The sequence below is a fragment of the Vicia villosa genome, linkage group LG3 (assembly GCF_029867415.1).
Source record: "Vicia villosa cultivar HV-30 ecotype Madison, WI linkage group LG3, Vvil1.0, whole genome shotgun sequence".
Lineage (NCBI taxonomy): Eukaryota > Viridiplantae > Streptophyta > Magnoliopsida > Fabales > Fabaceae > Vicia > Vicia villosa.
The window spans coordinates 1,032,864-1,104,702 of record NC_081182.1 but is presented as its reverse complement, the minus strand read 5'-3'; the positions used below and the strand labels follow the sequence as shown (position 1 = coordinate 1,104,702).

The 71,839-nt window shown below is 33.5% G+C and overlaps 5 protein-coding genes, 1 long non-coding RNA gene and 1 pseudogene across 8 annotated transcripts; 3 read left to right on the top strand and 4 right to left on the bottom strand.

The window, feature by feature from the left end:
- The first annotated feature begins 1,140 nt into the window (after positions 1-1,140).
- LOC131660023 (uncharacterized) lies at positions 1,141-6,064 on the top strand. Its single transcript, XM_058929139.1, has 7 exons — positions 1,141-1,727; positions 2,624-2,955; positions 3,454-3,793; positions 4,416-4,564; positions 4,676-4,769; positions 5,662-5,733; positions 5,828-6,064. Exons 1-7 carry the CDS (start codon positions 1,230-1,232, stop codon positions 5,870-5,872), a joined length of 1,530 nt encoding a protein of 509 aa, XP_058785122.1. The 5' UTR covers positions 1,141-1,229; the 3' UTR covers positions 5,873-6,064.
- Positions 6,065-13,943: 7,879 nt separating this feature from the next.
- LOC131660022 (aspartate aminotransferase 1-like) lies at positions 13,944-18,136 on the top strand. Its single transcript, XM_058929138.1, has 12 exons — positions 13,944-14,259; positions 14,649-14,720; positions 15,388-15,449; positions 15,579-15,662; positions 15,788-15,887; positions 15,994-16,114; positions 16,265-16,428; positions 16,675-16,812; positions 17,044-17,165; positions 17,284-17,378; positions 17,652-17,772; positions 17,915-18,136. The coding sequence occupies exons 1-12, from the start codon at positions 14,050-14,052 to the stop codon at positions 17,997-17,999; spliced, it is 1,374 nt and encodes a 457-aa protein (XP_058785121.1). The 5' UTR covers positions 13,944-14,049; the 3' UTR covers positions 18,000-18,136.
- Positions 18,137-21,769: 3,633 nt separating this feature from the next.
- Positions 21,770-28,176, bottom strand: LOC131660021 (transcription factor MYB3R-1-like). Of its 3 annotated transcripts, none has more exons than XM_058929136.1 (12): positions 28,088-28,176; positions 27,402-27,566; positions 26,194-26,248; positions 25,799-25,856; positions 25,375-25,469; positions 25,124-25,227; positions 24,806-24,934; positions 23,134-24,619; positions 22,737-23,017; positions 22,513-22,627; positions 22,209-22,427; positions 21,770-22,117 (listed from the first exon to the last, which is right to left on the bottom strand). In XM_058929136.1, the coding sequence occupies exons 2-12, from the start codon at positions 27,464-27,466 to the stop codon at positions 21,998-22,000; spliced, it is 2,727 nt and encodes a 908-aa protein (XP_058785119.1). In that variant the 5' UTR covers positions 27,467-27,566; positions 28,088-28,176; the 3' UTR covers positions 21,770-21,997. The 3 variants fall into 3 exon arrangements, with proteins under 3 accessions (XP_058785119.1, XP_058785118.1, XP_058785120.1); XM_058929135.1 differs by having other exon boundaries at positions 27,981-28,166; XM_058929137.1 differs by having other exon boundaries at positions 22,737-23,008; positions 27,981-28,166.
- A 9,605-nt stretch (positions 28,177-37,781) lies between these two features.
- LOC131654727 (probable helicase MAGATAMA 3) lies at positions 37,782-43,565 on the bottom strand. Its single transcript, XM_058924672.1, has 20 exons — positions 43,275-43,565; positions 43,068-43,203; positions 42,812-42,945; positions 42,520-42,672; positions 42,119-42,310; positions 41,907-41,942; positions 41,682-41,767; positions 41,399-41,449; positions 40,958-41,069; positions 40,782-40,887; positions 40,539-40,636; positions 39,986-40,099; positions 39,808-39,900; positions 39,484-39,537; positions 39,283-39,341; positions 39,098-39,182; positions 38,596-38,964; positions 38,376-38,498; positions 38,196-38,282; positions 37,782-38,107 (listed from the first exon to the last, which is right to left on the bottom strand). The coding sequence occupies exons 1-20, from the start codon at positions 43,359-43,361 to the stop codon at positions 37,892-37,894; spliced, it is 2,391 nt and encodes a 796-aa protein (XP_058780655.1). The 5' UTR covers positions 43,362-43,565; the 3' UTR covers positions 37,782-37,891.
- A 3,504-nt stretch (positions 43,566-47,069) lies between these two features.
- Positions 47,070-51,126, bottom strand: LOC131660020 (uncharacterized). The gene is made up of 6 exons (XM_058929134.1): positions 50,844-51,126; positions 49,530-49,657; positions 49,011-49,114; positions 48,781-48,868; positions 48,508-48,569; positions 47,070-47,540 (listed from the first exon to the last, which is right to left on the bottom strand). Exons 1-6 carry the CDS (start codon positions 50,954-50,956, stop codon positions 47,388-47,390), a joined length of 648 nt encoding a protein of 215 aa, XP_058785117.1. The 5' UTR covers positions 50,957-51,126; the 3' UTR covers positions 47,070-47,387.
- A 14,595-nt stretch (positions 51,127-65,721) lies between these two features.
- On the top strand, positions 65,722-67,204 carry LOC131660019 (uncharacterized). Its single transcript, XR_009300668.1, has 2 exons — positions 65,722-66,302; positions 66,428-67,204. It is a non-coding gene; the product is annotated as an uncharacterized LOC131660019 (long non-coding RNA).
- A 756-nt stretch (positions 67,205-67,960) lies between these two features.
- LOC131660018 (sulfite exporter TauE/SafE family protein 3-like) overlaps positions 67,961-71,839 on the bottom strand; it is a 4,160-nt pseudogene continuing 281 nt past the window's right edge.

The window sequence follows — 71,839 nt, the reverse complement described above, 5'->3', positions numbered from 1 at the left end:
TTTTCTATGTTTCCCAAAAATCGCACCAGTGCTCTAGATACGAGATATTGGAAATCACTCTTGATAGAATAAGATTCAATTGCTTTCTCGATTGATTCACAATTCTCGTTCCTCACTATTTACTCGAGTGATTTGATCACTCTTTGGTTGTAATACGATTCCGTCCCACAATGATTTGAGAAGATAATAAATCTTGAAAGTAAAAAAAGGGAGAAAAGAGAAATTAAGGGTTTTGGAGAAAAGGAAGAAAATGATTTTAATATGCATAACCTCTCTCTGTTTCAAACTTGTAATTTTGTAAATGTCTCTATTCAACCACTTTACAATAATATGACACCTCCCTATTTATAATGAGATTACTTGCACAACAAGCGATTATCAAAATATCTAACTAATATAGATGCTTCGACGAGTTGTATTCGACTTTTTATCGGATCCAACAAATATAGCTAATACCGACTCTGTTCGACTCTGACGAATGCCCATTACTTAGATTCTGTCGAACTTACAATTATGCTTGACACAAAATTGCATATTTAACAATTTCAAGAGATATTTCCTACTTCTTTGTAAGATGAATTTCACATAAGTCAATCATGATTCATGAATACCCAAGTAGAGTAAATTACACCATATTTTCTCTTTAATAAAGCCCTCCCAAAATGATTTAATATCATCAAAATCTCGTAGGACATACATAATAATTTCATAAACATATTGACAACGAGTACAAATAGGATCATGAAAGACACTTGTTTGTAATAAGGGCTTAATGATCAACTTTCATTGACGTGTCTGAATATTTGAAGGGCATTTCTAGTTAGTAACTTAAAAAAAATATGAAATCAGAGAGAATTATCTATTATTCTCAAGAGAGTAATTAAAGAGATCCGAACTGCAAGTCATATAGAAAGAATATTTTTTATCTTTTACTTTTTTTTTTAATTTTTTTTATTTAGAAACATTTAATTTAGTCTTATAATTTTTTATAATTTATTGATTTGTTTATTCATATAATTTCATTGAATCAATTTAGTAAAAGAAAATTTTAAAGTTGAATTTAAACTATTAAAATTAAAATAGAAAAAAAAGAAAAGAAAAAAAAAAGAGAAAAAGCATAACAGAGTCTAGATAGAGTAAACAATACTACCAGTACCAGAGTACTAACTCTTGAAATAAAACCCTAGTTGCAATCTGGGTGCGGCCAAACCACAACCCACCTCTCAACAATGGCGAACGACGAACTCCAATCTCTAGATTTAGGTTACGACCCCAACTTCGTCCCCGATTCCGTCAAAACCTTCGTCGTCCATCTCTACCGCCACATCCGAGAGAAGAATGTATACGAGATCCACCAGATGTACGAAAGCTCCTTCCAATCTCTATCGGAGCGTCTTTTCAAGGACACTCCTTGGCCCTCCGTCGACGCCGTCGCTCAATACGTCGACAACGACCACGTGTTCTGTCTTCTGTACCGTGAGATGTGGTTTCGCCACCTGTATGCGCGTTTGACTCCCACGGTTCGTCAGAGAATCGATTCGTGGGATAATTACTGTAATCTGTTCCAGGTTGTGCTTCATGGGGTTGTGAATATGCAGTTGCCGAATCAGTGGCTTTGGGATATGGTTGATGAGTTTGTTTATCAGTTTCAGAGTTTTTGTCAGTATCGGGCTAAGATGAAGAATAAGAATGAACAGGAAATTGCTCTCTTGAGACAGTTTGATCAGGTCTATAGCTAACTAACGTTTCGTTGTGTAATGTTGATTTTATTTTATTTTTTTAATTTGTCTTCTTTTATGATTTTTATTGAACTAAGGGTTTGTTTGAATTGATTTATTTGAGTTTATATACTAGGGACCTGTTTGGAATGCCATAAGTTTTGCGACCGGGTTTGGAAGAGCTTATTAAAATAGCTTATAGCATTATTCATAAACTTTTTTGATGAAAATAATTTATAGCTCATATAAAAATAATTTAAATTTATTTTATCTTTTGTTAGAAAAATAGCTTATGCAAAAAGTGCTTATTTTGATAAGCACGTGTGCTATAAGCTCCAAATAAGCTGTTTATCCAAACAGACCCTAAGATAGCCACTTGTGAGACAGTTTGTGAGAGTTCATAACGTATGTTGTGTACATAGCTGTTTTTTAGCTTCTCTCCAAGTTGATTGTTGAAAACAGCTGAAGTGTATGTTTGGTTTCAAGTTTGGAGCATTCAAAATTGATTCCGGATGTGTAGTATAGATTTTGATGTGTTTGTTTGCTCTCAAGTAGAATTGATTATGCTTTTCACTAATGATTCTACTTGAAGCTATGATTTGTAGTTTTTTAAGTCTAAACATGATTTTTACACTGAAATTTATTGATCAACTCATTTTTTCAGGAATTTAATCAAATATTAATCACTTTACCCAAGTCAATATAACATAATCAATTCATTTGATATCAATTTTCTTCTTAACCACAAAACTAAACATACGCTAAAGCTTATATGAAATCAGTTTGGCTTTATTTATTTTGTTGTAGTAGAAATAGCTTATACATAGCCACTTATATGATAATTACTTGATTAAATTGTTTATCCAAAAAGAACCTTAATTATGTTATGTCTTTTGCTGTCGTAGGCTTGGAATGTTTTTGGTGTTCTGAACTTCTTGCAAGCTCTTGTTGAGAAGTCAACTATTATTCAGATACTAGAGCAAGAGAAGCTAGGGCTTGAGCAATTCACTGCTAATGATGGTTATGATTACAATGGGGGTAGCAATGTCTTGAAGGTTTTGGGGTATTTTGGTATGGTTGGTTTGCTGAGGGTTCATTGTCTTTTGGGTGATTATCATACTGGTCTCAAGTGCTTGCAACCTATTGATATCAGTCAGCCAGGTCTTTACACCATTGTTATTGGATGCCACATTACCACCATTTATCACTATGGTTTTGCCAACCTTATGCTTCGCAGGTCATTACATCCACTCCTTGCTTGTTTGTTTTCTGTGTATATTATGTCATTGCTCTTAAAATAATAGCTTCATAATGTTAGTGATTCGTGCATCTTTACTAATTAAAAGAAATTTACAACCTAAGCCACTTGTTTATTTAAGGCAGCTTTGATCAGTATGTATTACTTGAACATTCATCTCTATCGTGGTACTCTATTGCCTATGTACATGCACAAATAAATTGCTAGTGACAACTTGGGTTGTGTTATTTAGAACTTCATCTTGCTATATTCAAGCATGGAATGAGATTTCTATCTTTGTTTTTTATGGGGTTTTTAGTTTATGAATTACAGTTAAGGATTTAAGATTTATTAGGAATTGGCTAATACTCAAGTAACTTAGCCATATAAAGGTGTAGCATCTCTATTGTAGGATTATATTTCACAATGTTTTTTTATGGGGGTTTTATCTTTATGGGTTATATTATTATATGGCCTGAAATGTAGCCTTTTCTACAGGTATGTGGAAGCAATTAGAGAATTCAACAAAATTCTCTTGTACATCTTTAAGACAAAGGTGTATCATCAGAAATCTCCTCAATACGAACAGATTTTGAAGAAGAATGAACAAATGTATGCCTTGTTGGCGATATCCCTCTCACTCTGCCCACAGAGCAGGCTCGTTGATGAAACTGTGAACTCGCAGTTGCGAGAGAAGTATGGTGAAAAGATGATTAGAATGCAACGTTATGATGACGAAGCTTTTGCTATGTATGATGAGCTCTTCTCATATGCATGCCCCAAGTTTATCACCCCTTCAGCGCCCAATTTTGATGAACCTTTAGTAAATTACAACCAGGTACTCCTTAAACTCCATCTGGTTTCTGGACCAAAAAGCATTTTGAGTGATTGCATGGATAAAAAAACTTCAAATTAAGTTATCTTTAATTAACTTTAAATTTGAATTTGAAATTACTTGTTTTCTTTTTCTCTTTATTATCAACTCATAAATAATTATCTCTGCTTCTAGAGTGACATAAATGTCGTTTGGAATACCCAACCTCTCCGACCAAATAGCTGCCTTATGAGGAAGAGTAAATGATCTATTGACCTATAGTCAGCTGAGCAGTTAATTAACTCCGCTAAAATGAATTTTGACATTTTAGAACTCAGGTTCCATTGAATGTCATAAATGTCTCGTTTTTGCCACCCAAATCTTAATGTGGTAACTATTTTCTTCAGTTTTTTCCCCAACAGTTAAATGCTTGTTTATTTGTTGAAACATGTATTGATATTCATGTTCATGTATCTGATCTCACACCTCTATTGACTCCGTCTGCCTTCTATAATAATGACATGATTTGTGGCTTACAATGATCTGACAGTCACTTAACGTATCGGCATTAGTTGTTTTGATGTTTTTTGCTCCCTTCCATTCTCTTTTACTATACTGTATCACTGAGAGTTACTTGTTTCACCAGGATGCCTATAGACTTCAATTGAAACTATTCCTTTATGAAGCAAAGCAGCAACAATTGTTATCAGGTCTCCGGACATTCTTGAAAGTATATTCAACTATCTCCCTTGCAAAACTTGCAAGTTACATGGAAGTAGATGAACCAACCTTAAGGTTGCAAGACTTGTAATTAATTTAGCATTTCTTTTGATCAATATTTCTTTTGTTTATTAAATTTATATTTGAACACTTGTATTTATGCATTTTGATTTTGATATTTGGCAGGACTATATTGATGACATATAAGCACAAGACTCATGCTGTTGATACTGCTGGAAAAGTTATATCCAATGCTGACGTGGATTTCTATATTGATGATGTAAGCCTGCTTACTTTTTCCTCCTGCCTGAATCCTTTTTTCTTTGAAAGGGCTCTTATTCAAACTACAGTGGAACATGTATCACAAGCAATGTAGTCAAGATCGAGATCTGGGTCGTAGGATCGTAAGATCTTACGATCTTTTATTGCCTTTTAGTGCTAAGATCTTGCAAAAATCTTTTTTGTGTGCTTCTGTAGTCAAGATCGAGATCTTTTAAGTAAGATCGTAAAAATCATAGATCTGGGCCTGTTTTGTTGGGCTATCTAACCGGGTCATATTTTTTAAGTGAACCCAGTTCTTTTGTCTTACTTAAAGTTCTGTCTTCCTAACCCTAATATTAAAAAACACAAAACGGCTGCAGCTTTTTGGATCCTTTTAAGCTACTTATTTTGAACTTGATCTTTTGAGCTTATTAAATTAGGGGTTGATGGTTATGAATTATTAATTAAATTAGTTAAATGTTGTGATTTATAAGTTATCTTGTTCATGTATTATAATTTTCATGTTTTTGTCTATGTGAATTTACCATTTTACCCTTTGGTAAGATCTTAAGTGCCGATCTACGATCCTACTTTTACGATCTTTCACAGGCCGTCCGATCTTACTTAAGACCCCGTGCTTGAACCTTGATCACAAGAGCTCTGTCTTAGTTGAACATGTATCTTGATAATAATAGTGATATCATTTCCTTGCTCTCAACTATTAAATTGATGATCAAGTATGTCTGAGGAGGGTCTAAAGTGGATTTGATAGTGCGATCATCTCTTGGTTGGTCCTATCCGAATCCAACAAATTAGTTTTCCTAGCTTGAAGACACAAATTAGGCCTTGGAATAATATTTTTATTGAATGATGCTGCAACAAATTTTGAATTATGTTTTTGCTTACTACAGGACACAGTTCATGTTGTGGAGTCTAAACCTGCCAAACGATATGGGGATTACTTCCTGCGTCAGGTGGTTAAGGTATGGTTGTGTCTCCGACAGTCCATATTTTTTTAAGTTTGTCCAGAGTTATCATTATTTCTTACATAATCACTTTCTTCTGTGTTGTTTACAGCTTGAAGGAGTGATCAATGAGATGGACAGTATAAAGCTGGAGTGAGTAGATACACTTCACACCCTTGTTGGTTCCTCTTTCTAATATGCTTTGCCGGGAATTTTGTTCATTTTGTTGAAGTGGAAGGATGTAGTTAGCTTCCTACATGTGATACTAAATACTAATTTTTAAGTTTATTTTATTTAGAAAACCAATTTATGTTTTCAAATGAGGCATATAGATTCAGTGTTTCTTTTATTTTTGTTGGCGAAATTCCATGTTTCCTATATGTTTCTGGTCCAAACTGAGCCTGCATTTCTCTATTCCCAAGAATCAGCTGAAAATACAAGGCTCTTTAAATATTGATGATTGAGTTAATCAACTTCTTAACTTTGTGAAACCATATACAATCTAATCTAAAACCTAAATAATTTTTAGGTTGATATGTGATTGATTTCATAATAGGCGAAGGATTGACATAATTTGTTACAACATCAACCATCATAATTATAAACAATACTACATTTGTTTGAGTAATTCTCTTTAATTTTAATTTTGTAGGTTTTTTCCTAGAAATATTCTTCAATACTCATTCTATATAGTAAATTCAACATCTTTTTCTTTGATTTGAGTAATAAATAATTTATATTTGAACTCATTCTCTTTAACTTGTTTTTGAAATTAATTTCTGCAACATTTTAACATTTGTAAAAAAATTGATCAGTTTATGATTACTATTTTGGTCCCAAAGTTTGGTGTAATAATTTTCAATAGTTGATCATTTTAAGTATAGAATTTTAGTCTAATATCTAGTGTTAAAATTTTATTTCTGGATTAAAAAAATACATCTTTCGAAATCTAGGAAAGAAAATGAGACATAGAATAAAATCTCATTGCAATTTTCCACATGCAATAAAAAAGCGAATTGACGAAAACTTAGTTTGATTGGAAACATGGCCAAAGGCAAGTGGAATAAAATCTAAAAAGAAAAAATAGAGAAATTTAAACCATATGATGATTTAGAGAATTTAACATGCCAGATTTAGAGAATTTAACATGCCACCTTCGTATTAACAAAAATGTCTTGTAACTATTATTAAAAAATAGTTATATTTGTTAAAAGAACTCATTTTTTAGATAAATTTAGAATTTTTATATACGAAAGCGAGTTTTTGTTAGAAATTATTCGTAATTTTTCAAATTTCTGGTGGCGATTTATCAAAAAATTTTGAAATTTTTGGAACTGATATAAAAAATCAAAGAAGTTTATTGGAATTTTTGAAATTTCCGGTTAGCCATAAAATTTATTGGAAATTTCAAATTTTCGTATGTCTGCAGATAAAATTCTTTACTTGTGTGGTCTAGAACCGACTTCGACGAATTTCTATACAGATTATACAGAGTTCTTCACCACAGATACCATATGTTTTCTATTCAACTAATGCAAATTTGAAATGTTTTCCCGTATTTATGAAAGTGACTGTTTAATATTTATGTATTGTAATTGACAGATATTTAAATCCCGATCCAAAGTTTTAGAATGGGCACAGTGTTAGCTGGAGATTTCGTTTAAGAAGTTGATCTTCGAAGGTTTTAAGTTCGAAGAATGATGGTTACTGATGACCATCTTCGAAGATTTAAAAAATGGTTACTGATGACCATCTTCGAAGATTTAAAAAATGGTTACTAATGGCCATGCTTCAAGAAAATGTCTAAGTTGAAACGAAGGAGAGAAGTATCGAAGCTAACACGGAAGATATCTTTGCCAAGACTTAGACATTTCGCGGAAAATTACATAAAGTACTGAAGCTTAATGTATTTCCGTAACATTTTCGAATATAACTATATGGCCACATGTCGAAAAGGACTTGAGCGGGAAGGTTTGAATTGCGAAACGGTTTATGTAACTGCACATAGACAGATGGCATCCCCAGAGTTCTCGTGGATAACGTGGCATTAGATTATTGTATGACCGTTAGGGTCAAATTTAGTATAAATAGGAGTCTTAATGATAGGATTTCGTGTGTTCATTTTGTACAAATCACTCACATATCGCTCAAGTATCAAGTGTTAAGAGAAAGAGTTCGCTGAGAAATGTACGTATGACACCACCAATTTGAATACATGTGTATTTACTTTTATCAAATATCTTTTCGTTTTCTTTACTTTCCTTGTTTAAACTTTTACTTTCGAAGTCATTTAGTTTCATGCACATTACTTTCCTGCAATTTATATTCTCGCGACTTACATTCTTGCATGTTAATTTTCCTGCAATTTACATTCTCGCAATTTACATGTTTTCTTATTACGATTTATGCGTCGAAGTTACACTAACTCATATAACCAGCGTTATCTCGAATGATTAGTCATTTGAACATAAATTTCTCGAAATCAAAACAAACAGGTATGAACCAAATCACATCAATAAACCTTTCGTTTGACCATGTCCTAGGATCAATCTAGTCGATCCTGCGAGTAACCAAATCATATTTATTATAGTTTGGAGGACTAGCGGTTGTTTACCGGAAATCACCGTAAACACACAGATTACTGGTAAAAGGCATGGTATTATTGTTGTGACTATTCGTTCTGATTATGTTAATCGAATGTCAAGGATGAATGATTAATTGATTATGAGTTGTGAGAGAGGAAGAAATTACAAAAGAAAGAATGCATCCGAAAGCACTAATTTCTCATAAGGCATTTATAGTATGAAAGTTAAATGACCTTTTAGACTGAGATCTTTCTAGGTGGTATCGGTAGGAAGGTGATGGTTAGATGCATGATGCATAATCACAAACTATCTAAGGATTTGGAAGGCCACGATGTATTGGGCCGTCTAAAAGATCATGAAAGAAAATTTGTGAATGACATGACTGGCTCTAAGAAATATAGTTGCTGCTTTGAAAGATAGAGATCTAAAAAATCTCATGAGTGTTACCCAGGTATATATTGCTAGAGCTACATATAAAACGAGCAAGATAGGTGCATTGATAAAGATTCTAAAAAATTTAGGGGGTTCATTTACTATTTTAGTTGTTTAATATAATGCTTCGACTAATAATTCATTGACATTATTGTGATTTTTGAAATTTGAGGCACCCCCTCACCATAATGTGGGTCTGCCACTACGTTAGAGTGTACTATGACAACGGCCCGCCCGTCTTAAGCCCACAAAAAAGGAGGCTGAGCGGACAAGCCCGCCAAGTAAACGGCTTAAAAATCTAACCCGCTCCGCCAAAGTAACTTGTTGGCAGACGGCAGGTTTCCCCGACTATTTTCACTTCTTTTTTTAAATAAATTAATAAGTTTTTTATTTTTTTTATTTTTACATTTCAATTCAATTACATCTTTCACTTAATTTTTAGAATAGTTTTTTTATAAAGTTTGTCAAATAACAAATTAAGAACAAGAATTGATAGTTTCATGTTAATTTTTTAAAATGGAATGAGTTTAACAATTGATGATCTCAAATTTTGCTCCATGTCAATACCAATGATATTTACAAATTAAGATATTCCTAACATTATTGTACTTGGAAACAAAATAAATGGAATGGATTAGAGTGATGAATGCATGAGGAAGTAGCAATTTTAATAAAATAATAATAATAATAACAAAATAAGCATGTTTGCAAATTAAATTCTGCTTCAGAATATAAACCTATGTTACGATATTGGAGTATGTTTACTATTACCACAACACTATTGTTTCGGTAAATAAGAGGAAAACATGACGAAAACTAATACAAAACTATTTACATAAAACATGACAATGTAAATAGAAATACTATGCAGTAAAAAAAATAGTCTTGAATGATTACACTTTCAAACCCATAAATATACCCATAATATAATTGATAACTTATTTCAGTTTTGACTATAAATGAAATAAAAAAACTAATATTATATAATTGTTAACTTCAAAACAAAATCATGCACGGGCCGTGGCCCGCAAGCCGATTCGACAAGTGCACGGGACGGGCTGCAGCGGGTAGACGGGCCCAAAATCAGAACCCAACCCTCCTTATTTTAACGGATGCACAGACCGATCTGGCGGGCCACGACTCATTTTCCCATCTTATTAGAGAGTGCTAACCTTAAAGGTCCACCTAACGCCACTGCATGACCGTCTCAACCAATATTGAGGCGTAAAGCAACTCTAAGAATAGGGCTTTTATAAAATTAATTTTTTTATATAAATATTTTAATTAATTTTATTTTTTAAAGTTTTTTGAGATTCAAAATCGTTTATTAAATTATCATAATCAATTTCTTGTAATTTTTTTCCAATATATAATAAAGTCCATCCATTTAATCTTTGTTGAAACATTGCTGATCTCAGATAAGATTTTGTTAATTTTAATTTTGAAATCTACATTCTGCAGAAGTAACATTTATAAGAATTGTTAACATTATTCTATAGATCATATATATTTGAAAAATAATTAATTCTTTTTACATAATTAAGTATGTTAATAGGTGTATATTTTTTACATGTATAATTTTTCTTGTTTAGTTATATAAATAAATCCAATCTATTAATATCTGAATTTTCATTATGTTCTAATGAACGTTCAAGATTAAGATCTTATTCTTTTTACTTTTTATTATCTGATGACCTTATTTTCTTAATGTTAAAAAGAAATCCAAAATTATCATTATACAATTTAAATTGTTCAAACTTATTTTGAAATGAATTAATTATTTTATCCACTATGTGTAAAAAATAATCAATTTTAAATGATTCCACAAGAGATTTAACAATATTCTTATAAAATTATTTTTCTCTACAAGTAATTTATTTCTCATGAAAGTTGGGTTATATATTCATTTCAAAAGAGAGTTATTTATAAGAAATCAGAGAAATTTCAAAACCATGTTTCCTATCATAACATTGATGTTTTCCAACCTTAATGTTTTCATTTCATATTAGACTCATTATAATAATTTTGTCCTCCGATGTTACTCAATAATATTAATTTCATTTATAATAGCATAAAAAATATTTTAAAAAGATAAAAATGATGATCGAAAAAACTGAATTAAACATGAGGCTACAAACAAATAAACAAACTTAACAAAATAAATATTTCAAGATAAATAACTCATGCTTGTAAATAGTGACGTAACACAATATGGAACTTGGGATTTGGGGAGAACAACTTAATAAAATCAAGAATCAAAGAAATTTGAGAGCAAAACTATGAAACTTGGAGTAAGAGAGAAAGAGTGCGATGACTTTAAAAAAAGGGTGTGATGTGAATAACAATGATAAAGGATGAAATGAAAATTGCAAACCATATGGCTGAAAAATTGGGTATGTCAATCGACAAAGATTAATTAAACATTACAATTAACAAAATTGATTATTTCTTTTAGGGTGTGCAAACTGTGCAATAGCATAGGGCCTCCTAATTAATAGGCCCATAATTTACTATTTTACTATTATTTATTATTTTCATAAATGAAAATTAGGAAATGGAATACTAAAAAGTAATATTAGTCTATTTTTTTATTACTTTGTATTTTTTTTGAAAAGTTACTTTTGAATATTATTCTACTAGATTAATTACTGTTTTTGAATATGTTGAATTTAAATGTTTAAATTAAATAACATTATGTTTGTCTTTAACACCAAAAAGTAATAATAAGTTAAATATACATATATAGAAAAATTCAATTATATAAGTTAATAAATGATATAATATTTCCTTGTAAATATTATAATTAGAGTTATGAAATACTCCCCTAATTTTATATTATAGCATGTTTCTACAATATAATTAATGTTAAAAATTTAACTAATTTTATTTACAAAGGAAATTATAAAATTATTTATAAAGTTATAAATTAAAAAAAAAGAAAGAATACTAATTAAATTTTTGTATTATTTACAATTTAAATAAATAAATAATTTTAAATAATATTTTATATTTTTTGAATATATTTATAATTTTTTAGAACAGGGCCTCTGAATTATTCGAGACGGCCAATATATATATATATATATATATATATATATATATATATATATATATATATATATATATATATATATATATATATATATATATATATATATATATATATATATATATATATATATATATATATATATATATATATATATATATATATATAAATAAAAATTTGAGGCATATGGCAAAGACTCTATTAGCATAAAGGTTGAGACGTTCTGCATCACTATATTAGAAATTAGAGATCAACAATAATGTTTATGTAATTCTACATTATCAATCAACAATAATATAATTCTAATTCTAATACGAAATACATATATGATTGAGTAAAAATGTAAAATAACTCAATTGATACATGTTAATTGAGTTAGATTAATTTAAACTGTTGATTTAAAATTCAATCTCTAACAATAAAAATTTCTTTATATTTTTTTGTAATTACTAATGTTAATAAGTTGTTGATAAAAATCAACAATTTTAAAAAATAAGATATATATTATTATCTAAAATATGATTATTTTTAAAAGTTTATTTTAATAATTTTATAAATAAACAAAACATACAAATTTTTTAAAACTATTAAATAAATATAGGTACATTTTAGAAAATTTTACTGACACAACTAAAAATCTAAATTAATAAATAAAAATCTAAATAAATTAATAAACAAAATTTGTTGACACAACTAAAAAATCTTAATTAATAACTAAAAATCTAAATTAATAAATAAAAATCTAAATTTTGTTGATACAACCATAAATTAGTAAATTAATTATATATATATATATATATATATATATATATATATATATATATATATATATATATATATATATATATATATATATATATATATATATATATATATATATATATATATATATATACACACACACTTAAATAAAGATCGTATATAATATATTTAATTTAACAAAATAATATTCTAAAAATTAATTTGGATAATTGTAAATTTTATAATTTAATAAAATAAACAAAATAAGTAAAAAGCAATTAGATAAGTTTAGATAAATTTTCAAATTCCATAGACACTACTAAAAAAATAAAATTATATATTTTTAAATATTGATAAACATGTAATTTTATTTTATATATTAGTTAATTTAAACAAAGACAATATATAATATATGCAAATGACAAAATTATCGTATTTTGAAAATTTTTATAATAAGTTTAATTTTTATTCTAAAAATTAAACTATCTTTATTTTTTATTTTTTTGTATTTTATGTACTTTATAATAATTATTTTATGAAAAAACTAGTTGTATATTGATGATGTAAAATTTTACATTGTTAACCAATAAATACTATATAATCTACTAAATAAAAAAAAATTGGTGGACTCTAAAGAGAAAATGAAATGGATACACTAGCATATAAAATGGATTTATATTTTTTTTTTCAAAAAAAAAAATCAATATATTAAATTATAATATATTAAACCATATTATCAATTTCAAATTATTTTTTTATTTGGTGATTAAATGACACATCACACATTCAATAACTCTTATTCCTATATATTTATATCAATAAAATTAATCACTGAATTGAAAGTTATTATTATATAAATCATGTTTATAAAATTTCACATCAATCAAATATCAGTTGATATGTTAAAAAAATAATTAAAATTAATAGTTTTTATGAAATTTTGTAAGAGTTAATTTTTATGTATTTTGTTGATATATCAGATGATTTTCGATTGATGTTAAATTTTATAACCATAATATATATAATTTTAAATTTTAACTCAACAGTAAATTTATTTATACGAATATAAAATAAAAAATTTATCAAAAAAATAGATGTAATGTTATTAATATTTATATTTTGTTGTGATTTATAAATACTAAAGTTCTTCAAACGAATCGTAAAAATACTAAATCATATTTTAAAACTTTATTTTAAAAAGGAAGGCGTTGAATTTAATATGGTATTTTTTTGTTGCATTCAAGTCAAGTTCAGAATACGATAAGAAAATAAACCCACCGACTCCGTGCTTGATGACACGTGACGACAAGTAAGCGTCTCAATCAATCAACACGCACCTCTAAACCACAACCAAACAAATTCATGAGTCGATATATAATAGGCAAATTTGCATAGTATAAAGTAGTACACAAATCATACCTTTTCTACTTTACTTTTTTAGTTTACTTTTTAATTTAAATTTATACAACCAAAAACAAAACCAGGAAAATTCATACACAGAATATATATACTCCTACATCATACAGCATGCGCCCACCGGTTATTCTCGAACCTTCCACCACCTTTTCTCCTTCTTATTCTTCTCCTACCGATCGCAGGCTAAACACTCTCGCCAGACACCTTTCTGATTTTCCAGATCAAAATCAAATGGCTTCTCACATTTCTCCTTCTCCAACCGCTTCTTCCGATTCCGTTTTCGCTCACATCGTTCAAGCTCCTGAAGATCCTATCCTCGGGGTAACGGTTCTTCTTCTCTTTCCGATTATCAGATCGTAATTTTTTCATGCTTTTTGATCCTCCGAATTTTAGATCGCGTTTGGATCGTGATCGTTACTGTACAACTTCGATTAAACCGATTCTGTAATTTTATTAATTTCGTTTCAGTTATTGTTTATTTATTTGAGATTATGATTGATCGGTTCCTTGTAGTATTTTGATTTTGTTTACGATTTGAATTTCATAGCGTCACGTTTCTGATGATGATGGTTTTGGTATGTTACGTATTAGAATTGTTTTTGTTGCGTTGTGACTTGTGAAGCTTAGGCAAATTTGATAGTGACCTGATGATTGCTCTGTTATCTTACCTCTTTGTTTTTTTAATTTTTTTTTGTGTGTTGAAAAAATAGGTAACTGTTGCTTACAACAAAGATCAAAGTCCTATTAAGCTCAATTTGGGGGTTGGTGCTTACCGAACTGAGGTTAGGCTCATATTTCTTTTCGACTATAGTTCTTCATTATTTGGGACAATGAATCATCCACACACCATCAGTTAAATATCAACACAGATGATAATTTGAAAACTGGAAAAAATTGAATGTGAATCACATGTATAGGTGTTTGAATTTAAATCACATGTATAGGTGTTTGAATTTAAATCACATGAAGATATGTAATGTATGTATTTATATACTCTATCCGTTTCAGTTTTACAATGAGTTTCACTTTAATAAAAAAATATTTTAAAGTGAATGTCATTTGAAAAAAAAAATCATTTTTCAAGATAGAATTAATTCATTTTTTCAATTCTATTGTATTTTGCTTGGCATATTTATGATGTTGAAACTTATCAATAGTTAATACTTAATAGGGTTAGTTTAGTAAAAATATATATGTTTCTTTTACAACTTCAATGTATTTTTTAATCTGGTTAAGAACCCTACACCACTACTAATTTTCAAACAGAGGTAGTAGTACAAATACATAATCATCATTTGCATAATTTGGCCACTGAAAATAAATGTTAAGACATAATGAGTTGATGAACAATGAAAAGGTCAATTAAAGTTGTAAGACAAGTTTTGAAATTCTACATATTCCTTGTGACTTGTGAATTATACTAATACTATCATTTGTTCTGTTTACCAGGAAGGTAAACCCCTTGTGTTGGATGTAGTGAGGCGAGTTGAACACCAACTGTTGAACGACTTGTTAGTACCTGATTCACTATGCTTTTTTTTGCTCATTTCCAAAGATTCACTATGCTTTTTTTTTGCTCATTTCCAAAGAGTAACATTTATTTGAGTTTTATATAAAGTTCCGTTCTACATTGTTTTCAGGTCACGCAATAAGGAGTATATTCCAATTGTTGGGCTAGCTGATTTTAACAAATTGAGTGCCAAGCTTATTTTTGGTGCAGACAGGTTAACAATTGAAACTTGTTGTTATAATTTTAACTTTTCTTGGTTAATCTGTCATTTCTTGTATGTAAATATTCTTCTTACCACTCTGTTCCTAACTGTTATTTTGCTAACTCTTTTGAATATAGCCCTGCTATTCAAGCGAACAGGGTTAGCACTGTTCAAGGCTTATCCGGTACTGGTTCTTTAAGAGTTGGGGGTGAATTTTTGGCTAAGCACTATCACCAAGTAAAGTTCTACGTCCTTAATTTTTTTCTCCCCTCTATAACTTTTGGCTGATATTGCTGTGTGTATCGTTGGGCTTACCTTGTTTTGATTCCATTGATCTTTTCAGCGGATTATATACTTGCCACTACCTACTTGGGGAAATCATACAAAGATTTTTTCCTTGGCAGGTTTAACTGTCAAAACATATCGCTACTATGCTCCAGCAACACGGGGGCTTGACTTCCAAGGTTAGAATTATTGTATCAACCTGTGGAAAGCTATTCCTTAATTTCTAATTTGTATCAATATTCATGTGTGTCCCAACATCCATCATGATAAATATTCAATAACATAGTTAGATTTTATTTAATATTTTTTTATTTCCTTGTTCCTTATAGGACTTCTAGAGGATCTTGGTTCTGCCCCATCTGGATCTGTTGTTTTGCTACATGCATGCGCACACAACCCCACGGGTGTTGATCCAACACTTGAACAGTGGGAGCAGATTAGACAGCTCATAAGATCAAAATCTCTATTGCCTTTCTTTGACAGTGCTTATCAGGCAAGCATTTTTGCATTTAACGGACATAGTGCTTTTTGCTCTCTATTATTGAGAAATTTGTGTGTCGACATAATTCTACAAATATTTAATTCAAAATCACAAATCCAACCGCTTCAAATCTCTTGAATCCTGAAGCTTCCCATTTCTTGGCATAATGCGTGCTTGATAAAGTAATATTTTACCGTCTCAAATGTCCGCTCTCTTATCGAAAACTCTTTTTAAGCTATGTCTATTTTTATTTAACAGGGTTTTGCCAGTGGAAGTCTAGATGCAGATGCACAGCCTATTCGTTTGTTTGTTGCTGATGGTGGTGAATTGCTGGCAGCCCAGAGTTATGCAAAGAACATGGGTCTTTATGGTGAACGTGTTGGTGCCTTGAATATTGTAAGCATTTCAAAACATTAAGTGAAGATAATTTTATGGGTTTCATCATTAATGTTCATTAAGCATGGCTTGGATTTCGTCCTATTCAATCTGTTTTCCCCCCTTGCTATCATTTTAGCACAAATAATGTGATTCTTAAACTTATATTTTTTATATACAAAGGTTTGCCATAAGTTACATGTGTTTTTTGAGTTTCCCTGATTTTCCTTTTCCTCAACAAATCATTCCCAGGTCAGCAAGTCAGCTGATGTTGCAAGCAGGGTTGAGAGCCAGCTGAAACTTGTGATTAGGCCCATGTACTCAAGTCCTCCCATTCACGGTGCATCCATCGTGGCTGCCATTCTCAAGGACCGGTAGCGAGCCAAGATTCTTCCTCTTTCCTTTGTTAGACTAGGAAACATGGATTTGTTTTTGGCTGTTATTTTGTTCTTTCTCACTGCTTGCTTCTTATCAGTTTTGCTTCTCTTTCAGGGATTTGTACAATGACTGGACTATTGAATTGAAGGCAATGGCTGATCGCATTATCAGTATGCGCCAACAACTTTTCGATGCTTTACGTGCTAGAGGTTGGTTTTTTCCAAGTATCTTTTACAATTCACCTGGCTTGTCAATTCCTGGTGGTTCTGTTAGAACTGGTATCTAATGCAGTATGATAGGAAAAATAGGATAGAATGGAAACATTGATGTTGCACCATATTCAAGAAGTTCTTGTTTGTCTGCTCATTCTTTTATTCCTTCTTATCTTAGTTTATCTTTTCCTACAATAGTCTTTCAAGGGTTTCGTATCCATTAACTGTATATTTCAGTTGTACTTATCTCTCGATTAATTGAACAAACAGGTACACCAGGTGATTGGAGTCACATTATCAAGCAGATTGGAATGTTTACTTTCACAGGATTGAATCCTGAGCAAGTTTCCTTCATGACTAAAGAGTATCATATCTACATGACTTCTGATGGGTAAGAGGATTTTATTTCTGACTTATTCAATGAGTTCGAGTATGATGCACATTCTCTTATGTTTCTTTATGTTCCAGTCAAGTGTGAAGAAACTCTTGTGTAATCATTTGTTTTTGACTCGACATACACTGTTATTGTGCAGGAGGATTAGCATGGCTGGTTTGAGCTCCAGAACAGTTCCACATCTGGCGGATGCAATCCATGCAGCTGTTACCCGAGTTGCCTAAATTTTACCTATTGATTTCAAATCATCCCGTCTGATAGTGGATATTTTTGTGTAATAATTGTCTCATCAACAATTAAACCTTATAATAAAACAATCAAGCCTTTTATTTTATGAAAATGACAAACAACTTTTATCTTATGATGCCTTCCTATAGAGCATTACTATGTTATATTGTTGTCATGTATCATTTTTTTGTTGGGTAAAGGCATGTATGATATATTTTGCATCATTTTAAGTTTGAGAATTTGTGCTATAGATGCATTGGAAGTACAAACAAGATAATTAACTAAATCAGTAAATTAAGGAGTTACCTAATGCAGATGGGAAAGTTGTTCATAAGGGAAATCTCTTAAATAGGGAATGAATCTTCATCTTTATTTTGCTCAAGTAATCAACCATTTTATTCTGCTCAAGTGATCAACTACAAGATTTTCAACTTTGTTTTTATCCTTAATCTTCAAATCAAATGCAACAAAATCTCCTGAATCAATCTCGGTTTTGCTTATGATTTTTTAATAGGAATAGTAGTCAGAATGATTTTTTAATAGGAAATAAAATTATGAGGTAGTTATTTACACATGAGTTTGCATGTCAGAGGTCATGATCATTCATTAGAATGTTCCAAAACAGCCAGTCATGCATGAACATACATTACTTAGTAGTCAGTGGTTAAAGATCAAAACTACTACTAACACACAACAAGATCAACACACACAGATCTAATCAACACACACACAGATCTGGATCAGATGTCAGGCTAGATGTTGCAACATGTGTGTTTTCTATAGAAAACCTGAAAACAAGTTAATATCCGTTAGTACTAAACACATTAGAGAACAAGAAGAATCAGCTCCATCACAGTCAATGGTTAATAGTCAGAAAACTACCCCTACACATACCATTACTTCCCTTTTTGTCACAATTTAGGAAAGGTATTCCTCAATGATTTTGGACACATCAGATCAGGAGTAGACAAACCACAACCAATAGTACAAATATTGAACACGATGCTAGAGCATCATGATAATTATTGGTACAAAGTTATAGAATCTAGCACGCCATTACAAAATCAACACATGCCCATATACAAGGGTCAAAATGAAGCAAAAACACTTGAAATTACCAGCCTCCAATCTCCAGCTAGACAACTCCAACTACAACTTCTTAGATCGAGGGCCAAATCAATCAGTCCATATTCTGACTCAGAATTACTTGAGTCACTTGATTCCATTAGTTCTGCAACTGCAGCTTCGATCTTCCTTATCTTCCCAAGATTCAAATTCTTGATCATTATATTCTCAGAGTCAATTGTCCCCCCTAGAAGATTCAACAATGGTGATGTTACTCTTAATAATTCAAGACAAAGAGGAACCAATGTCCTTGGTCTTATTCGCCAAAGACACCAGAAGTTCACCAACATCCTTAGGCACGTCGATTTCTTTGACTAGGAAGTTTCCAGATGATTTCCTAGATGTTTCTTTGGAATTATGATTCATTTTACAAAAATGAAGATGGGCTTGAAAGATCAAGGAGGGATCCGTTATCAAAGAGCACAATGAAGTAAAGTGTATGTTTTTCTTGCCTTTAACGACAACCCAGTTATAATACAACTAAAATAAGAAAAGAATTTGCCTTATTTTATGTGCCACAATGGTCTTAGGGGAGAGAAATATTTTTTTATCTTGGAACGACTCCCAAATTGCTACCAGGTTTTACAGATGTAGATACCAAGAGCATCCCTTGATTTTTTAACCTGAGATACATTCCAGACTTTGGTGATAATGTCTTCCAATAGTTTCTCAGTGACAATCTTGTTAACACAAATTTCTTAATGAAGCGTTGACCAATGTACATGAGATTTGAAGTACACGTATATCTCAAATTGTCACAGAACAATGTCACGACATCTTGTCCTACATTGTACTCCTTCATTTGGTTTATACATTGCAATTGACTACACATGCCTTCTTCACCAATATATTCAACTTCAACTATTGATAAAGAGACATGATTTTGCTTCTTGTTGAACCAATATATTAAGCAATTGCTAAGAATGAGGCATCCATGAAATTTGATTTTTCTATCATCTACAATTTTATCCTAATATCATAATACCCAACTAATATTGGGTTGGTGTCATGTGAGCAATGTAAACCATAGCCACATGTCCTATTGACATACCTTAAGATTCACTTTACTTGAGTAAGACAATTGTCCTTATAATTTGTTTGAAATCTTGCACATACCCTTTGAGATACAACACTACTGTCTTCCATTTTCTTTTCTTGAAGATCAATAACATAATTGAATTTCCTTACATAACTCATCTCAAACCCGAACTTCATATGTTGGACAAAATGGTCCACCATCAAGTCTGACATCCCTCCAACACAACTGGGAATTTTTATAAGGATTTCACACTTTCATAATGACATCCTCCAGTAGTTGAACACTCTTTTCAAATGTTAGAGCATCTCTTGAAGGCTTCATTTCACCATCCATCCACTTCAAATACTTCTTATTCAACACATTTTTGCATAGACCAACATTTTTAATAACCCCTTCATTGACTGGTTCACACCTATCATGAACTCCATTATTCAAAGGGATATAACCATCATCAACACTGTCAGAATTATTAACAACATCATTAGTATTGTCATTCACGTTATTCACCACATGATCCTTTTCACGAGTACTATTGGCATGAGACTTGATTAACTTCTCCATAATTCTCTTTATTATGTTGGCACAAAGAAGGTATTCAATTTCCACATTCAAGTACCTATTAAGAGCGGCACTTTTCACATTCATCTGATAAAGATTGAACTTCAAACTACACAATAGTCTTGGTATCAATATGATAACTTCACAGTGGGAAATAGTATCAAGAACACCATCATCATACACTTTTCCATCTTTTGCAACATATAACATATCTTTACATAATGTCTCATCATATTCTACTGAATGATCATGGCTGTTATCAACACCATCATTGGTTATGACAGGATCAACCTTAACATCTTCATGGATATGATCATCATTCTTATGCATTTGAAACTCTATAAACATGTTGCAGGAGATGTCTAGCACATTTATATCATCATCTTGACTTCCTAGAGTAAAAAACTAGAAAAAAAAGTGTCAAAATACACTTCTCACTAAGCAATGAAAATTAAGAGAATAATTGAGTGAACGTTAATTGTATATTGATCAATGAAACAATGTATATACGTCCCACTTCAGGCATATCCAAACCAACATAACTGATTAACTAACATACTTTTAAAGGTAACTTGGATTACAAGAAAAATCAACAATTTTCACAAAGGTAAGATCATTAGTTAAAATTAGTTAAAATTGTGCTACCTCATCTTCACTTATAAGCATCAAGAATTCCTTTCATACTATATTAATGATACTTGTTTAAATCTACCAAAGTTAGACCATCAAAGATGAGTACAACCAGGTAATCTATTGGACTATTTTATTCAAATGATTAAACAATATGCTAGGAAAATTGTCAACAAAATTTGTGGGACATCAAGACAATGTAGACAAGTTTATAAGACAAGTTTGAAGAGTTAGTTACTGAACTAAAGGATGACTCTATGAACACTAGTATTCTTTTTGGTGATGACTATGAACACCAATAATGTGTGTGTAAAAGGATAGTTTTTTCAGTGGAACTATAATTCTTTGCTTTCTCACTATCTCATGTTTAGCTTTCTTTCCTCAACTTTTCTACTTTCTAAATAGACCAGGAAATTAAGTCATCAAAACTTTAAGGGATTTTTTTTTTTGTGCCGTTCAATTACAGATTCAAGTCTTGTCACTAAAAGTATAAGCTAAACAACAAATTAATAATAACAATAACAATCTCTTTCTTAAGGTATAATAGTAATCTTATAAATAAATGACAATTTATATTTATAAAGTATACTCAAACAGACATCTGAGTATACAGCAAAACAGAGATCCACATTCGCTATATATTTATCTACAGCCCTTCAACAAATACGAAGAAGGACTTGAAATGCTCATAACTGAGGACTTGCCCTTATCACCCCTCTCTGGAGATCCACATTCACTGAAGTCAAGTATGCGTCGTTCCACCTGGAAACAAATTTATAGTTAACTAAAAAGTTCATGAGATTGAAATTGTGGAAAATATAAGGAAAACTAGCATTGGTAAGTCCAGTTTTACCAAAGCATTTGAAGCCGAGTTAGACTGGTTCCCAGGTATATGAGGATCCTTGTTTTCTTGGTTGTCTTCAAATGCATCTTTTGGTAGTGCCTTAGGAGAATCATTTTCCAAAATCTCTAGAGCATCGGCATATTGAGCAGCAGTGTGTTCACCAATCTGTTTCATCCATCCCATTGCATCATAGCTTTTATCGCCCGGGCTAAAGAAACATCCATAGTCCTGTAAACATGCTCACTCTTTTAAATGAGAAAGAAACTAATACTTCAGAAATACGGTAGAGTAAACTCGACATAATATACAGAACCTCAATTGTAATTTCAGTATCAAGCCTGGGGCTAGTCAAAAAAGTGCTGAAGAACAGGGGAGATTTCCATGCCGAAGGTGATTCAAAGCTTTTCCTATAAGGTGTTCCGCCAAAACTGAAATCAAACAAGAAGTTATTCAAAAACAATGTGATCCGATGAGATCCATCAAACAAGAAGTTAGCGAAAATGTAGCTAACAATATAATCAATTTAAATAATATTACATGTTATTTCTTTCAAAACCACCATTGTTTCCGGTTTGATCGCCCATATTCTCTCCTGGTCCTGGTGATGAACAGACGGATTGTACACAAGTAACAGAAACTGAGAGTCTTTCGTGCTCCTTTAATCGAACACAAGGAGAGTTAAGTCTTGAAGCTGGCTTTTTATGACTTCTAGCACTTAAACTAAGAACTATATCTGATTTCAAACCAATTTGACTAGGAGAATATAATGACGGATCATTCATATCATGTTCAACCAAAACTCCAGAAGGCTGTTGCACCTGACCAATAAAATGTTAATATTTACAAACACTGGACTGCAACTGACTACAATAGAAAAATAAGATTTGGAGGGAAATAACAAGTTAGTATCTACATATAGTAATAGTATACTTACAATTTCGGCAGCAGGATCAATATCATTCTTCATCTTAGCATCGGCATCGAGAGGAGACTGCTCAATCTTGTTCTGAGAGTTACTTTTCTCCTCTACCTTAAAAGCTGGTCTACAATTTTCTTTATCGTCTTCAATACCTTGAGCCTCATTATCATCAAACATGACATCTAAACGAGAGAAGTTTGTAATCAAAGTTGATGTCAAGTCAATCTCATGTTTCTTCTCCATTCTTCTATCTGATAGTGGAGATAAAAGGTCTCGATTTCGTTTCTTCTTCTTCATTATGGATGGCGTACTTGTAAAAGTTTTAGCAGCACTTTTTAATAAAGCCTTTGGACTATCAATTCGAGAAGGTGAGTCCCACAGTCTGAAAGGAGTAAGACAGTTCATAGAAGACATCATAAACTGGCGGATACCTAAGGGACTGAATTCTTGCTGCATATCGCCAGACTGTATAAGATCACAGCTCATGAAAGGTATATCCAAACTTGGAAAACGAGGTGGTTCATAACACAGTGCTCCTCCTGCTTCCTCCTGTTTTATATGTCCCTTTGGTTTTTCATCAATTGGGTAGCAATTCTGCATAGTATCTGATCCACATCGAGAACTATTTACAGGGACCAATTTTAAGTTTTCATCTTCCCCAACATCTTCAGACCTATTGTTATCATTGGCATAAATCAAGCCATCTTGTTCTCTCGAGACACAATGTAGATCATCAGAGCTTACCAACGGATTGGCTTCGGCAGCATTCATCACCATCCTACCACAAGATGGTAAAGGTGACTGACAAAGAGATGAAGCGCGTCTAGACATGTCAATATTGTTTACTCCTGAGGAAAAGCATTCATCACTCATTGCCTCTGAAAATAGGAACCTACATTCATCATCAGTTACCAACATGTTTTGTTCTCCTTCGACATTGTCCATAGATGAAGGCTGATATTCATATGGAACAATCATCATGTTATGACTTTCACTGGGAGCTAAAGAATCATTTTGCAACTGTGATGATTCCTGCCCAAAGTCAAGCGAAGAAATGTTGGGCAAAGCATGTAAATTAAATTGGTAATCCACGTTAGCAGAAGAACTTCCGGGTTGGTTTGAATATTTCTGCTCAAATGATTCTTGGCAAGTAACATCGTCAAGAGACAAGTAATATGGCTCTGAACAAGATGCTTGGTTAGATTCTTCATTTGCCCTGTACTCTCCATTTTGCATAACAATTCTCAACTCTCTGCCAGACGGGAAGTTATCAGCATTAGCCGATTCCTGGCTACACAGTGAAACTTCCTCACCATCAGTCCCTCTAGGACCGATATCATCTACACTAAACTGCAACCTTGCACAGGATGAATCAATAGGTTGATTTGGATTTCCAACAAGTTGTACATTTTGAAACTGAGCAAGCAAGCCCGACGCTAAGTAAGAATCTAATTTCTTTTTGACAGAACTATTCCAATGGTTCTTTATCGCATTGTCTGTCCTGTTTCCACGAGAAAAATCACAACCGTAATTGCTTACTGATAAACAGAAATAAAAATATGCATCCAGATCTCTATTCAAAACATAAATAAGAAAATGTGATTGCAAAATGAAGTGAAAGCATGGTTGCATGCACTTTTCAACCCTCTCCCTTATTAAATTAAATAGGAATTTAACGTGCATTTACCTTCCAGGCAAAAACTTGGATAATTCTGCCCATCTATTCCCATAAATCTGATGAGCATGTATTAGAGCCAATTCTTCTTCCTGCGTCCAGGCTTCCTTATTTATAGAAGGATTAAGATGATTATGCCACCTAATAATTTTCCATTAGTTATTAATGAGAATGAAAATTGGCTACTACCACCCGGAAATATTTAATTTATATATAGGGAAATAAGGAAAAGATAATCAGAATAAATACAGTGTACTATAGTTTAATGATTTCAGACATGAAATATGTTAATCACACAGACTTGAATTAGTAGAAATCCAATAGTCATACCTTTCTCGGCATTGCTTACCAATGCGTCCAGGTAAATGTTGTGCTATAGTAGACCACTTTTTAGGCCCATATTTGTTTACCAAATCCACGATTGTTTCATCTTCCTGTTTGTTTGCATTCAGATCAGTAGGTAAGTTAATAACAGATATCTAAACAGAAAAATGAATAGACTAGAATAGAATACTAGTTCTGAACCAACAAAAAATTGTCAAGTATATAATCAACACAGGGAAGAAATATGAAGATATTACCTCTTTAGACCAAGGACCTTTGATAAGTTCTGGATTTAAGACTTTTTGCCACCTATGCAAGCATTGTACATCAGTCCTATCCTTGAAACACTCCGCTACAAAAACATTGGACAATCGTTACAAGTCACATAAAATATTGCTTAATATGCTAGAGAGATTAGGTGTAAAAACTATTAAAAAAAATGATAAATCGATGAAATTCCAAAGGTATGGGTAGATTTCTCACTTTTTTATCGTAAACCTCCTCAGTTAAGCCTTTAAAGGTCCAAATGAAGACACTCGTATAACTTAATAAGAATAAGAAATTGACACTACCAATGCTCACTAAAAACTTACACAGCTATATGCTATAAGAAGTATATTGTGAAATTAAATTATGATGAGCAACATGTACAAGATGTACTCCATGCTACCAAAATCTAACCTATTTTTTTCCAATTCTTTCCTTTAAAACGCTCAACAGCCTTCCGCAAAATTTCGTCCTGCAGAAACAGAATTCATGCATGTCACTTGGTCATATAATACTTTTTCAGATCTGAAGGTATTCAAAGAAAAACACATCAAAATTTCTAAATGTACATATATGCCAAAAATACAATGAATGCCAATACATTATTTAGCCATTTATGGTCTTCAAAAAGCCTACAAAATAACTATAATAATTGAAAGTGATAAAAGTAATACCAAAAGTTCAACAGATTTTTAGTTTCACAAGTATTATTCAACTTTCTCTTTCAACAGAAGAAGTCTTCTAACAATGCAAAGTAATATTGCCAAACTTTAGAAAGATGTAATATGTTCAAGTCTTAAAAAATTTACCTCCTCAGCTGTCCAATTTCCTTTAGTGGATCGCCTTGTAGGGCCAGTAGTCCTCCTGCATGTACATGCTTTATTGTAAGAGAAAACTCAATTCACCACTGATTATAAATAAGGACTTATTATGGATTACACACAAAAAAATCAAAAGGAAAAAAATGTATTTTTCCTTTTGCATATAAAATTCTCATAAATTTAAATTTTGCTCAGCAGATGCTCAATCTCATTAAAGTAGGTAAGAAGCAAAGGTAACACCATTGATTGACCGGGTATATTGACTATGATGAATATTAAAAGGCTAAAGTGGATACACCACGCGGAAGTTGAGAAAATTGAGAAAGTGCCTCATTTGGGCTTGTCATGTGCAATTTCATATGCTGGTGTTAGACACACAATGAGGCCGCCAATTGGAAGTGTTCGAGTAAATAAAACTCAAGAGTGTACAAGCGAATGGTGCATCTATTAGGATTTGGTTGAACAAATAAAATCAGAAGCAATGTGGAAGTGGTGGAGGAATAAAACTCAATAGTATACATGCAAACGGAGCATCTATTAGAGTTTGGTTGAACAAATAACCTCGGTCACAATGTCTAATGTTAACACACTTCAGCAGACCTCTTTTCAACAAGCTTTTTAAGGCATTAGGATGTACTACTCATCTTCTACTTGGATTTCTGTTCTTTGTACTCTCAAGGTTTTTTAATTTGGAAGTTCACAAAACTAAAAAACGTGGTTTCTTAATCAACCAAATAAAAGATCTACTAGCAACGGTTTAAATTTGAGAACTAATTAGGATGAAACTAAGAGTAAAGGTGACATAGGTCTAAAGTTTAGGAAAATTCTGATGAAAGATAAACTATAATATGGAAAACAAAGATCCACTCCTTGCCCTTGGTAAAAATCATTTCACTCCCAAAAGAAGGCCAATTAAAGCCCCAAACATAAACATGCATATCGTTAGAGGCATCAATATTTACCTTATCTGTGAGGTTAAATTTTACCTATGAAACATACACAAACACGACACCAGTAATTATTTGAATAAATTGAATGTAATATAAGTGTCGGTGTCGTGTTGAGATATTGATGTCCGACACGACACATCCACGCCTTTTTTCAGAGGTGTCAGTGCTACGGAAAATTTTACTGAGATGGAAGCAACAAATGCATATCAAGCTATAGTAAAACAAAAGACGATCGTAAAGATTTACCCATGCAATGGTCTAATTTTCTGTACAGTATCAGATGGACCAGAAATCGACCTCTCACTTCCCATTGTATACCACAACTCGAATCAAACTGCAATTATCTTCACAATTTGTCCTCCAAATCATTATAATCCCTAATCCACACTTAGGAAATCGCAACAAAAACTTCTGCAAACAAACAAACACACAAATCAATATAAATTGAATTCAAATTTTGAAAACAAAATAAATCGCAACCATACCAAAAACAATAATTAGGTAAATCGATATTCAATTTTTCAATAAAAAAACTGGGGAAAAGCACCGTCTATAATGATTATTACTTTGATTTTAAAAAAAAAAATCTACAGCACAAATAAAAAAGAGCATTAAAAAAAATCAACATACTCGATCCTTTCAAAATCAAACAATTAAAGTGTGAAAAAAAAAGAGTTCATGAATTCAAATTCAAATTAAAGAAGTTACAAAACTCAGATTTCAATGAGTATTCAAATTTCTAAAAATCAGAATCGGCATTAACAAATCATGAATGCATGAATGCGAGATCGATGAATAAAATCAGTGTAGAAATCAAAATGAAACCGTTCAGTGACGACGAGATTGAGCTTCAGGAAATCGAAACGGTGAGAAAATGCAGATCCAAATGAAGAGATATTGAAGAAGATCTAGAAGTGAAAATCAACACTCACTGCAACAGGAGTTGGTTGAAGGAAGATGAAAGAGTTTTGGTGAGAGAGAAAGTGTTGATGGAAATGGTCCTCTCTCTATATTCAAAATTATAGAGGCGGAATCATCAAATACGAATCATTTTTTTTATAAATATTTTACTTTTTTTTTTAAAATATGGAACATCTTTGGAAAATGGACGGCTATGATTAGAAACGTCCGAATCAAGGTTCACGTTATGATCATTGCCTTGCATTTTTTCAAAAAGTGCAACGGCCATATTTTTTATTATTTTTTTCTTTTTACAATTAATTCTTTTTATTTCAGGTCGCTTTCTGCTTTTTATTTTTTCAAATTTTCTCCAGTGATTTTTTTGCTAAATTAATTAGTGTAAATTTATTTTACAGATGTATTGCTAATAAATACTGCAGAAACGATAAATAGCACCGCATCATTTTTATCTTATTACTTGTTGAGATTTAAAAAGTAATCACGTAAATTTTGTTGTATTACAAATTTTATCAAAAATAATTTTATTAAAACTAACTATCAAACGTAAGAAAATATATCTTACGTAAATACAAAAAGTAAGAAAATTTGAAGAATAATATAATACTGAAAAATGTATATATATAAAAAGGTTTCAATGATATAGATGAACAAACTTTAAAAGATTTAATGCAATTAAAGGTACAACATTTTTTTAATGCTCTTAATAACTAGATTTTGTTGACTAAGGGTCTGTTTGGTAAAAATATCAGTTGACTGATAAGTTAGCTGATAGCTTATATCTTATGACTGATGGCTGATGACTGATGACTTATAGCTTATAGCGGATGGTTGAGACTGATAGCTTATAAGCTAATTGAAGTGTTTGGTAAAATTAGCGGTTCAATTAACTTATAAATGTAAAATGACATAAAAGATATTTAATATATATTTATTTTATTTTAAATTAAAATAAATTATAAGGGTTAAAAAAGGATTTTAATTAAAATAATAAGGATAAAAAAGGAAGAAAAAATAATAAGCTATAAGTCATAAGCTAAAACGCTATTTGAAATAGCGTCTGAAGAATAAACTATAAGCTAGTAAAATAAGCTATAAGCTCGTGATGAAAAGAGCGTTACCAAACGGGTTTAAATTATCATACGAGCTTATAAGACATAAGATATAAGCTATAAGCTCAAAAACACGGCTTACCAAACAGAGCCTAAGATTGCCAACGATACAATACAACCACCGATAGATCAATTATTTAAAATAAAATTTGCCAATAGATCATGTAAATACCGGAGAATTTGTCTATAATTTTTCTTCTTCTTTACATTGTCAATAGTTACTTTGTTATAAATTAACAGCAATTACTTTTATAGAAATAATTAACCCTAAATATCAGCATAGATATATTGTGAAATTTTTAGGGTGTTTATTGGTTCGGTCAAATCTGAATCAATTTGGAATCTAAACTAAATCATGATGTTTGGATCCGACATATTTTTAGTTTGGAAAAAATCGAACCACACCAATATAAATTAATGTTGATTGGTTTGAGTAACGGAATTCTAAAACTCTACCCGCGAATCTCTCTACCAAAACCAACCATAATTAATTCATATAATTTATATCATTATTATCATGGAAAATATTATAGAGTAAAATTAGTGATTTTATATATTATAGAAAATAAATTGCTGTAAATTAGATATATTTTGAAAATATTTTTGCACATTTGTCTAATGTATTCATTCGATCAATCTAACCAAAACCAATATGATGTTTTTTGATTTAGTTTGGTTTGGACTTTATCACAAAAATGTGCAAATCCAATCCAAACCAATTCATATAATTTTTTACCAAAACATCGGATTATCTAAAAATCGAACCAAATCGACTCGCGGACACTGTTATTGCGAATTGCGATTATTCAAATTCAATTAGTTTTTCCCCTTTAATAATTTGGTTCTAAAACTAAAATATTCTTAAATCAAAATTACATTTCCAATTTCTATTATTTTTTTTACATAAGACTCTTTCTAAATTCATGTGCAATTTGCAAATATAAATTCTTATTTTTTTTATATATATTGTTATTGATTATTATGATTAATTTGATTTTTATGTTCTATTTTGTACAATAAGAGACAATGCATGAGATGAGATGTTGAAGATTACCAAAATGATTTTTTTCTGTACGATAGTCGAAGTATCTGTAATCAAAAAGAGGTATATAGCACTCTAATGCTTAAATATGTGTTCGAGTCTGTGTCACACTTATATATGAGAGACGGTTAGAACGATTCTTAGTAAATTTGGTGTGAGATGCAGAGGTCATTTAGACTCACGTCAACAACTGAGATGAACATGAGAGGTGTGCTCCTGTACATTAGTTAGTGGAGAGTTTTGGATATACTTGGTCATTGTATTAGGTCGATCTTTTAGGTTTTGTTTGGGAGTCAAGAAGGGAGAGGAAAAAATGGTTTTGAAAAACAATTTTTTTTAAAAAATATAGAAAAATATTTAACATTAAAAAATAAAAGATTTTGTTTAGAATGATAAAAGAGTTCTTATCTATCAATAATATATTTTTATTTTTAGAATACTTTAACAATATAAATTATGAATCTCTCCTCCAATACAATTTTTTAGTTTCACCAAATTAGAGAGATTTTGTGTTATGAATAAAAACAAAACATTTCAAAACCCACTCAACCAAAATCCTTCTATTCTTTTCACTTTATCCTTTTTTTTCCAAAGTCATATCTTCCCTTCCTCTCCAAACTCTCAAACAAAGCCTTAAGATTACTGGTCGACTCAAAGAATTTTCCCTTAAGTCCTCACTATCATTGATGAAGTAAGAAATGTTGAAGCATAATTTTGAGACCATTCCAAGAGTATGTTCTGTTGAGGAAGTAGGTTCGTTAAGAAGATGTCCCTATGAAGAAAGGAAGATCTTTTGTCACACTGAGTCGGAGTAGGCGACATTGAGAACATGCACATTTCATGCCCATCGTGTAGCTGAATTGTTACCTTAGGGAAGGTCTCCATGTTCTCCCACGTGCATATGGTAGGATAGTGATGGGACTAGGCCCAATTGAGTTCCATTAAAAAATCAAAGCTATATCTTGATCGTTGGGCGTGGTTTTTTTATCTTCTATTAAATCATAGTTGTTGATTTTAGCGCTCTTCAATGCGTATAGATTAGGGATTTGAGATTGAGTTTCACTTTTCGACTTTATTTGTTTCTGAGAAATAACAACCCCCTATTTCTTCTTATTCCATTGTTGTTGAAGCTTTCTTAGGTTTGAGTTTTCTTTCTTAAACCGATTTTTTTTATCTTACTCAAGATTTAAAAAGTAATCGCGTAATATAGTAAAATTATGTTATATTACAAATTATATCAAAATAATTTTATTTTAACTTAGCTATGAAACGTAAGAAATTTTCTTCGTAGATGCAAAGAGATTAAAGTAGTGTACTTTATGCTGAAGATGTTGAGTTTCTCTACAGGATGTGTAGTTCAGGCGTGTTGTTACCATTCTTTCATGTTGCAGTCACATGGGTGATCTAGCATTGGGACAACAAGCTCACTATTACATTTGTCATAATAAAATTACACCGAGTGTGACGCTTTATAGCTACGTTAAAAAGCATGGGGGGCTAGCCATTGCCAAATAATATCATTATACAGGAAAAAATGGTAAATGTAACAAAGCTAAAGCCAAAAATTATGTGGTAAATATAAGCTCCTATGAAATACCTGCTCGCAACGAGAAAATGCTAAAAGTTACAATTTCCCGTCAACCTTTCCATTTCAACTGATGTCGAAGGCTATGCATTTCAATTTTATTCAAAATGCGTCTTTTCTAGAAGTTGTGGAAAAGACCTCAATCATGGTATGAATATACTTATGTATGGGGAAGAAAATGATGAAAAATATTGGATTGTGAATACTTCATGGGAAAACGACTGGGTGAATCGAGTTATGTTAGGATGAAGTGTGATATTAAGGATAAAGATAGAGCCTATGACATTGTCATGGATGCTACCTACCTTATTAAGCATTAAGCAACATGCTAGGAAAAATGAAAGTTGCAGGGTTTGGCTTTTAATTGAAGTCCCACGTCTTTTTTATTACACTTAATTACCTACACATTAATAAAACTTTTTTTTAATTTGCATTAAAATTATTAATTTATTTGTAAAAAATATTAAATAGTAAAATATTTTAGTCGTCACTTCATTAAAAATAAATTTTAATCCTAATCATCATTGTCACATATACAAAAGTGGAGGGGAACTAGGGGTGGGAATAGGCTGGGCCAAGCTAGGTTTTTTGGATAAAAATTCGAGGTTGGCGAAAAACGTTTCTCTCACCTTCAATTCACAGACGAGACTATGATCATTAGTGAGAAAAATTGGACCAATATCCGAACCATAAAGGCGATCCTGCTGTTGTTTGAATCAATGTCCACGTTGAAAGTAAATTTTCAAAAAAGCTCGATTGCAGGGATTAACGTCTCTCAAAACTGGATTGTGTAGGCAGCAAATATCCTATAATGCAAAGTAGGATTAGTCCCGTTTATGTACCCCGGGCTTCCAATTGGGGCAAATCCAAACCAAAAAGATACTTGGAACCATGTGATAAACACTGTGAAATCAAGGTTGAGCAGATGGAAGAACAAAAACTTATCTATTGGCAGTCAGGTAGTAATCTTAAAATCTGTTCAGTTTGCAATTCTTGTTTATTATCTCTCCTTCTTCAAGGCTCCATTAGGTATTATATCAAAACTAGAGTCTATTTTTTCACAGTTCTTATGGGGGGTTGTGAGGATGAAAGGAAAATTAATTGGGTTAAATGGGAGTCAGTGTGTAGACCGATAGAGAATGGAGGTTTGGGTATTAGAAACCTTAGGAAGTTTAATTCTGCTCTGTTGGGAAAATGGGAATGGAAAGTGATTAATGAGAGGAAAGGAATTTAGTTTGAAGAGTTGGTCAATATATACGGGATGCTTAATGGAGCATTAAATTCGGTGTTAAACGGGGCGTTAATTTGGTGGAAGGATATTTGTAACATGGATATAGGAATGTGGGTATCGTCAAGGAAATACACGGTGAAAGAGGTGTACAAAAGCAAGGAGTCGAACGACCAACGATTATTTAGTCATCCGTGGTGCAAAATCTTGAATAAAGCGATACCAAAGAAAGTATCATGTTTGGTGTGGAGAGTGCTACTAAATAGAATTTCTACAAATGACAATTTAGTCCAAAGGGGAGTTTTATCTAATAGTCAAATAGGATGTGTCGGGGAGTGCGGGAGAGAGGAATCTGTATATCACATCTTCTTTGAGTGTCCAAAATTTGCAGGTGCATGGAGCCTCTTATGCAATTGGATAGGAGTGTATACAACTCTGCAGAATGATGGATGGAAACACCTTGAACAGTTTGAAGACTTGCTTGGATCACAAAGAATGTCAACAATGAAATTGAGGGTTATATGGGCTGCTTGTGTGTGGTGCATGTGGAGATACAGGAATAATAAAGTGTTCCGGAGCGAATAAATTCAAATGGAAAAAGTGGCAGAAGAGGGGAAGATTCTGGCGTGGAGATGACTTAGATTAAAATCTAATTATATCGCTGATGACATAGTCGCGTGGTGCAAGAATCCTAAGGCATGTTTCGGTATCTTTGTTGATTGAGAATATGGGTGTGTGTAGAGGTGGTGTGGTTTATATTAAGGTGCGAGGTGCTCATAGTTTCAGGCGTCGATATTACTTCATCAGCTATGTTTTTGGCAAGGCAGTTTATGGTGCTCTGCAAGGTTCATCGAATCTTCTAATATACTGCTTTCAATTAAGGAGTTTTCTTGGAGTTATCGTTCTTTTGGCAGGTGTTTGTTTTCTGCGTGATAATACTTATATTAGGATATATATGTTGGTTTTAGGGAGTTGAACTAATGTAATTTTGGCAATTGATATGCCATTGGCATGTATGTTGTAGTGTCTTTTTTTGGCATCTCTTATGCCTAGCTTTAATGTTACTGTTATTTGCATTTTAAAAAAAACATGGGTGATCTAGCATTATGACAACAAACTCACTATTACATTTTTCATAGTAAAATTAATCCGGGTGTGACACTTTACAGCTACATTAAAACGCATGGACGGCTAGCCACTGCCAGAGAATATCATTATACAGGAAGAATGGTAAATGTAACAAAGCTAAAGCCAAAAATCATGTGGTAACTATAAGCAGCTATGAAATGCTTGCTCGCAACGAGAAAATGCTAAAAGTTACAATTTTCCATCAACCTTTCCATTTCAACTGATGTCGGAGGCTATGCATTTCAATTTTATTTGAAACGTGTCTTCTTTGGAAATTGGGGAAAAGATCTCAATCATGGTATGACTATACTTATGTATGGGGGAAGAAAATGATGAAAAATAGTGGATTGTGAATACTTCATGGGCAAACGACTGGGTGAATCGAGTTATGTTAGGATGAAGTGTGATATTAAGAATAAAGATAGAGCCTATGACATTGTCATGGTTGCTACCTACCTTATTAAGCATTAAGCAACATGCTAGGAAAAATGAAAGTTGCAGGATTTAGCTTTTAATTGAAGTCCCACATCTTTTTTTATTACACTTAATTACCTACACATTAATAAAACTATTTTTTTAATTTGCATTAAAATTATTAATTTATTTGTAAAAAATATTAAATAGTAAAATATTTTAGTCGTAACTTCATTAAAAATAAATTTTAATCCTAATCATCATTGTCACATATACAAAAGTGGAGGTGAACCAACAAAATTTCAAGAATTTAAAAAAAATGGTCTTCACCACCATTATCTGATCCACTAGACCGACTTATCTAGTTCGGGGGTCAGTTCTGGCATCAAATGGTTTTAGCTCCCTCCCGGTCGCAATTGCGAGAGATAAAACTGTGGTCCTCCCTACCAAGTCCAACGTCAATCACCACTGAACCAACTAACGATTGATCATAAAAAGTAAAATTGAAGGACCAAAAATTGTCACTCCCCAGCCACACAAATCACACAGAAGACATCACATATATTTTGTACCATGATTAATACATTAATCATCCACAGTTTAATCACCTAATTCATCAAATTATCATAAATCTAAGAATATGTTCTTCATACCAAAACTTATGAACATAAACAAAACATCCAGATTTACACATCCAAATCATGTCACAGTTGGGAGAAGGTTTTGTACAAACCTTCACCATAACCACAACAACAAAACAATGGAGAAAAACAAGGAAGAGGATGAGGATCCCTCTCTACCCTTCATGCATATTACAACCATAGTTAAGTAATTCCCCACTTTGGCTCTTCTAGGTTTTCCACTTCTTGCCTCTTTTCCACTTTTCTAATTCTTTCATAATCTATTCACACTCCCTTCTCCCATCACTCTTACCTATTTATTTAACTTGATATTTATTTTAATTACACTAATTTTCATGCTTTCCCTCAAGTTATGCTTTTCTCCTTTTACCCCACTAATTTCATTAAAATGTTATTTTCCACCTTATATCCCAATATTCTTCATTTTATCCTTATTTCTATTATTTTAACTAAATAAAAATTAACAATGGTTCTAGTAATCCCAATAAATACCAAATAATTCACATAAACCACACATACACTACCTTCACCAACCCGATCTCTTTACCTCTCAAGTGTTTCACCTTTCGATCATTAATTCCTAATGACGACGCCTCCACAGTCAAGTTATTTCTCACTTGCACATAGAGGTGAAAATAGGTCAGGCCGATAACAGAGGTCTGTAGGCTATCCTACATAGGCTAAGGTCAGGACACACATTTTTTTAAATAGAAAAGGCCTAGGCATTTTTATAAGCCTATTTAGTTAAAAAGCTTAGACCTCAGACCCCAAAAAAAGTCTTTTAAGTCTATTAGGTCGGCCTATTTAAATAGATATGAAAAAAAATTATTATCATTATGTTATGTTTAGTACTTTAAATTAAAATACATAAATAAAACTTGGTTATCTTGAAGAACATGTGAAAATAAGATGAAAACACCTAATGAACATTGTTTTCATAAGTTCTCTTAACCAAATCGTCTCATAGAACTTATGTTAATAGGTGAGTTAAAATAAGTCAATGCAAACAAATTTCTAGTCTCTTGGTCTTTTAGTTAGTTAGTCTATTTAAACATTATTTTAATTGCTTATTTAGACATGTCTAAAACAAATAGGCTTTTATGTAGGCTAACAGGCTAACCAGGCCTTCGAAAAGATCAGACTAAGGCCTAAAAATAAGCCAATTGCAGGCTACAGGCCAGGCTTAGGCTTCGATTTTTTTGATAGGCCAGACCGAGTCTTGGCAAAGCCTTATTCGGCCCAGCCTATTTCCACTCCTACTTGCACATCATCCATTTGAATCGTAAGAGACAGATCAGGAACATACTTATGTAGTTGAGACACATGAAATACACTATAAAGATTTGAAAGAAACAGTGGTAAAGTAACTCTGTATGTTACTTCTCCTACTTTCTTCGGAATCTAATAAGGACTAATGAAACTAGACGTGAGCTTTCGAGAATTCAACATGCGACCAACACTAGTCACTGGGGTGACTCTCAAGAACACATGACCTCTCTCTCGAAATTCAAGTGCTTTCATTTGCTTATCATGATAACTTGTATGTCTACTTTGTGATGTCTTCATCTTCTCTTGAATCATCTTAATCTTCTCAGTAATCCGCTGAACAATCTTTGGTCCAAGAACAACACTTTCACCAGAATCATACCAACTCAAAGGATTCATACAAAATCCATTAAAATCCATTAAAATGATATCCTACTTCCACTCAGAATAACTTCTTCTAGGAGTCTTAGGAAAACTCGTCACAAAATTCATTAAAATGATATCCTACTTCCACTCAGGAATACTCAGCGGCTACATCAATCCAGACAACTCCTCATGCTCGACCTTCGACTTTTGACAAGTCAAATAAGAATACACAAACTAATGTTGATACATTTTAGTAGCTCCGTGATAAGTACTCAAACTAATGTTGTGACCTTCGTTAAGAATTATCATTTTAAGTTCTGGCGGATCCGACACACAAACTATTTATAGAAAAAAAATTGGATATCAAAATTTCAAAAAATCACTTAATTTTAAAGCTATTTCAAATAAATTTTCATGAAAATCATTTTTGAAATACAATTTTTTAAAAACAAAAAGAGATTTTGACTAAGTTTTGGTCTTCAATAATGTATGTTTATATTATATGATGTCAAAATGAGTGTTTCACTTTAAAAAAAACGAATATAAAAAAACTTGTAATATTTTAAAAAACGGTGATGAAAAATCTATTTTAAAAAATACAAAAAAATAAAAATCTATTTTTTAAAGCTGAAACAAACATCTAAATAACACATTTCAAAAAAAACAGACTTATTATGGAAGGGGCAAAACGTAAAAGCATTGGTAATGTGAGGGAACCAGGTCAAATTTGAAAGGTGGCCGAATAAATTCTCAAAGGTAAAACCATGTTGAAAACCACAAAACTATTGAAAAAACAAAACAAAAGCATGTCAACCACAATGCCAAATCCATAAACATCTTTTCACAATGAACACTCAAGTAAGTGGTCAAGAATGAGAGCAAGTTTTATTTTTCTTTTTTGAATCAAATGTGACATGTTAACATCATTGATCGGAGTGTCTAATCTAGTTAACAATTTACCTTAGTCCTAGTAAATTTCATAAATAGAACCTTTCTGCTCATCTATACAAAATTCAAATATCTAAAACTACTAATCCTAATCATCATCTCCTCCATAACCCATGTCAGCATCAGCATCAGCATCTCCATAATCATTATCCTCAGGTTGCATTTGATCAATCTGTTGTGCATAGTTGTCAATTGGATGATCATTGTTTACTACATCATCTATCGCCTGAGGCGGTTTATCCGTCCGTGCTTTCATGGACGCAAGATTTCCATCACTTAAGAATGAGCTATATGGTTTAGACACCTGCATAAGGATATGGCTCAATTAAAATTTTTAATGCATTGCTGTTAGCATGTTGGAAGACACGAAAATGACTTTTCAGAAAATTTACTTTGAATAAACAGTTCCTTTTCTCAGCACTTTCCACAAGCTTGTTCCATGGTACACTCCTCCTCAAAGTTGAGCCAGACCCAACCACCTACAATAAAACAACAAAAATGCACCCTATCATGGCTAAGGCAACATGTGAAATTGTCGAAAGAATCGCGTTAGCCCCGAAATGATACAGTACCAACACCGCAGACTTTGCTCTAGTGATCCCAACGTTCATTCGTCGGATGTCTTCCAGAAACCCTATACCTCTTTCTTTGCTTGCTCTGACACATGAAAATATGGCGACGTCCTTTTCACGGCCCTGAAAAGAAATGAGAGTACACTTCAGTCCCAAATCATGTAACTGTAAGAAGGACATTAGAGAAGGATACCATATAATTAACATTAAGCAATTTTACCTGGCAACCATCAACGGTACATATATCCACTACTTTCTCTGCTGACACACCAAAAGTCTCTTCAAAACGTTGTTGGAAGAGTTTGACTTGTTGACTGTAGGGTGATATAATTGCAACTTGGTTGCCTGACTTGAGTCCCGGATAAAGCGTTACCAATTTTTGATACAAGAGTAGGACAAAATCAATTTCCGCAACATTTATCCACGAACCACTCCCAGTGAGCATAGCTTCTTCTCCCTCGTGTATGTCAAAGAAGGAGAATGGGCCAAAGCAGCGGTACTCGTGCCAGTCACGTACTGTCTGTAATTTGACGCCATCCCCATCTTCCAAAGAGTTTTCATAAAACTCCTCTGACGGAAAGCTTCTAATCTGTTTAATCATAATATAATAAAAATTTGAGCATTAGACATCAAGGCAAAATCAAAATACTTGCTCCGACAATGGGAGAATGCACATTAGGTCTTTAGAATTTTGCAGAAGTTTGCTAAACATAAGCACCAACCTCAGGATGCATTCGATATTGTGTCTTCAGCATTTTAATGGGATAGCCAGCCTGCTTCAGTCTTTCAAATAAGCTTGTGCCATATCTGAAGTTCATGAAACATAAAAGACACCAAATTTAGGTCTTCAGAAAAGATAGGGCTAATGTATCCAATCAATACAACTACCCCCGACATAATTGCTTACCCATGATTCTTGGCAATGTCTGAAATTACAGTTGCTGGAAGTTGAGCTGGATCACCAACCTAAGAAAGTAGCAAGAAAAACTAACAATGGTAAGAACATTTGCCAAAAATGGTTTTCAAAGTGTTCATTTACAAGGTTCAGTTATAATTCTTGCTCAATAGTGCAGAGTTCTATAATGAAAGGAGGAGCAATTGAAAATACCAGAAATACTTTTTTGCACTTATTGGCCAAGGGAACAAGAGTTGCAGGTTCCACCTGTTTAGAAGAAGTAACTTGTCATGCAAAAAGATAAAGTAAATCAAAAGAAGCAACATTGGTTATCCTTTCATATTGACAATCACGAATCTATTCATTACTGATAGTAACAACTCAACAAAATAACCAGGAACCGTAAACAAGCAAGCGTATTATATCCTATCATTTTCTTTCTTTATCTTTTAATTCAATATGGTGTCAAATTAATTCATATTCAAAACAATCTAACAGGTGATTCAACAACTAAACTGAAGAAGATTTCGCTCTTACTGCTTGTGCGGCTTCATCTATAATCACTATGTCAAAGTTCCGACTTAGTTTACTGAAAATATGTGAACCACTAAAGCTGAGGGTGGAAAAGACCTGCCAAGATCAAAGAAAATAATGAGAAAATCACATTTCTTTTATCATTATCTTTTGAATTCAGCTTAAACTTTAAAGAACATACAATTGTAGCCTCATCCAAAATTGCAGCCCTGATACTCTCTTCATTGCTTCCTGCAGAAGCATTACTCTGCTTATCAGTGGATGATTTGTCGGCACTAGCGCGTTTTTTTTTCACCTGCAAGTCAAATTTTAAATTTCAATGTTTGGCCCCTAATTACATTTGTAAGACATTGAATGGAGACATGCTCCTCTTCTAAGTCTAACCCCCAAAACTCTACGTCAATTTCTAAGATACTCGGCTTAGACATTTGACAATAAGGCAGATGCTAGCAAGAGGGAAATGGCGAGAATTGCTACATTTATCTGTAACGAAACCAAACTTTCAAAGATGCCTGCCACACATTCACCTTTTCATTCATCTAACATTTAAATCTACGATTATCTAGAAGTGCTTCATGATTGAATAGTAAAGCTTCCTTCATGACTGGCCTTGCATGATCATGGTATCGTAACAACATTTAAACAAAGTAGTGATGCGGAAGACTAAATAACAATGGAAAAAGTGGCATAGCTAATTTAAGATATATTTGGTCTAATCTGATTCATCAACTTACAAGTTCGTCCAGGGAAACAGCTTTGATAGAATGGTGTGCTCTGAGACCAATCCTAACAATTTTCGGGCAATAAGCTCGGTCATTTTCATCGTGGATACCTATGAACATCCATGAACAATAATTGAAAACGAAATATAATATATATAATCATATCAAATATGCATATACAGGAAACTGAGCTTAAGAGTGGCTTTTGTTGCTTCATATAAAAAGACAACAAGAAAGGCAAGTAACACTTCATACCTCCACTGAGAACCCGCAACACAATCTCATCAAGAGCAGAATTTGATGGGGCACATACTAGAACTCTTACACGATACTTACGAGTTGAAGTAATAGCTTCAGGTTTCTGATCAAACTCATGATAATTAGACATTATTATGTAAAACCAAGAAACTTAACTGATGAAAAATACTTACTAAATCATTTCCAGTAGTTGGGAAAAAACCATCATCGCCGTCTTTTGGCATCAGACTGTCCCTTGGATTAATGCTATGTAACCATGGAGACGCCAATCTACAATGTCTACGTCTGCCAAGAGAAAATACAGTGGAAAAATTGTTAGAAAACCTTTTGAAAGATAAAATATAGGTGTTGATATTTACATTAAATAGTTTATTATGTAAATATAAGAATAGCATATTCTCTTGTGTTCTAGCACATTCTATTGTAATTATTGTTATAGAACGTGCATCGATTTGGTTCTTGGCCTATATAATGAAACCTCCATAGTGTAGTTACACACACGATTTTAAGAACAATGCATTCCGAAATTAAAATCACACGAGAAAACCAAAATCCATGAAAGCTAAGTTTTCTTGAGTAAATAAACTGCAGATATTGTCAAAAACAAAACTTACTTCTCCTCAATAGGTAATTGCAGCCTTTGCTTTAGCTCGTAGGTCCCATTCCTAAATAAATAGAAATAAATATATAACATAAAGAAATATAAGGCAAAGATGTGAGCATATAACACTAATGTACATGAGGCATGATTTATAGAGGAGAAAACCGCTTCGAATTTTCACCTCTATTAGAAATGCTCTTAAGATAACATCTAGCTCAAGACAAGATAACAATAGAAGCCAGAAGCATAATTATTAGTCGTAAAAGACTAAAGAAATATATAGATAGTATACTTACTTTGAATCTGCTCTTGTTGGAGTTGCATGTAAAATGGTACTCAGAATCCCAAGTATGGTCTGAGTCTTCCCAGTACCCGGAGGCCCCTAAAACGAGTTGGTTAGATTCAGTTATTAGTTTTTTGAAAATGGTGACTTTGATAAATGAAGACGGAAGCTTTACAAATATCATGCAAAAATATTAAAAGAATTTCACTGCAGAAACAAGGTACACACACAAACAAACCTGTATCAGGACAAAGGCTTTTGATGATAAACCAGCCTGCAACCGGAAAATAAAAAGTTACTGTGGAATAAATAAACGGTACATGAGCTTTATAAGAAATCTACACCGCAAGAAATGCCTTGCTTTGAAACAAATATAAAGTTACTAACAATGACACAAAGGAACAACCCTGCATTGCTTTGATGCATTCAACTTCTAGAGTAAAAACTTACTGTTATCGCCTGACGTTGATATTGATTGAAACTACCTTCAACATACTCCTTCAAAGCTGATGGAATTTTCCATCCCTCGGTTTCTGTACCAAAATCCTCTCCAGCGGCATTTAATATTAAATCCTTGAAAGGGAGAATGCTTATTGTTCTTATAGCCACATACTCACGAGCAATGGTAGATAAATTGGACACCTACAATATCATAAGATTCTTTTCTGATAAGAAAACAATAGTTAAAACTTAGAAACATTTTATAAACTGATAACACGTCTAATGAGGGACTTTTAACACACTCCTTTCACATCCAACATGGACATCTGGAGCGGACCGTGACCCAAGTACCAATTTTGAAACAGTCAAATATTGAGTACAAATACAATACTTCATCCAAAGCAAGTTACCTTCATAAAATACAATTGCCTCCCTGTCTCACATATATAAGACCGTAACAATTCTCCAGTTAGATAGAGTCTGACTCGAACAAGTATTGCTTCAGGAAATTTCCGCACGTTTTCCACCAAAGCAAATGTGTGTGTATTTTCGTTACTCACATACTTCCCAGCATTTATTATTGACAGGAAAATTGAGAAAAAAATGTCAGTTTGAGTTAGTGAAAATTTCGAACATCCAAAAGACAACATATGACTACAGGAGTGCATAGTCCAAAAACACGCAGTCTTCGACCATTAGTACCTTTTTATTTGAAATCAGTAACAAATCATTCTGGGGTATTGATTCTCCCTCTTCCAATTCACAAGGAAATTCTAGAAAATGAAAGTCATCTGACTCGGAGTAGCTTTTTACCACCCCAAACTTCCATTCAGCCCCTGCAACCAACAAAATTTTTTAAAAAAAAAAATCCTAGAAAAAGCATTACTTGTGCTACAAGTTACAATTTTACAAATAATCCAAACAGTTAAAATAGTATGTAGCAGTAGAAGAAAAATACCCTCTTGTTGTTCCTCTAGGCCTCTGTTAATTTGAGATTTAGCCTCTTCAAAAATGAGAGGCTCATAGGTAGAAATATAATCATCCACATCTTTGTATTTATCTTTCACCTTCACAAGTTTCGGGGTTCTTCCATTCTGAAAAACAGAAATATGAAAGATGAAATTGAGAGGGAGAAATTGAAAAGACAAAATGAATAAATAATTACCTCGGTAAGAAGAGTAACGCAATTCCAACTGAGGATAATCCGGTAGAAACGAAGGATTACAGATTCTTCTTGAAGTGATAAGGCCATGAGAATGAGAAGAAAGGGAGAGTGTGAACCCTAGTTAGAAGCAACTTAACAACCACTACCTGTAACCGCCGTCCGCCTGCAATGCAAGGAAGCGATAGCACCACTGTGGTGGGTGGAACTGGCGGTTTCTCCACACACAAAAATTAGGGTTAAAGTGTTTAATTTTTGGCTTTTATAAGTTATAACTGTAAGCTGGTTTAGCGCAGTGGTTGAGTGTTTTGTTTTGAAACTGTGGACGTGGGTTCGATCTTGAATCTTGCAAAATTGTAATTACATTTTAATATTTAATAAAAACTGCCAAAAAATAGCCTTAAGAAGTTGAACTTCGAACAAGAAATTATTAAAACTAAAACATTCTTAATTGGACAATACAGTACAAAACAATTTTTTATACTGCGTTTGATATGTTGACACACCGGACAAGATAATATAATTTTTTCTATAATATTACTTATTGATATATAAAAGATTAATATTTATGAATAGAAGAGATAAATTTTTTTACTCTACTTTATTTAATATGTTCATGTAATTGACAAAATAATATAATTTTTACTATAATATTTTTTATTGATATATAAATTATTGATATTTATGAATTAAAATATTAAATAATGAGAAGAGAAGGAAAATGATGAATACATGTTTTTTTTCTCTACTTTGTTTGATATGTCGATTAGTCGAATAAAAATAATATAATTTTTATTATAATATTCTTAATAGATATATAAATATAAATATTATATTTATAAACTAAAATATTAAATAATGAGAAAGAGACCGTCAAAATGGTATTTTAATTAATTTATTTTTTGATAATTTGTGTTTGGGACAAAAAGTTGTATCATGATTTTGTGGGAGACAAGAATTTATGATTTTGTCTAGTTTTTTGCCATAAATTTTGTCCAATATCATGATTAGTTTATGCGTCAAACATGATAAAAAAAAATGCCATGTCCAGTACCTCATTTTTTTAACAAATCAAACGCACCATAAGATTTCAGAATTTAAGGTTCTGAAAGGTTCAAAAGTTAAGACTAAGATCAATTCGAGATTTAAAAATTTTAAACCGAAAGTCTTGAATGATCACACGCCTTGCTACAAAACTAAGGTACAAAATAAGAAGAAACCGGTCAGAACTAGTCGAAAAGGACCTATAAGATTATGGGTTAATCAATCAATGGGAATAAATATGAATTAATCATTTTTGATGACTATAGTACATGGACTTGGGTTAAATTCCTTAGAACTAAGGATTAATTATATGATGTGTTCAGCATCTTCTGTATATAAATACAAAATGAAAAGGAATAAAAAAAATTTAAAATTAAGAAGTGGTCATGGAGGAGAATTTGAAAATGAGTCATTTAATTTTTTTAATGAAAAATATGAAATTCTTCACGAGTCCTCTTCTCCTAGAACTCCAAAATAAAATAGAGTTGTAGAGAGAAAGAACAAATATTTATAAGAAATGGTTAGAACTATGAGCCATGAAAATAGGTTACCTAAGTACTTATGGGCACAAGATGTAAACACTAACATGTTATGTAAATAATATAATATAGAGTGAAGGTTATTTTAGTCCCTCACAAAAACTGTAGAGGTCAGTTGGGAAGTGTTCTACAGTTACCTTCAGTGTCGTTTAAGCTCGTTCAGAAGTCCCTCACAAAAACTGCAGAGGTCAGTTGTAAACACTAACATTCTTAATGCTTTTCATTTTCTAATCAACTGTGAAGTGTTCTACAGTTACCTTCCGTGTCGTTTAAGCTCGTTCAAAAGCGGAGCGAGCGCGAGCAAACTTAGGTGTCCAAACTCAAAAGTCAAGTCTGTTATGTTTACTAACAAGTGAGCGGGTGTTAGCTAGGAATTTTAGACCAAGGCTTGAGACTTGAAGGGCTTGAGTAAAGGCTCAACAGTGTCAGGTCGGCAAAAAGAAGGCCACATGAAGATCGACTGTCATAGAGGGAGTCGAAGGAGCATTGACCTTAGAAGAGTGGTCAGGATAGTCGAAGGATCAACAGAGGACTTAGTGAATTTTCCATCAAGATTTGAAATAGTGGAAAAAGACGTGGTAAGCAGTTGTGGGAAATGTTGGAAGGTAGCCAAAAGCAGTTTAGTATGGATAGTGACATGGCATATTGGGATTGGTCGACCTAGAATAGCAGTTATATTTTATTTGTCTAGTACATGTTAATTTTAGTTTTAAAGGTTGCATTTTGTAACATTGTAAGAAAAGTTCAAAGAATCCTCGTTCAATAGAGTAACGAGCAATTTTTAACATGTATGCATGCGTCCAATTTTCAATTTAAATCAATTTATGTTTCAATCTTTACTTTTTAAAGTATTTAGTTTTACTTTGTTAAGTTTGTTTTTTAAAGTATTTAGTTTTACTTTGTTAAGTGTGTTTTAGTTTATCTTGTTTTCTACACTTCATTGATTTTCTACCCAGCCCAAACACTAAAATTCAAACACCATAACCTTTCTAAACTTAACACCAAGTTATAGGATTTTTTAGCCGATCCTGCAAGTAAGCTAATCCTACAAATAAATTTTAACAAAAGGCTAAAGGTTGTTTGCTAAAAATTTGCTCAAACAGCGGGTTAGCGGGTCAAACCGCCAAACTTTTTCATACAAGTTAATTTACTATATAATTTATAAAAAAAATTAATCATTACCAAAGAGACTGACGAAAGATTTTTTAATAACACATAATCGAACATTAAAAAAAATAAAATGAACTTTCAATCAAGAAAATAAATAACAAAACGAGTCAGAAATAGAAATAAAGAAAATCACAAAAGAGTGATCTATGTTAATTGGTGTGCTAACTTATAATTTTGAAAAGATGATGTTTTGTACACAAATAAATTCTATTTCCGAGTGCTAAGTTAATAGTTTGGAACACATTATTTTATCAGTAAAAAGTAAAGATGAAGATCTAATAATCAATCTATTCTTTACTTGTCTATTTTACATATGATATCAATTGAAATCATCATTCTTGAAAAGTACATGTTTGGCTTTATCTATGATTTGCTAATACCCATAGGAATAAATTTAAAATCAAAGGTTTATTCGCTAAGTGATTAGGAATCGACCATTTAGAGAACCAGTAGTCATTAAGAATAAAGTTTAGCTGTAACGAGGTCAATTTAGAATAATAAAATGATTCAAGATCAAACTCTTATCCCTGCCATGCTTTCCTTGTAATATTTTTTTACTTTGTTAAAAACTACACAATGTCAAACCCCCTGAATACTTTTTTGTTCAACTAAGTTTAACCAAATTCTATAATATAAGATAGTCCTCCTTATCAATATTTCAAAATTTTCAGATATTACTACATTGGTAGAATTAGTATCCTTTCTGAAACACCTTTCATGTGAAAGTATTATAAGGATCTTTATTAAGATTTAAAAAAAACAACAAAAATTAAACCTATTTAAATTCAGCTCTTAATGTAGGGGCGCTAACTAGAATCATGTTTGAACACTGAAGTGTTAACATATCTACCATCGTGACTGGCGTATAACCTCTTCATCAAGTCTAGCTTGTAACCTTAGAAGCAAATATTGCAATGCGTGAATGCTAATGTGCCAATTTTACAACACATGGCCTCTCACTAAATTAATACTCCACAGTTAGTACTGTTCTCTCTGCTAATACTACCTTGAATGAATACTTCAAAATTTATCACGCAGTTATCAATTCCATGAAACTAAATTTTAAACCTGACAAGCCAAACAAGACTTGTGATAATAGCAAGAAACATCAGTTTTGACTCGACTGTGATAACAATAAAGTAAAAACCATTGTCACAAGCAAAGTTACAACCCATGTATATTACCATCACAAGGTACGAACGAAAACCAATCGTTGCATTCTCCGCTTCCTATTTTTTCTCTCCTCCTTTATCTCTAAATCACAATTGGTACACACTACTTGGTTTCAGATTCCAGTTGGGTTATTTAATCATGGCAGTAAGTTTGACCACCAGTCATCTGTCTATAAGCCAATAATCAATGCTTACATGAAATCTTCCTCCACTTCCTGGAATGATTTGCTTCCTGATGCAATATCTTTGTTCGATGTCATATTTTCTGAGACCATCAAACCCTTGTAGCTCCTAAGCTCTGATTGTTTCTCCTTTTCGAGTCTATCCATTTCCTCGCGGCGTTTCTGCACACACAGCAGTGATTTGATTTTGGTAATTGTTCCACACACACAAAAAAAAACAATTGAACTAGATTGAGAAGACACTAACATGTTACACCACAAAGATATTTCATTTTCAGCAGGCAAAAACGACACTGAATCTTAGGCTGGATCCTAAAATTCTTAACAAAGTTCACAAACATAACATCCTCAAGGACAAGATGCAAAGTGACTCAAAGAACTTAAGTAGTGCACTAGGACAGAGGAAAATATATAAGTTATAATTGATACAACTAAGCCCCTGAAGAAAATGCAACAAGGCAACAATCATTCATCAATTGGGTTCGAAGAGCAACCATTGGTCAAGCTCTAGTACAGAGTTTGTACAGTATGTAGTAAATTTGAGTGAGTATGATGTTGTTAGTGTAAAATAGTTTTAAACTTGAATCCACTAATATGGAACTCCCTTGTTTCAAATTAATCACTTTCTAGGATTTTCTATCCGTTTGTCCCAGCTTTTGGAAATAACCAGAATGAAAAACAAATATGAAATCAGATTATAAGGAAAAACTAGTTTTAGTAGTTTTTGACAAATAAACAAATTTTAATGCGGGATAGATGAGAGAGAATCATAAAAAACTATATATACATGATTATAAAGAAACACTTTTTAATGTAAAAAACCTTTAAAAATAGCCTAGGTAATCTAATGTAAAAAATCACTTTTTAAACTTTAAACAAACTGACTCACGATAACATGTCATCCCAGGGGTCTAAATATGTTTAACAATATCATGAGGTGTTAAACTTATTCCAAGATGTATGTGACAATGCATTATTGGATACCTGAATGCAAGTGTTCAAACTATTAGCAATGACAATACATCAAAATTAAATTATACTAATAGAATCTGCTCTGTTCTGCATAACATACTGTGCTTAAATACTTTGACTATGCATGAATTTGAAAGAAAGAAAGAAGCAGCTTCACCTTTTCCCTCAGTTGATGTTTTCTCTCAGCTCTTTCAGCTGCATTAACTGCTTCGCGCTCAGCTGCAGCACACAGATCCACATACATATTAAGATCAGATGAGTCAAACCAAATTGGTAAGCATATTATGCATTAGAAACCACAAAATGACTAAATGGCTACCGGCTAGATATGATAACACAGAAATAGTACATAGTTACCTCCTCATCCATAAAGTTTTAATCATAAATGTTTAAAAAATATAAATAAGGGCAAAGCAAACTTATCGGTCACCTTTCAAATCAGGTTTTCTTTCCACCTTTGTCTTGTTAAGCCTGTTAACAATCTCATTTATCTTCTTCTCCACTCTCACAGTCCGCACCTGAAAGGCACAGAAACCAGATAACGATAGTCTAAAAATGGAAGTTCAATCATTCATCCATCTACCCACAACAATTAAAAAAAAGGGTAAGGCAGAAAGAACTGAAAAAGAAACAGCAAATGATTCAAGTGTAAAAGCACACCATTTTTCCATTGTGAAAACCAACTTGACCAACATCCATCGAAGCAGTTTTCTTTAAATTGGACCAGGGAGTGTAAACAACATCAACGTTGTTTACTTTATTCCCTGCCATGAATAAAGAAAAAAGTAATCACTAATAGCACAGAATTAGGATTTGGAAGGAAATGCATGTACTAATTAAGTAATAATTAGTTTTATGTATATTGAAACCTAGCATGAGAACTCTAGTTAGAATTAGCTTCTAGTTTATATTTTATAAGAACTTCTTAATTAAATTTTTATAAAATGAATTAAATTACTATAAGCTTCAAAAGCGTTTCAGGGAGAAGTTAAATAAAAAAGCTTCAGAAACAAATTATGATAGAAAAATTAATTTCAACATATACAAGAAGCTATAGTTCAAAAACTGGCAGTTTGTGTAAGGTAAAGCACTACACCTACACTTGAAAGGATACATAAATTTGGCTTTTACATCAATTAAACTGTTAAACCAAAGGAATAAATAATCACAATATTTAACCTTGAATTGAATTTGCTTTGACAAGCTGAGCACAGTCTTCCAATAAACCTTCACTCATGTCATCAATAGTCTGACCTTTGTGCAGCCTGACATAAACATGGGCTGAAGACATCTTGTCAACATGGAACCTACACAAGACAGATTGAAGCATTAATTACAGAAGGTTCATGCTAACAAGTGCCCTAAGAGCATTGTTTAAGGAAACCGTAAAGGGAAGTTTTATCCTGTAAATACAAGTCAAACACTTATTAAAATAATAATAAATACATCACTATTTATACAAAAGTTAACTATTTTGGTTCCTCAAACAATGCCCTAAGGGCACTTATTGCTTATCCATTTAAGAAAAGCCCAAGGAGCAAAATAACAACAGCAAGAATAATAGTAACTTGATAATCCAGCATTACAGCCAACCATAAACCAAATCAGAATATAATTCAGACATAAATTTAAACAATGAGATTTAGAAATGTATCAGGTGGCTTGTATCATCCTGAGAGAGAAAGCCCGATCTATATTAGAAGAGAGGAAATAGAATAAACATAACAACAACAAGCCCCATAATGTTCTATCCAGCCATAATATTTTATCCAAGACCATGCTAGTATCCAAATTGTTAATCTCGATTGTTGAGATGATAACTTATTCTAAATTGAAAATATCTTGTTTTTTGTGACACGAATAAACATGGTAATGCTATAAGAGCAGAACTATTGAACCATGGTTTTAAATTCCGGTCTACAATGACAATTGCGGCCACAATTTTGTGACGCGGTAGCCTCTGCAACGGCATCGAACCGCAATTGCACTGTGATTTTAAAACCACACGCCCAGCCACATCAGGAACCCCACGAGCCAGTTCCGTCATATTTTCTTACAGTATTTTCATCAAAACTCACAGTTTTAGAACCCAAAACTCAATTTACTTCAGAAGTAATTAAAATCTTAACACTAATTGTTTTTCAACGTTATATTTAGAACTCCTCTCAATCGAAATTCACACTGCAACGATGCAATCACAACACCCGCAACCACTTCAGCAATTTAAACCATGTATTGAACTAGAATTCTTAATAAACCTAACTACGAGCAACAAAAACATCACCGGAGTGAAAAGTCAATTTCCAATATCCTGATTTCTAAACACACCCTAAAACGAAACGATTTTCCAACAAATTAACAACTTTTAATCTTCAAATCATACGGGAAGCAAAATAAGGTCAAACTAGTATTTCCCTCATGTGATACATACAATTTCTCAAAACGAGTTATTCACCAAATTGGGGGAAATGAGAGATTGAAATTAGGGTTTACCAAATATCTTCGATGAAACCGTATTTGATGAGTTCTTCATTCTCGAACTTGTCAAGACCCATGAAGATGGTGTAATCGCCAGCTTCAGGGCGTGCTTTGAAGTAGAACACCATTGAGTTTGCTTAGGTTTCACGCACGCGAAGGAGGCGATGGAGAGGAGAGAGAAAGAGCGTTAGGGTTCGGAGTTTGGGATTTCAATTCCGATTTGGGGAATTGCTATCCGAATCGCTGCATAAAACATAATCACGCGCAAGTTTCCGTTTCGTCTTTTTCGAATGTCAAACACGCTTTGGGCTCTATTTGTAAATAACCTATTTTGTTGGGAACTTTTTAAGTTATAAATATTTATGCCTAATGAATCTTTATCTTAATCCTAATTTTATTTTAAAAGTAAATATAAATTTAAAATTATTATGATGACTATTCTAGACGCATATCATCTTGATAGCTACTATAATAATAAAAATAAAAATAATAATAATTATGAAATGTGATTTTTTATACTTTCTACATTAGGGGTGTTCGCAGTGCGGTTTGGACAGTTTTGACACAAAAAATCATCTGAATCGCAAGAGAAAAAAGCTTGCGGTTCAGTTTGATTAGATTGACTTTTAGAAATAAAACCGAACCAAATCAAACCAAACCAATGAGGTTTGAATTGGTTCGGTTTTTTTACAAAAATTTAATGAGTCATACATACATATATTGATGACAACATAACTTTGTATTAAGTCTGTTTACTGTGAAAATTGATAAACAACCGCTGGTCCTCCCAAAGTCCTAAAACTAAGGGTTACTCGCAAGATCGACCAATTGATCTTAGGACAAGTGCTAAGATTTTGGGGTTGCACTAGCTCTGTCGAGGGAAACAACCTAAGAAACGACTTTCTAAGGCTGAGACCAATGCAACGGTTTTCCACACAATGTTAGGTTCGAATGCTAGGTGACTCGTGACCGACGGGGACAAACTTATGTCTAATAATACAGACGAATCTAGACGTTGAGATCTTGACTTACTGTGGTGACTCGTGACCGACAGAGAATGTTGGATCCAGACTTTCCTCTAAACGAAATAAAATGCAAATGACTCTTTTATGAACGTGAAAGTGTAAAATGAATGTTGATCACCAGGTAAAACATAAGTAAAAATATCAAGATAAATGACTGAAAGATAAAAGTTATGCAATGAAATAATGGTGGTGATTCACATACATCAAGCACTCAATAACTCTTTCTTTCCTACAGTCGGAAATTAGGCAGAGTATCAGCGAGTAATTTGGGTATACCAGCGAACACATCAATTTTACACAAAAATGACTTATTTATAGTAGTACATAAGGTAACTGCCTAAATTAATATACGGCTGATGATGAAGCAAAATGGCAACTGCTCCATGAGATTTTTCCATGTCTTTGGCGCCTGCAAGGCACGATTCCTTGAAATAACCACCCTTAGATTTTGAATTTTGAAACTTCCCGCCATAGTTTCTACAAGGTTCAACCGCCCTTGGTTTCGACGCTGGTGCTTGTCAGGGATGCAAACGAATAAATTTTTTGCTAAGTAAAATAGAAGCCTCTCTGGCCGACAGGCACTCTTTCGACTATTTTATATGATCCCTACTTCAGTTGATTCGATCTGCATGTGTCTTCGACATCTCTTCCGTACATTTTCCATGTGAGCCTTAATTTCTTGAAAACGCCTCTATACGCAAGCCTCCTCCCTTAACTTCTAAGGTCACCAGCTGGGTATACTTTTTATTTTTTGTCCATAAAAATCTTAGGGTAACAAAATGCCCCCCAGAGATGCCATTTTTTACATTTGTACCCGTCGACTTATGAGACAATGGCATCTATGAATCTACGACTCTTCCTTCGAAATCATCGTTTCCACTACCTATAAAGTGGCGTTATTGTTCCGTCTTTTCCGTGACGTCACGTAATCATGACTCTGTATCACGTTTTTCCGCCTCGAGACGCGGGTTCATTAAATGCGTCATGATGGCATTCGCTGACGGCCGACTCGATTCACGTTATTCCTCAACTATACCACATGTTTCCTAGACATTGCCACGATCACAAACTTTTCCACTTCTTTCTTCAAATCGTTTTGGCTATAAATAGCCTTTTCGCTTCTTTCTTTTTCGTTTGTTCCCGTTTTCTGTGAAACTCTCTTCTCACAGTTTAAATAGCCTTAAACTTCTGCAAATCTTCTTCTTCACATATTCAATTTCTCCCGTTATCAATGGCAAGTAACCAAGTGGAAACCTCTCCATCCCGACCTATGAGCGTCACCATGTTGACGGTAAACTCTATGTTTTAGAGCCTCCTTTTGTAGATGAAAAGGCCAAGATATGGCAATATCAGGTAATGATTCCCCTCCGTCTTGAAGGTAAACTGGTTTTTTACTTAGGTCCTTTACCTGCTGATACCCCCTCTGAGATTTATACCATTGATAATGGCGCCTTTTTTCCCACTAGCCAAGAAACCAGACCCTTAGTTTCTTCCATGAATCCTTTCTCCCTCCGTCATTTCGACAGAAACTTCAGAACGACTCCTCCTTTGGATTGTCCCAAGTTCAGCGCTTGGATGGCACGTTTAGAACCTTCAAAAGGGGCGTTATGGAAAAAATTAGGCATTTACACCTTGCTATTCCTTTCTCGTACTGGTATTCCTTACTCTCACAGCATGCTGACGACGACTTTATACTTCTGAGAAGGTTCGACGAACACTTTCCACACTAGCTGTGGCATGATTACCCCGACACTTCTGGAAGTTGCGGCTATCATAGGGTTAAAGCCTACTGGTACTGTCTTTGACCATCTAGATGTCTACTTGGGGCCTATACAGTTCAACGTCGGAGAGACCAAAAACCCTACCTACACCAACTTTCTATCTCCCCATCACAAAGACACAGCCGATATCACTAATGAAGAGCATGTTTCTTTTCTAACGTACTGGTTGTCACGTTGTGTTTTTTGCTCCAGGTCAATGCAAGTGGCCAAACAATATGCTCACCTTGCCAGTCATCTGCACCATGGCGAACATGTGTCTTTGGGGCAGCTTATTTTGGCTTCTCTCTATTCGTCGCTGACAGAAGTGGTCAACCAGATCAGAAACTACAAAATCCCCTCGACAGGGGGCTCCCTAATCTGGATCTCTTTCATTTTATCTTCAATATTATGCTAAAAAGAGTCGATTTTACTTCGACCATGGCTCCTTTTGCTGATGGCAAAGTTGGTCTAGACTGGATGGCTGGTTTGTTTTCTCCAGTAATGAAAGAACACAAAAAATCATCTCTAGCTTTTTGGAAACGTCTCTTGCTGCCGAGATTCCATTGTTAATCCATCACCATCACGAGCCCCAGTATGGTTGCCTACCAACCTAATTTGGTGGCTCAACAGTTTAGTCTTTGCCAAATTGTCCCCAAATCTATGTACACTTCTCACAAATTTTTAGTCGACATTCTCGCCGACAAATTCTGGGATTATGTACGAGAAAATTATGATAATATTTGGAACAACAAACATTCCCTCATTTTTACTGATTTCAAACCTGCATTTTACTGCACCAAAGAATTTGAAGATTGATGGCGTGCATATTTTATCACTTTTATTGGTGATCCTGACAAGTAACTCATTGAACTAACTACTACTCTTGACCAATTTCAGGAAAACCCACCAAGTGTAAGGCTACAAACATTAAGCAAATTCAAGCTTTCCAGAAGTACTTTGGGGTGGCATATCTACCCGACAATCTTCATCGAACTATCTCCCAGGCGGTTGAAGTACTAAGGGAGAAGGTAACCAGTAAAATTCCTTATTTAAACATACCTGGTTATGCGAAAGATAAATATCTTTACGCACTTCACTTTAGAAAAAATAAATTTCCTCCCTTACCTACCAGCCCTTTGGCTTTGGCCTTTCGGCCACCCATTTTCGACTGGTGTTATTGCCCTTTGTCGGATGTCGAGAATGGCTATCAGAAAAAAGCCGCCAGAGTGGAATCGACGAAGTACGGGTTGGATAACTACCCAAGTGTTCTACATATTGATATTCGATATGTAAGAACACTTAATGCCATTTCCCATGGTAACATCTGGAAACTTATTTGTTTCTTTCCCATATCGACATAATTGTCTCATTAATTTGATGATTTCTGTTATAGCTATTCCTCTACTGCAGCCAACGAGGAAGTCCCTGTCGATAAACCTAACAACCCCAGTTATTCTAAGGTACCATTTCGACTCAGATTGTTCTTATTTGCTCTTTAACTCTAGTGTTGCTTGTCTTGACCAGATGATTTTTTTAGGCCATTCCTGATCACACACCGTCTGATGACGAACCTATCTCACGTTCTCTTAGTAAAATCAGTTCTCCTGTAAGTTTACTTGCCTTATCTTATTTTACCGCATTTGTTGAATTATGTCGGATACTAACGCTCTATTCGCGCCAGATTCAAAAACACTCTGCGATTTCGACTACTCTCTCCGACAAATCCAAATCGTCCAAGCGGGACAAACTTCACACTCCTAAGATACTTTTTGATTTTGCGCTTTCTTTGCTTTCGTTTCGACTCATTTCCTTGGCCTTACGATATTCTCTGAATTTCTTCAGCCATCTTCTGGAGCCAAGTCTCCCTACCGCTCCCCAAAGTCCAACAAACAAAAGAAGAGAAAAGAGTCTCTTCCTGCAAGTGGGGAAGTGAAAAAACAAAAGCACTTGAAGCATGATGATGCTCAAAATGAGGCAGATGTTGTCGAAACAGCGGAAGAATTTGACCCTCAGCCTCTTGTCCATAAAAGGAGAGGTAAGATGATATTTGTTGAACCCTTTAAAGCTAGTTCTGACTCTTGCACTGAAATTATAATGATAAACACAACTCTGGTTACTCCTCCTACATCCAATTCGACTCCAATAAAAGTGTCGGCAGAGGGGGCTACGGTGGTCTCGACGGTAGTGACCCAAAAATGGGAATTTGATTCTGCTTGGTAGGTATTTATTTGTACCTTACTAATGTTTTGTGTGCCGAATATCTCTCTTTAAAGTTTTTCCTTTTAGGCTGAACCGTTTAGTCCGCAGCTGAGCCTTCCTGGTACCCCTGAGTACACTCCCGCCTCTGACGAAGTTGCTTACTGCCAATCAGCTGATTCCAATATATCCGCTGGCGAGTTCATTGATTTGACCATCACGGCTAATCTTAGTGACTCTGATTCAGTCACTAGTCCAGCCATGCATTATAGCCCTTTATCGACTGGTCCTGATTCCAGTTTCTTAGATTTCGCACAGACTATAGAAGCTAATCAAGAAAACACCATATTTTCTTCTCTTGAAGGTACACACCCTCAGCCTACTATTTTGGAGCATGATCTTCCTGTCATAGATTTGGGGGGCCCTTCGACAGTAATGGAGAAACAAACGCTTGTTGATGAGTCTCCTTCGATGATAGTGGAGAAACCCCTGACTGAAGAACCTCCGCGTTCATCTTCTATTACCCAACAAGATGTTCTTCTCAAACCCACTCTGGAGGGAGACATTACCATTGCTGATCCCTTCAGGGAATACAACTCTTTATTCTTCAACATCTACTTTCGACCAAATTTCAACTGGCTCGATGGATATTGATGTCGAAGCTGCACTAGCAAGATTATACAGCTTCGTGAGTCACTATACATTCTCTTCTGACTCCGACCATTCCCAAGCTTATAACGACAAGTTGGGCCCCGAGGCTACCAAAGTTAAGCATTTGACAGTTAAAATCCGTACGCATGCCCTCAGCACCGATTTGCCTGATTTGCTGCATGAAGATTCGGCCCTTGGTCAAGAACTCTTAGAAGTTGTCGACCAACTAAAGAAACTCGAGATTTCTGAGTTTTGCAGGCTCATGGTGTTGGACTTTGAAAAAATTCTCCCTCGTTTGCCTGACAATATCAAATATGTAAAAGAGAACGAAGAGTTGGTCGAGGCAAAACAGACACAGGTGAAGGGGGATGTGAGCGTCGTGATCAAAACAAAAAAGGTGATCAAAGAGTTGAAAGCCCAGTTGGGTCAGAAACGACAAAGACATACTTCCTGAAAAAATATATCTGTTGAAATCCTTCGTCGACTCGAAGCGTCGTCGAATGAGATGTTTGACCTGAACACTGAGTTGGAGCTTTTTACTAAACAAGAAGAGGATTATGCCAAGGAGATTTCTCCCACTCAGGCGGAGATGCTAAAAATGACCAGGGATGCCATTGCTGCCATAACTCAAATCGAAACGGAGATTAAGGCTCTCAAGGTCGAGGCTGATACTTTGGAAGGTCAAACCGCCAATCTTCATTTCAACTTGAAGGCATTTCAAAATCAATATGGCCATTTTTAATCTTGTTTTGGCCATCTGCGTATGGTTTTTGTAATTGTGTAATATTGGCAATTTTATTTCTAACCATTTTAAATATAAGGCTCTGTTTTTTGTTTTACCTTATGCTTCTGCTTATTACTTATGCTTGTTGCGCCAGTTTGTATATTAATATCTCCAGCTTTTTCCTCGACTATTATTTCATTTTGTCGATATCGTGATCTCCTGAAGGATAGGTCTGTACTTTTTCAAGTACTTACCATTTACTCTTATGATCCATCGATTTGCGGCTAATTCCTCTAATTCATAAGCCTTATTAGAGAAAATTTGGATCACCTTAAACGGTCCTTCCCAATTAGGTGACCATTTTCCCAAGACTCTGTCATTTCTTTCCATAGGCAGAATTACTTTCCATACTAAATCGTCTACCGCGAACACCTTGTCGATTACTTTTTTGTTGTAAGCCTTAACCACCCTATCCTTTTATCTCCTTAGTGAATCTAAAGCCGAAATTCTTTCTTCGTCTAAATCGACGAGCTCATCAGCCATCATATTTCAGTATTCTTCAATCGGTATCTCATGCTCTCTTTGGACTCTGACCGACTGAACGTACACCTCGACAGGCAACACAACGTCATGTCCATACGTAAGTCGAAATGGTGTAGTTCCTGTTGCCTCTCTAGGAGAAGTCATACATGCCCATAACACTTGATCTAGTGATTGGTTCCAATTTTTAGGTATGAATATATGTATTTTTACCAATTATTTCAAAATTATCAGTAAAAACACATCATATTCTTACAGAATTTCTAGAAAATTTTGATAAAAATGCAACAAAAATATTGCATTTTTATCGAATATTTCTAAATTTCCGGTATAAAATCATAAATTTGGTATAAATAATTTTAAAAAATCTGATAAAATGCATGTTTTTTTCCTAAAATTTAATGAAAAACAACACTTATAAATATCCAGTATTTTCAGCAAATCTTCAGTAGAAAAGTAAGTTTTTACAAAAATTCAAAAAATGGGATTTTGGATTTGAAATTTTGATTTTTTTTTAACTCTGGGGGTATTATGGTCAATGAAGGGTTATGTCGTGGTGACAGGTCCAACTTGGAGGTGCTAGGTACATAGATTCTTTCATACCAAATAGCAGGGTGACCACCCAACTTGATCCAACCCAATTATCTTATTCGGTACAACTATTTGACTGTATTTTTTTCTTATAATAAGTTACTCTAAAGTTCACTTTCCACCTCCTATACCCAAAATTTCAATATTGATCAAGTATTTGCCTATATATATATATATATATATATATATATATATATATATATATGATCAACACTTTTTCTATAAAAAAATTCAAATCTTCGAAAAGCATTTTTTTAAATATAATATTTGCAAACAATCAAACTCTCTATCTACACCATAATCAAAACCTGATTATAATTTGCTTAGGCACACTGTAGCAACCTGCCCTAAAAATTTAGCTTTTAGAGTCGCCACCTATTCTGAAGCGCGAATAGGAAACTCTACGCAGTATAGAGATCGGGGTAAGATACTATATTCAGGTCGAGGGAAGGTGTTAGGCACCCTCAACCCTTTCCTATTGGCTTTGAATCTAAGGTAAAGGTTTGTGGCTAAAATTATTGAAGTTTATAGGTAAGGAAATGAATAAGGGGAAAATTGAGATTTTAGGGAAGGGGGACTCGCCTCGTTGCCAAGTGCCTATGTATCTCCTTATGGAGAATCAGAGTCAACGTAGTTCGGGGGACGGGTTGTACGCCCTTGAGGTTTGAAATTTGATTTGAAAGTTTGAAGGCTTTGAATAGCCTATCGTAGATAAAAATCTGTATTTTGAACTTGAAGTTTGAAAGATGTTTGAAAAAGCGTTTTGAAATATGGGCGTACAACCCTGATTTAGTATGGCACTATTAACCGCAATGATCAATAGGTTTGATCACCATAGTCAAAAGATTAGGGGTTTTGCACCATTACCAATTCAAATCGATTGATTCGATTATCACTAATAATGAATTATTGTGTTTTATTATTTTTGTGAATTTTGTTTTGTATTGTTACCCCTCATAACCGATTAACACGATTACAAATAATAACAAATTGGAATTTAGAAAACAGAAAAGTTAATCATCACAACTAATAAAATAGTTGCAACCATTTAACTAAATAGAAATTATTTGTATTTTATTTTAATTAAATAAACATTTTAATTAAAATTATTATTGCCCATAGCGATCAATCGATTTAATCGGCACGAACAATAAATTGCATTTTTAATATAAATATCATGTACTAATTTATTTGTAAAAATAAATATTATTACATAAATAAATATATTAAAAGAGATTTAATCAAAATAAATATTTAATTAAATTATTGTAGTTTAATAGAATTTGATTCAGTGTGATTGTCGTTAGGGTGTATAGCATGGGTATTAGTCCTGGGACGTTGGATCATGGGCAAGTGGATATTGAGGGTCAGATCTTGAGGGACCATGGTGGGCTATAGAAGTGCAGGCGCATGGGATTTAGAAACATGGCTATTCAATAAAAATAATGTGGGAGATGGGGTTCGAACCCACACCCTCTCCCTTAACAGCATATTCGCTTACCATCCCAACCAAACACTGAACGCGTTAAGAGGACGCACTCATGATAATAAAAACAAACAGAGAGACCACACATTAAAATGCGCGCGGAGATTCAAATTAACAAACCAGACGATGACACATCATCTTCTTCTCCAACACACCTGCAAGAAAACTGGACAATTCGCTACGAATTTGCTACGACTTCGTTCGTAGCAGAAGAACTTGGAAAATAGCGAATCCAACATGCCTGCATATAAACTTTTCGCGATACCCCTATCTCATTCGCCTGAACCATGCGAACTCAACCATATGAGTAATTTGATCTAATTTTACTCCTAATGAGAAACCCCAATTAAGAGCTCCTAAAACCCTAAGCGGCCAACAATGGTAGCTCTCGATTAAACCACACAAACCCCAATTAAACCACCCAGAAACGTTCAGGGCATCAACAATAACCAGGATACATACTTAAATTCTAATGAGAATGCATAAATAGTCCTCACCGATCCAAAATCGAAAACGACATACCTTGGCTTGTATGGAGGAAATCTGGGGTTGTTGATGACGCGTGATGATCCAGGAACGTTCAAAGGCCTTCAAGGAAACTTTTGTGACCCTCAAATTGCTTTGAAGACTTCCAATTCTCTGAAACCGATCATGAGTTTTGGATGAAATTTTTTGTTCTTGGCTATGCGCTCTTTGGCCAGAGTTGCGTCCCCTAATCCTATGCATCACTTCCACTATTTGTAGGCAATGGATTAGGTCAAGAAAAATAGCCCAAAAGCTTCTTGAATCCAATCTTGCCATTTGAGAAAAATTGGTTTTATTCTTGAATACAAACCTTCTATCTTGGCCAAAATTTGTATAAATCTTTCCCCATTAGGTTATGCACGAAAATTGCAATACATTTTACCATAAATGGTGATTGGAAACAATCAAAATATATTTTCTACAAGAATATTTGATTTCCCCTTTTATTTAAATCATTAAAAAAATTAATTTTAAATGAAATAAAATGAAGTGCTTCTTGTCATATATTTTGGATAACTTGTGGATCAAGTTTGTATCATAAAACCATAGGCCCATTTGCAAAATTTCTCAACTTGAACCTTCTTTTTTCACATTTGGTCCTCCAAAATCACCCAACTTTGATCAATCATATCTCACTCAATTTTTAAGCTATGAGGGAGTTCTAAGACTTTTTGGAAACCTCAAGAGGTCCTCTATAAGCCACTTTGGAACATATTTTTCATTTGGAGCTTTTATCTTGATCATATCCTCTTTGACAAAAAACTGCTTTTGGAGGATGCCAGAAAAGGACCTGTAATCTTTTGCACTGTATCTCTCAAATGAATCATTTCTAGCCCTGGCTTGTGAGAGACAAATTTGTAGATAATCCAATTTCCTTCAACATAGGCTTTGAGTGGGGAATTTTTGATGTTCCATGTGAAAGTTATGCCCAGTCAAAGTTGGGTTGACTTTCTCCTAAGAAACCCTAATTTGAACCTTTGTGTATTTGTTCATCTCTGAGTTTCTATTAATGGAATCATGATCAATCTTTGATCAAATGATGGTTGTACTTCACATACTAGATGTTGACCAAAATTGGGAAGCTTTGACTATGCTCTGGTGATGGTTGACTTTTTAGGTCAAACCAGTTGACTATGGATCATCTGGACTTTGGAGTGAGTGATCTTTGGGACTGAACCTTGAGCTTTGCATTATTGTGAATGGAATATGGGAGGGCAAATTTTGGGGTACGACACACACCAACCAAATAATTTCTTGCTCAATCACACCTGAATGAGACTTCCTTTCCTAGACATGTCAGTCCAAGATTTTCTTGCTCAATTAAACCTGAAAGAGACTTCCTTGCCTAAACACACCAGATCATGACTTCCTCGATCAATCAAACCTAAAAGAGACTTTCGTGCCAAGAAACACCAGCCTAGGAATTCCTTGCCAATTAATCTTAAAGAAACTTCCTCTCCTAAACATACAAGTTCATGACTTCCTTGCTCAAGCACGCATGAAAGAGACTTCAGACTCTTTAAAAACAGAATATGGTACTAACCTATGTGTTTATATGAGTGCTTTTTAGTTAAGCAGATACACAAAGGTTTACACTTTGAACATAATATAAAATGACTGCTCCAAAGTGTATAAGAATGAAATCGTCATTCTTCTTCTTCTTTTTATTCTTCTCCTTCTTGCACAGATGATCATCATTGTTGTGCTTTACTATTCTATTGATCTCTTGATCATATTCACATTTTCTCTCTTTTGAGTATTTTTACTCATATGTGAATATGTCTCACTCTACTCTCTTTTCTTCCTACATTCTTTTCAGACTTCTGGTTGAATGTTCCATTTTGTGTGTATCCCCCATGTGTATATATTCAATCTTCCATTTTATCTTTAAACAGATACTAAGAACATACTAGTTAGAGAGGGGAAGATTGAATCTTTAAACAACATAAATAGTTGTTGACTTACTTTAGATAGAACAAAGTAACGTGAAGTTAATTTCATAGCTAGCATAAAGACGTTGAGAGGAGCAGAGTAGAGTGGCATTTATAGTGTAAAACAGTTTAAGAGACATGATGATGATGATGATGACAATAATATTTTCTCTTGAATAGACATAAAATAGTGTACCGTTGTCATGATATTTTCTTAATATATCTTCTGATTAGGGACTTCTCATAAATGTTTGTCGAAACTTGATTAGAGTTACTATCACCATCTACTTAACTTATAGAGTCATAGGCTTCTTATAGAATTAGTTGAAGCTTGATCAGAAGTTAGAGTATGTCTTTAGAACCTTGTTAGACAAAGGTTTCAGAGTCTTTGTATTCTCAAGACTGAAATTGTCTTGATCAGAATATTTATTAGATGAAGACAAAATACATTTGAAATAGAGGATTCAGAAAATATGTTAATAAAGCTTGTTCAGAGGTTGCAGAGTCATTCCTTATGATAGATTTTCTTTGCTTCAGATAATGTCAGTCTTTAGATTTTGCTGATCTTCATATTCTAATTATCTTCAAATTCTGATTATCTTCAGATACTGTATATGTTTGGCTTAGCATCTGATGCATATAAATTAACTTCTTCAAAATCAAAATTGTGTTTTTTTAGATCGACATAATTATCTTCCTTGTTAGAAACTTAGAGTATAAAATTATTCTATATACATTAAATACTTTGTTATCATCAAAACTTGAGGATAGTTTATGAACCAAACTTGTTCTAACATATATTCACACCCTAATATCTGAAGAACGATTTGGAACCTTAGAATAGTCACACCCTATTATCATACTAAATTAAGGTCAACCAAACATCCAAGGGGTATCAATATTAAATGGGCATTTGAATCCACCGATGCAGCTGCCCTAGAAGAATATTTTAGAACTTTAGAACCTTGAGATGGTTTTTCCTTAGGAATACATATGATTAGATTTGACTGGTCCCTAAAGACCGTCGTATAGTAGTCTACGAGATCTTCTGACATTTGTCCCTTATGACAACTATCCTAAGCATAAGGGTTCTATGGCCTCGAAACCATTCTAAAAGTGGGATTATAAACCAAATTTAGATATGTCGCTACCGCGAAAATTAACAGAGTCGCCACTAACATATTTATCCTGAAAAGGAAGGGAATGCCAGCAAACCACAAAACAAAACAACGGTCTCACGACCAGAGAAAAAGGGTAAGGGAGTCGGTTACGCGAGGGGAAGGTATTAGCACCCCTCACGCCCATCGTACTCAATGGTATCCACGCTTGTGTCTAAAACTATGGGTGTGTAAGCAAATCTACGCTAATCTGGACTAAAATGAATGCAGAATGTAGGGAAAAGAAAGGATTATGCTCGCACGGGCCCTACCCCGCTGCCTACGTATCTGTTTTGCAGAATCAGAGCTACCGTAGCTCGGCTAACTAATTTCTGTTTGTTTTGTATTTTTTAGGTGAACGAGTTACATTCACACTCCGCTGCTCGACCTTTGGAGACTTATGCTTGGGAATGGAGCGGAAATAACAAGCTCTTAAGAAAAGAAAATCAAAGAGTGTGGTTTGTGTTTTAAAGAATGCATGAGGAAGACCTAAGCTAAGGGGGGAAAGCTTGCTACCTAATGTTATCATACAAAGGGTACAAGTCTAAACTAAACTAGCAACCTACGGGGGAAAAGGCAAAAGCACACAATGAGCACACAAACGAGCATCCGCTCGTAAAGCAAACAAAACCAACGGTACTGACCAAGTGGTAGAAAAGCGGTCCCGCCATAGCCAAGGGGAGCAACTCAACCCAAGTCAACCAAGCATTAGACCTCGTGAAAATGATCGGGCCATAGACAAGAGGGCGGACCCCTCTCAGCAACCAAGCCGTCACGGATCGTAAATGAAAACGGTGCGTGCGTACACCGAGCATCAACGTCGAGCGACGCGAGCTATAGGAAAGGCGGGGGTCCGGCTGCATGAACCCTTTTCCTGACATACTCGATAACAAGATCTTGTGCAGGTTCAGAAGCGAGCAACGCGTAGCATGCACTTACTGAACAGACTCGATGAGACTAGGCGGGGGTTGATTGCTAACCCTTTCCGCGTGCCTTCCATGAGGACTTAACGGAGTGCCATATAGGACTTATTACACCGTGACTCCCTGCCGCAAAGCACAAATGTAAACACACCAACAAAAACAGAGCCTCTTTCGAGGGCTTGGCCAGATGCATGTCTAGGTCCTACTTCTCATGTTAAAGGATGATGCGGGAAAGCGATAAAGTGCAAGAGAAATAAAATGAAACGGGAGACAATACTGAACGGATAGCAAATCCGCAATGAGCTAGCAAGCGTAAGCAGAGAAGTCCGAAGTACTTCGCGTAAGCCATCATCCAGCAAAGCGAGTCAGAAAGCGTCGTCGTGAAAGTAGATCACAAGCGACATGTGGCACGCGTCGAGCATAACCACATAAGCAACCTGCAAGAGAACACAAGCCAGACAATGCAGGAATATACATCTCAATGAATGAGAGATCAGATGAATCGCATCAGGCATAAGTTCGTGTCCCACAAATAAAGCGGAACACAATGCAAATCAATCGCACTGGAAGCGAATTCGTGTCCCACAAGTAAAGTGGAACACAAAGTAAGTCGAATCGCAATCGAAGGCTCTCTCGAAGTACCTCGCACATCTCAACAACCAAATCAGTAATAACCAGGAAACATGCACCGACCATAGAAAATACTAGCAATTAAATTCTAAATGAATTCTAAAGGAAAAGTTAGCAAGATTAAATTGTTTTTTTATGACATTTTTTATCTAAAAGAAAATAGAGCAAAACTATGTAACAAAAGCATTTAAAATCTAACAAAGAAAATATTACATGTTTTGGTATTATCTTTTTTATCAATGCGAAAAATCTAATCAAACATAATGTGTTTCATGGCATTTTATCAAAGAATTAAAACTAAACAATATAACAAAACATTTAAATTCTAACAAGCAAAATATTACATGTTTTTGATTATTTTTTCAGCAACCAAAAAATTAACAAAATTCAATGATTCTATATTCTATTATCATGTTAAAATCTAAAAAAAATATCAATGATTTATCATACCAAAAGAGATAAAAAATAAACTAGTAAAAAACTAATCTAAAATAGAAAACATTCTACACAGGGGGGTTTATTGCCGGAAAATAGTGGTGCAGTTCAAAACAAGGCGCAGGAGGCCCAAGGGGAAGCCCAACATAGTTTTTTGTTTGATAGCATGACCAAAAATGGAGAGAGCGTGGGCCTACAATGGGGGGTGTACGCAGGAATCTTGCTGAAGGCCCAAGAGTATTGTCTCTATCTGTTCTTCAGATTTTTTTTATGTCAACAAGAAGGAAAGATGGGCCATGGTTGAGGTACTGATGTGGAAAATCGGTCAAGGGCCCAAGGAGCTAATCAGATTTTATCTATTCAGATTTTCATGATTCAATCAATTCATTGAGCTAAATCAGATTCTGTATTTTATTTCTCAAAGTTATGACTAATTAAACATATTAAACTCAATTAATCGCCATTAATATACAGATTTTCTCTTAACAATGCAATTAATAATAAACACAAACAATTATCTGAAAGAGGATTAGGGTTACGTGTTTTTGTGGCCATTGAGATCAATTCCTGAAAACTCAAACTCGCTCCTCCATCTCAACTCCGCGGCGACAGCGCGGCGAGTCTCAGTCGGAGCTTCCCCGATCTCTCATGGTTCTCGTTCATCTCTCCGACTCGATTCTCATCATCGTTCTCGTTTCACGTCATCAGTCTCCGCCTCGTATCTCCGATGGAACTCTTCGGCTATCATGGACAAGAAACAGAGCTATATCTCGCATCTCCGGCCAAACTCTCATCGTCTCTTAATGTTTCTCAATCTCAACTCATGAACCTTCAACGGCGTCAGAGCTCTCAAGTTCCCTCTCGATTGGAGAAAGAGTTTGGTGCGCTTTACAAAATCCGGTACGTATTGTATTTTCTCGATTCCTCTCATCTTCTTTCCGGATCCGTCTTCTTCTTCTTTTCTCTGAATCGCATCTTCGCGCGTGTGATGATGAGCGGTGAAATTTGTTGAGGTGCGATGGCAGGTCGCGTTCTTGAGGATGATGGAGATTTGATGCCGATTCAGAGGTGGTGAAAGTGAATATTGATGATTGGAGATTATTGATGAAGGTGAATTCCGAAGGTTGAAGCGTGAATTGCAGAAGTTTTGTTACGTGAAGGTTTTGCCGTCTTTGATCAAGATTCGAAGATTGTTGTGATATGCTTTTTTTGTGAATTTTCTGTGGATTGAAGGATGAAGATGAGGATTGTTGAATTCTCAAGGTGATTGATGAAGAGTTTGTGATTTGTTGAAGATTGGAGAGTAATCGAGAGCGAGGAAAAGTTTGTTACGGTTTCTCTTCCAATTTCTGTTATCAGGTTGAATCAAGAGAGAAAGAATTGAAGAGAATCGTGAATGTGAAGATGATGATGATAGAAGGAGTGATGATGAACGATGAAGGTTCTTGAAGAGGCTCAAAGTTTGTTACGTTTTTGGTTATCGGTGGTTCAATCTTTTTGTTTTCTGTTATTGATTTTTGTGGTGAATGATGATGTTGAAGATTGATGAGATGATCATTGATGATTGAAGAGGTCTTGGAGAAAAGATTGAAGATGAGATGCGATGAAGGTCGAGAGAGAGAGAGAGTCGATGAAGTTTGTTGTGAAGAATCATCTCAAGATTGAAGAGTGAATGGCAGTTCAATCCATCAAGAGAACGAATCTCTCCCCAAAAGTTTGTTATGGTTCTGTTACCATTTTTTTCCTTCTGTAACGTGAATTCTGATATATATCCATTCCTGTTATTCTGATTTTTTGTTTTATGCCGTGAATTCAATCTGCTTTTTTTCTTCTAAAATTCTGTTAGCACTCATATGCTGAGCCGGTTTTTTTTTTGTTATCGATTGCAGGGCTGTGGTTCTTTTGTTACTCAAAATGAAATTTACAAAATTATTTCATTCAAAATCAAATTTACAAAATTAATTAATTCAAAATCAAATTTTATCACTCGAAAATCAAATATGCAATAATTTGGATAATATAAACACTAAAAAAAACACATCTTCCCAAAAGTGTTATAACCCGTATTTGCAGATATTATCAAATCCCATATATTCATGATTTGCAATCTTGTGCACCATATTTGAAATGCCAACTCCACCTAACAAAATGAATAAAAAACATCTCAAAATTCATAAGCATGGATATAATGAGTATATACAGAGACATTGTAAAATTAAATCCTATTAATATAATGTTGCCTAAAGTAAGATATGAGATAAGTGTAGATAAATAACAAAACCAAAGAAGAAAATTGATATGCTTACCAAGTGAGATTGCACTGATAAATACTATACCAGCAAGAATAAAGATGATGACAGATGCTCTCCCAAATAGGTTGATTATCTTTCTAACAAAATGTTGTCCAACCAAGGCTGCTATAATAGCCAACAAGTTGAAGTAGAGAGCTGTGTGTCACATTTCAAGAATAACACATTAATAAGAAACAATCCATTGTACAAAATCGAATATTAGTATAGAGACTAAAAAATAAGCTATAAGTTCTCGATAACACGAACCATAAGGAACTGGAAATCGTTTCAACATGAAGTATTCCACGACACACATAGACGAAGAGAATATCATGATGAACGTTGTTGTGGCGCTTGACACCTGTGCACATTCGATATCGAATCCAATTAATCAAACTAACCAACTAGATTTTATGATGAAGATAAGAGAAACAAAGTTTATATAATAATGAATTCTGACACTCACTTGAGGAGGGATTCCCAGTTCCAGAAAAAGTGGACTAATAATGAATCCGCCTCCTAGTCCCAGCAATCCACCGATTACACCGGACAGTAGGCCAAAGACACAATAGATGATTAGTTTGGTAACTGTAAATTCTTTCCCTTGATCACCTGTGGAAGATATTTCTCTTTTCCTTGTGAATAATGCAATTGCCTTATATGAAGATACTCCAATTGAGATTGGAATCTGTATATATATAATGTAAGACATGATTCAAACTTCTTCATTTTTTCCAGATATCTTTTGTAACTTGTAACAAACATTCATATACAAATTCACAGAAATTATGTGATAGTAAAAGAGATTATTACCTGTAAAAAGTTCAGTACCCAATATGTTGTTGAACATGTAGATGTGTTTTGCTGTAAATAGGTAAACAGAAGATATTATTGATCTCAGATGAATTGCATGTTATAAACTATTATTATGAATGTACTACAAATGATGAAAAATCAAACCTTAGCAATTTGTATTGCAATGAATGAAACCCAAACTAATGCAAGAAGTCCAAACATTTTCCAGTCCACGTTTTCAATTATAGTCACCTACAAATTACCATATTGTAATGTATATAAAGGTGTTAAAGAGCTTTTGTGAATACTTTGATGAATCTCTGATTCATCGCCATTCTCATTTGATTTAAAAACTAACTGATGATTACAAAGATTGACTATAACATATAGGATAGGTTAAAGTTTGTTGAGTTCAAAGAAACTCTAACTAACTCAACCACTTCTAATAACCATATAACTACTTTAAAATTATCGCACTAACTAGAGATTACTAAACTAAATCCTTTTGAAAATAATATACTTGTAATACTCTCCCTCAAGCTTAAGGTGGTAATAAACCAACTTTGACCTGGACACGCAAATCCAAAATATTATAGACCCAAGAGGCTTAGTTAGTGATTTTGCAATTTGAAGGGAAGCTAGTACATGTTGAACAATCAATTTCTTAGAGGACGTGTGTTCCCTGACAAAATGGATGGTCAATTCAACATGCTTTGTCCGAGCATTCAGGACTAGATTATGGGAGAGATGCACAACACTGATAAATGTAAAGTTAAATTAATGTCATAATAAATTCTAACTAACTCAAACACTTCTAACTAACATTCTAACAACTTACTAACCACCTTCTAATTTTAACACTAACTTGAGATTACTAAACAAATTTCTTTTGAAAATAATATTTGTAAGTTTTGTTAATTGCAGGTAGAAGATTCCGATCATGTGTTCATGCACTGTTCTAAATTAGCTTCTTTGAAGAGTAGAATTCTATTGTGGATTATTATAGTTTGACCTAACTCATCCTTACAAAACCGGTTGGTAAGGTGAGGAGTGTCCCTCTATATATACTCTTTCAATGCTCTATCTCCAACCAACCAATGTGGGACTTAAGGATCTTCCTAATATGGATCGATACTCAGATGCAAACCGTATTGGATTGCTGCGGAAATTTGCTGAACTGGATAGAACAATTGAAGGGCAAATTGAAGTGTAATAGGGCTGCAGGCTGCAGCTTTATGGTTAACAATTTGCTGGCTATTTTACAAGATACAGTGGTATTCTTGGTGGTGGATTGTTTCAACTTCAAAAGGAAGTATCAATTGTAACTTCTATGAGTGGTATAAAAATCCTCTATTGTGTGCATGACGATTGTAACTCTAATTTGTTCTCCTTTTTTTCTTGTATAGGGTTGGAGTATCCCTAGTACTCCTAATCTTTATATAAGAGTTATTTATGAAAAAAATATAAACTATTAGTCTAGTGCATGATAAGAGTTTAATTTTTCTAATCATATGAAATATGATTCAAATCTCATAGACTAACATATAAATTAATGATCATTGACGACACTTTAAAAAAATACCATATATATCCAATTCATCATTAGTTTTATGTACCTCGGTTTTGTATTCAATGCCACCATTTGGTCCAGTTGAAAGAGCTTCGTATTCTGCTTCATCTTCAGCTTCATCAGAACATAAAAAAAAAACATAATCTCAAAATACTTTATTTTTGTTTTGGTAAATATTATTAATAAGCAGTTTTGGAACTCACCAATTGATGCTTGTCTCCTGGCAGCCTCCTACTAGAATGAATCAAGACATTTAGTCATAATTTTTTTGAGTGTTCATCATTAAATAAATAACACTGGATTCAACACGAAACAATAAAAGAGACCTTTTTTATTAGGGTTTCCTTTTTCCATGTCTCAGCCCCTTTAAAAAATGCCTTAGTTGATGTGCCTAAAGAGGAGTAAAACAATTAGAGGAGCAACAAAATAAAATCAAGAATGCCAAAATGAAAAGAATAGTTTCATAGTTAATTAATACCTAAGAAAATAACAATAAGCAATATTGTTACAAGCCAATCAGGAAATATAACGTTGCAGATAACTCCAATGCTGATACCAAGCATGAGCATAGGTTGAATGAGAAGTGCCAAATCATAGTCAATTATTGGCTTATTCAATGTAGGATGTCTCAGTTTAAGGTTGTAGTAAGCTGCTGCAAGGGATACACCCATCACCATGCCTGAGACAAATACAAATAAATAAACATAATCAGCGTTGGTTTCAGATTCAGATACTGACACATTTTTTTTAAGAGTAACTCTGACACACCTTTTAAAGAAGTGTCGATAGCATAGAAAATAAAATAACTTACATTTTGAGATAGCAGTGGCTGATTTGGGATCAAATCCAATAATAAGAGTGAGCATAGAAACAAATATTCCACCACCACCAATACCACCGGCACTTCCAAATGCCGCTCCACAAAAACCAACAAAAGTACCCAAAACTATTTGCCATCCAAACTTCATTTCCTGCATAATTAAAGACCCTTATTTATTTTTATCCAATTAATAATTTTACAAAAATATTCAATTGCAAAATGCAACTTCAAATTAGTTATGTCATGCTTATTTATTTTTAAGGGCACACTTTCAAACTAACCACATCTGGTTTATTCATTCTTAAGGTAAAACTTTGGCCATTATCAACCAAATCAAAAATAAATTTTTTATATATGTTATTATAATAGAAATCGAATTTTAAAAAATTGATATTGACTTTAGGTCTCAAAATAAAGCTCTATTAATTAGAAAGTTCTATTTATTTCAATACAAGAAATATTAGTTATACCGTAATATAAATATAAATATAATTTTTAATTTTAGTCAAATATTTTTATGTATATGATTAACATTATAGTGTTTCTAGATTAAATTTAAATCTAAAAATATATTGTCAAGAAATTAAAACATAGATAAATTCAACTACTCCAAAGCTATTATGAAACAAAAAAAAAAACATGTTAATTCCATTTTTATGTTAGTTTTAATACAAATATTAATTTTTCTTATAACTTTATTTATTTCTTAAATATATAGATCTAAAAGCCTTAAACATGTTTTTTTTTTTCACCAGTTTCTATCAGGTTCATTGGACTGACTAATTTGATTCGGGAATTAATTTAAAGACAGAGAAAAAAACACATCCATAGAATTCAGAAGAAAAAAAAATGTCAATGAATCTTCTTCTTAGAAGTTAGAGCAAGAAAGAAAGATAAAGAGAAAAGTGAAAGCTTACCGGCCACACATGTGTATAACCTAATCCATCTGTTTTCCAAAAGA

What these genes read in the sequence shown, in the direction of transcription:
- LOC131654727 (XM_058924672.1), bottom strand. Translation starts at nt 43,361, where the DNA reads ATGGCCTTATCACTTCAAGAAGAATCTGTAATCCTTCGTTTCTACCGG. An exon ending in CAACTACTGGAAATGATTTA is followed by an intron (nt 40,888 to 40,957) that starts GTAAGTATTTTT and finishes GAGTTTGATCAG; the next exon opens with AAACCTGAAGCTATTACTTC. An exon ending in GTACCGTTGATGGTTGCCAG is followed by an intron (nt 38,499 to 38,595) that starts GTAAAATTGCTT and finishes ATTTCTTTTCAG; the next exon opens with GGCCGTGAAAAGGACGTCGC.
- LOC131660022 (XM_058929138.1), top strand. Translation starts at nt 14,050, where the DNA reads ATGCGCCCACCGGTTATTCTCGAACCTTCCACCACCTTTTCTCCTTCT. An exon ending in TGGCTAAGCACTATCACCAA is followed by an intron (nt 15,888 to 15,993) that starts GTAAAGTTCTAC and finishes TGATCTTTTCAG; the next exon opens with CGGATTATATACTTGCCACT. An exon ending in ACGGGGGCTTGACTTCCAAG is followed by an intron (nt 16,115 to 16,264) that starts GTTAGAATTATT and finishes TGTTCCTTATAG; the next exon opens with GACTTCTAGAGGATCTTGGT.
- LOC131660021 (XM_058929136.1), bottom strand. Translation starts at nt 27,466, where the DNA reads ATGGGAAGTGAGAGGTCGATTTCTGGTCCATCTGATACTGTACAGAAA. An exon ending in ATACTGAAATTACAATTGAG is followed by an intron (nt 22,428 to 22,512) that starts GTTCTGTATATT and finishes GCATGTTTACAG; the next exon opens with GACTATGGATGTTTCTTTAG. An exon ending in ACTCGGCTTCAAATGCTTTG is followed by an intron (nt 22,118 to 22,208) that starts GTAAAACTGGAC and finishes ATTTGTTTCCAG; the next exon opens with GTGGAACGACGCATACTTGA.
- LOC131660020 (XM_058929134.1), bottom strand. Translation starts at nt 50,956, where the DNA reads ATGGTGTTCTACTTCAAAGCACGCCCTGAAGCTGGCGATTACACCATC. An exon ending in GTTTTCACAATGGAAAAATG is followed by an intron (nt 48,869 to 49,010) that starts GTGTGCTTTTAC and finishes TGTGCCTTTCAG; the next exon opens with GTGCGGACTGTGAGAGTGGA. An exon ending in AAGAAAACCTGATTTGAAAG is followed by an intron (nt 48,570 to 48,780) that starts GTGACCGATAAG and finishes TGTGTGCTGCAG; the next exon opens with CTGAGCGCGAAGCAGTTAAT.
- LOC131660023 (XM_058929139.1), top strand. Translation starts at nt 1,230, where the DNA reads ATGGCGAACGACGAACTCCAATCTCTAGATTTAGGTTACGACCCCAAC. An exon ending in CTTTAGTAAATTACAACCAG is followed by an intron (nt 3,794 to 4,415) that starts GTACTCCTTAAA and finishes TTGTTTCACCAG; the next exon opens with GATGCCTATAGACTTCAATT. An exon ending in GTAGATGAACCAACCTTAAG is followed by an intron (nt 4,565 to 4,675) that starts GTTGCAAGACTT and finishes GATATTTGGCAG; the next exon opens with GACTATATTGATGACATATA.